General features: G+C 48.4%; 2 protein-coding genes across 2 annotated transcripts; both read right to left on the reverse strand.

Annotated features, from left to right (window-relative positions):
* Positions 1–6,398: 6,398 nt before the first annotated feature.
* LOC124664839 (alkane hydroxylase MAH1-like) lies at positions 6,399–8,433 on the reverse strand. The gene is made up of 2 exons (XM_047202269.1): positions 8,368–8,433; positions 6,399–7,763 (listed from the first exon to the last, which is right to left on the reverse strand). Exons 1-2 carry the CDS (start codon positions 8,431–8,433, stop codon positions 6,399–6,401), a joined length of 1,431 nt encoding a protein of 476 aa, XP_047058225.1.
* A 5,784-nt stretch (positions 8,434–14,217) lies between these two features.
* LOC124659202 (alkane hydroxylase MAH1-like) lies at positions 14,218–15,770 on the reverse strand. The gene has a single exon (XM_047197134.1). It carries the CDS (start codon positions 15,733–15,735, stop codon positions 14,218–14,220), a length of 1,518 nt encoding a protein of 505 aa, XP_047053090.1. The 5' UTR covers positions 15,736–15,770.
* Positions 15,771–72,089: the final 56,319 nt, after the last annotated feature.

Here is a 72,089-nt window from a genome sequence, read left to right on the forward strand (position 1 = left end):
TGAGACACCAGAGCAATTCTGCTGAAAACAGCGTTAGTCCGTGTTAGTTGTATCCAAAATACACAAATTAGAGGCAAAACAATAGCAAAAGTGTTCGGGAAAGTAGATACGTTTTGGACGTATCAGGGTGTCGTAACAGAGACCCCAAAATCTGCAAGCAACCACCGTAACCAAGTCACCTCAGCAATCAACAAAGCCATAGCCGGCAACTCAGCCTCAACACTCGAACGGGAAACTGCGACCTGTTTCTTCGTCTTCTAAGCAACAAGCGAACCACCAAGAAACACACAGTAAGCAGAAAGTGAACGACGATCTGTAGGATCACTCGCCCACGTAGCATCCGAATAGCACTAGAGCTGGAGAGAGCTGGAACGGGGAAAGAAAAGGCGACGAGTGATCGTGCCACGAAGGTAACGAAGAACACGGAGGAGATGACTATAGTTCCGGCTGCACATAACCGAACTGAAACCGAAAACCGAACCGAAAAAAACCTAACCGCAACCGAATTTCAGTTTTTATGGTTTTATGGTTAGGTTTCAGTTAGCAAAAGTGCTAACCATACACAACTCGGTTAATTCAGTTAAAAACCGAAAAACCGTGGTTAACCGAAGCAAAACCGAAGCATGGGGCAACGCCAAATATTTTGCTTTCCAGGCCCATCCCTAATTCACGTAAACATTTTTATTTGTTTAGAAGTGCATGATAGACAGGAAAGGAACTACAGAGTGGTGGTTTGGGTGTAGTAGTTTACATAAAAGGCTAGATAGGCCGTGAGTTCAGTTTGAGTTTTGAAGGAATTTTTAATTTGGTTGTATTTTCATTATTTGTCATTTTTGTCTCCCGTGAGATAATCAGTTTGGTCGTTAAAAATATGGAAACGAAATATATGTCCATAAAAAATAAGTGTTATTCAAAAATTCGCGTCAACTTTGGTTAATTTGGTTATTACCGAAACCGAACCGAATTAATATGGTTATTACCGAAACCGAACCGTATTTTTATACGAAACCGTATTTACCGAAGTATTGAAATCGTATTTACCGAAAAACCGTATTTACCGAACCGAATTAACCATATTAACCGAACGCGCAGCCGGAACTATAGTGAACAGTGGTAGGAGCTGAGACAAACTGACTCAGAATATGAATAGGATAAGAAATATCAGGACGAGTGACAGCAAGATAAACAAGACTCCCAACAAGATGGCTATAACGGGTGGGAACAGGAAGAGGATCACCATCAGTAGGACGAAGCTTAACATTAAGCTCCATAGGAGTATCAACTGTGCGCTCATCCCCAAGAGCAGCACGAGCAAGAAGATCCTGAATGTACTTTTCCTGAGAGATAGAAAAGCCATCAGAAGTGGAGGAAACCTCAATGCCAAGAAAATAGCGAAGAGGACCAAGATCACTCATAAGAAACTGATCACGAAGACGAGCCTTGACGAAGGCAATATACTCAGGATCATCACCAGTAATGATCATGTTATCAACATAGAGAAGAAGAAGAGTACGTTCATGAGGAGAAGTGTGAACAAAAAGTGCTGGATCATGAAGACTAGGAGAGAAACCAGCAGCAGTCACCACAGAGGCGAAGCGCTCAAACCAGGCACGAGGGGCATGTTTGAGACCATAGAGAGAACATCGAAGACGACAAACCATCCCATCGGGAACAGAATACCCAGGAGGAGGCTGCATGTAAACCTCCTCACTCAACTCGCCATTAAGAAAAGAATTCTGAACATCAAACTGGGAGACAGACCAGCGGCGAACAGAAGCAACAGCAAGAAGGGTACGCACGGTAGTCATATGAGCCACGGGGGCAAAAGTCTCATCATAGTCACGGCCGTGCTCCTGCCGAAAACCACGAGCCACAAGACGCGCTTTATAGCGCTCAAGAGATCCATCGGAGCGAGTCTTAATTTTATAGACCCACTTACACGTGATGGGACGAACACCAGAAGGGGGAGAAACAAGATCCCAAGTGCCAGTGCGCTCAAGCGCAGCGATCTCCTCAGCCATGGCAAGCTGACATTCAGGATGATGCTCGGCATCCCGATAAGAAGTCGGCTCGGAAACGACAGAGAGACCATACTAACTAGGAGAGTAACGAACTGGAGCACGACGCTGACGAACAGGTCGTGAAGGGGGAAGCTCATCTGCAGAAGACAAGTCATCAGAAGAAGAGGAAGAAGGGACAACATCGGAAAGAGCCGAAGCCGGAGAACGAGGAGTACTAGGTGGACTAGACGAACGAGAGGATGGCGCCGAAGGGGGCGCATCAGAAGTAGGAGGGAGGGAGGAGTGACGAGCAGGGGGTGCATCCGGAAAAGAAGAAAACGAGATATCATCCACCGGGTAAGTACCCGAGGTGGGGCGAGGATAGAAGGGACGCGTCTCATCAAACGTGACGTCACGAGAGATGCGCATCCGACGACCAACGGGGTCCCAACAGCGATAGCCCTTATGCTCATCACCGTATCCGAGAAAAACACACTCAACGGATCGAGCGGTCGGTTTGGTGCGTTCGCGAGGAGGCGAGAAGGACATAGCGAGACGCAACCAAATGAACGGAGAGTCGAGTAGTCCGGAGAAACACCGGAGAGACGCTCGAGAGGAATGCCACCCTGTAGAGCAGCGGAAGGCTGAATGTTAATGAGGTGGGCCGACGTAGCGACGAGCCTCAGCCCGAAATGTGGCGGAAGAGAAGAAGCAATCATCATAGCACGGGTGGTCTCAAGAAGATGACGATGCTTATGCTCGGCGACGCCATTTTGAGCATGCGCGCCGGGACAAGAAAACTGAGCGAGGGTGCCCTCCTCAGCAAGGACACCACGAAGGTGCTGGGAGATATACTCACCAGCAGAATCAACACGGAATACGCGAATGGGTGAGGAATACTGAGTGCGGACCATGGCCCCGAAACGCTGATAAATAGAGAGCACCTCACTGCGAGAGCGCATGAAAAACACCCAGATGTACCGTGAAAAATCATCAATGAATAAGATATAGTATCGATGGCCCCCTTTCGAAGCGAAGGGAGCCGGACCCCAAACATCTGAATGGACTAAATCGAACGGTCGCTGAGAGACAGACACACTAGTAGGATAGGGAAGCTGAATCTGTTTGCCTAACCTATAACCCTGACAGTGTAACGACCCATCTCCAGAAACAGACCCCAGAAGGCCACGATGAACCAAAGACGACAGGCGAGAGTCACAAAGGTAAGCAAGACGATGATGCCACTGCTGAAAAGAGCCGGTGACAGAGGCAACAACCGGAGGAGAACTGGCAGATGAAGTTGCAGCGGAATCGATCGGGAGCAGGGGATCTGACTGTGCGCGCGGATCGGGAGCAGGGGAGCAGGGGCGCGCGGGCCGGCACAGGGGAGCACCGGAGCAGCAGGGCGGCGCGGGAAGTGGAGGCCGGAGCGAAATCAGGAGAAGAGCAGGGCGATCCAAGACGAGAAGCAGACGGGCGACGGAGAGACGAACGACGGACAAGCAACGTCGGCCGGAAAAATTAGAGAACCAATTTCGGCTCTGATACCATGTTAGAGCAATATGCTTGTTGTATTACCAGGAGGCCAAAAGCCACAATATATAGTACATGTACAGGTGCACATATGCAGAAAACCCCCTAACATAGGGAGAAACTACAATATACTGATATATACATCTAACAGCGTCGCCCCACTAGAGCAGGACCCAGACGTATTTCTGGTCACGACGGACAAAAACGATCGCTCAGTCACCCTTTGCGCGCCGCTGGAGATGCCTTTACGCGCCGAGGACAAGCTAGCGATGCATTTGGTGTGGCTGCTGGGTGATGCGTGTGCTGCTGCTGATTTTTCCGAGGTGCTCGTGTGCGGCTGGCCAACATCATCTTTTCGCTTGTATTTGTTCGATCGCCACGTCTGTGAGCAGAAGGCTATTGGTGTCATGGTGCTGGGTGATATCGAGCTAATCTTGACTAATTAATTTGATAATTATGACTGGTTAATCTGGGAGCTATTTTTTGGGATAATTTGGTAATTGCATTAACTGTTGGGATTAATCTTGTTGCTGCTAGATTATCTGGTAATTCTGAGTAACTGATATTGTAGTTGTAGCTGAGATAACCTGGTGATTATGATTATTAATTAATTTGTTGTTAGAGCTGCTAGGATAACCTGATAGCTGTGACTAAACAATAAGGTAGCTGCTACTACCTCTATCCCAGTTTATAGAGCTTGCACGTATTCCTAGATTATCAGTTTGGTCAACATAATATCATTTGTATAGTATAAAAACAATATCATTAGAAAGTAGATCATCTAAGATTTCTAATGATATATATTTTGTAGTACATATGTTGCATTATCATTGTCAAATTTACGATCTAGGGACACACGTAAGGGCCACTTCTTTTAGGCTTATGCTTATGAAGAAGCCAGCTTCTGGATTTCGGTGGGGAGAAACTCCGGTGAGGAGAAGCTCTTAGAAACTGTTCTTGCTCTTCTTTTGGGCTTATGAAGTCTAGACTTATTTGTCGTGTAATGTCTCTAATACCCCTAAATTTCATATGTATCGTTGAATATTGGTCCCATATTGAGATTTTCATGTTAATTGAGGGCACATAGAATACACGCCATTAAAAATCATGTGTCATTAGTTCAAATTTTCGTCAAGTTGTGAGAATGCCAACATCAGTACAAAGAAGAATGCAAACGCTTAAAGTAATTCATCTGAAATCATAAAAGAGAATTCCTTCTTTCAAATACACAAGACAAGATCAAATCTGAACAATATCAACGAGCTGAAGCATGAGAACGTTCCCAAATCTAAGAATTTGACTTCTTCCACACACACGATACAGGAACAATCTCATAGCGGGAGTAAAGTGTTGTGCAGGGAGGTGGAGGAGGAACAGCAGAGGCAACGAGTAGAATACTTGCCGCAGATGCGGCCGGTGATGATCGAGCTGCACCTCACCACATGAAATTTGATCGGGGGTAACCGGATAAGGACAGATATGAGGGGTGGGTGTCAGGTGGAACAACCAAACGGGCCCGCTCGGGAAAAGAAACAGAGAAAAACGATTCAGGCCACTCAGTGGCATTTTGCGGGTAATAAACGTGAATAGCAGGTGCGATCCGAAACATCCATTCGATTTTAACTCCAGAAGCTCGGGAAGCTGGTCCTCATCAGTTTCTCGGGACCGTCCAGTTTACACTAGGAAGAAGTCCAGCGGTGGAGGGAAGCTGTGTAGAAATTTTGACTTCTTTTGGGCTTCAGCGTTTTGGGACCTAGAAGCTGTTCCAAAAGCCCAAAAGAAGTGGCCCTAAGCCCTGTGAACAGGGACGGAGGGAGTACTAAGACAACCTGGTGATTATTTATTGGAAAATCTCAGTTCTAGAATAATCTAGTTTCTATCGCTTAATAATATTAAAAATATGTTAGTTCTGACTCTTTAATATGGCAGTTGTTATTAGGTTAACCTGGTGACTTGTTGAGAAATCTTGTGCGGAAAATCAAGAGGATGGCACTTGGAATAGTCTGTTAACACACTAGGTTATTCTTGTAATCGTTTTATGTTAATTTGGTAGCTGGAAAAACAACCATAAGTAGGCAATATTGAACTCGGTAATGTCACCTAGATAATCATGCTGGAATAATCGACATCTAAGTAGTGCATAGTCGATAGGTTAATTTTTAATTTGATAGTTAAGTAGTCTATAATCTGCTAAGTATGTGACAATAGTATAGCAATTACTGATAAAAAATATTGTCGAAATATATTAATATGTGATTTAGTTTTAAAGATCTCGTTGCGAGAAATCTAACAATAAAAACGGATTATCACTTTAATTAACTGTTTGGAGGATTAAAGTTTTAAAAAATTGAATGCAAATAAATCATCACTTTTATACATGCTGGCAAGCTACGTGATTATAATTTGTCCACGCTAGTAGTAGCAGGCAGAGCATGGGACTTGCACTGCGTACGTCCATAGCCAGCCGCCGCACGGTTTGATTAAAGGGATTGATGGATTGACTACATAGCAGTATCGCATTTTAATCAAACCGTACCTGGTGACTTGTTAAAAGGCTTGACTACACAGCAACGTCGCATTTTAATCAAACCGTACCTGGTGACTTGTTTAAAGGGATTGACTACACAGAGGCGTCGCATTTTAATCAAACCGTACCTTGAAAAGATGGTGCAGTTTGTGTAAATTTTGATATATCAAGACAGTCGGTCTCGAAAAAAATATCATAGATATGTCGAAATTTTGATGTATTAGACACTCGCTCCATCCTGAAAAATATTATTTTACATATATATTCACACACACGGTCATGCAGTAGTATAGTGTATGCGTATGCGCATTAAAGTTGCAAGCATAGGATACGTTGCCCTAGCTATCGTCTTGTCTGTTGTGCACCCTTACCTTGAGCCCATCCTTCATGTGGAGTATGATGGACAGCTTGGGTATGGCCTCGGTGCCGGCGACCTCCATCCGGAACCTGGGGACGACGGCAGCAACAACAGCTTTCATCTGCGAGAACGCCAGGTCCCTGCCGATGCACGTTCGGGGGCCCACGTTGAACGCCACGAACTTGTACGACGGCTGGTGCTGGAGCCGCCCTGCCTCGTTCAGCCATCGCTCCGGCCGAAACTCCAGGCAGTCCTTGCCCCACACGGACTCCATGCGGCCCATCGAGTACAAAGACACGATCACCCGCCGCGTCGTCCCCACGGCCGCGCCGCTCGGCAGCGTGTCCGGGCGCACTGCCGCCTTGTGCTCGAATGGCACTGGTGGGTACAGACGGAGTGACTCTGACAGCGCCGCGTGGAGGTAGGCCAGTCGCTTCAGCTCGGCGGCGGTGCGGTGTTGGCCAGACGGCGGGTTTTTGTGGAGCTCGGAGAGGATCTTTGCCTCGACGTCCGGGTGTTTGGTGAGCAGCCAGAAGAACCATGTCAGTGCGGAACTCGTCGTGTCACGGCCGGCGATCATGAGGTTAAGCGTCGTGTCACGTAAGAACCGGTCGAACTCGGCGCCTTCCTTGCCGACCTCCGCTTGGCACGCCAGGTACAACGTGAGCAGGTCGGCGCCGTCGTCGGCACCGGCCGCGCGCTCTCGCCGGAGCGAGATGAACTCGGCGATAGACGCGTCGAGCACCTGCCGAGCCTGGTTCATCTTCTTGTGGTGGCCGATGTTTAGGTAGGTCTGGATCCTCAGCCACCCAACGGGCGTCATGTGCCGGTAGAACAGCACCTCCTCGGCGTCATCCATGGCCACGGCGAAGGGGACTCGCTGGAAGTTGGCGGCTAGGCATCCGGGGTCGACGCCGAACACGAACATCGCCGTGAGGTCGAACGTGAGGCGCATGAACACGTCCTGCATGTCCACGACGGCACCAGAGGAAACGAAGCCGTCGAGGAGCGGCACGAGCCCGTCATCGAGCTTGCGCGCGGTGCTCCCGGTGACGGCGTCGCGGAACCTCCCGTCGGACAGCAGCGCGTGTGCCTTCCGCCGCTGGAACGCCCAAGACTCGCCGTCGGCGTTGAAGATGCCGTCGCCAAGCACGTCGACGAGGGCGGCGAACTCCTCGCCCTTGGGGTAGTTGCCGAAGTTGGCGGTGAAGATGTGCGCCACGTCCGCCGGGTTGGCCGTGACGAGCACGTCCACCGGCGTGCCCAAAGGCCCCTTGATGACGTGCGACATCCCGGGCGCCGCGCGCAGGAACTTTGCAAGAGTGAAGCCCCTCGCGAGGCACCCCTCGCAAGGATGCCAGGACTTAGCGCTGCCACGAGGGCAAGATCCCCTCGCGAGGTACCCCTTCGCGAGTAGTGCACAACAGGCACCGGGAGACGCGACACAAGACCCCTTCGCATGGCAAACTACATAGGGACGAAGCTAGGGAGGATGATGCAAGCCATGACGCACCCTAGAAGACAAGAGAAGCTTTGACATTGCCTGCACAAAGAGGGATGTACGTTGCCTCCTTTCCGCAAAGACTGACCATGGACGCCGCAATACATCGTCCAGAACCACTCCCGTGGACCGGAGCCTTTGCAGGGCGTAGACTTGGTCTACATGTGTATAGTTAGGGACAACCGTCCGCCTTTTTCCACACGCCTGTGGTAGCCTCTCCCCCAAGTTTCTGTGGGGAGGAGATCTAGTTTCTCTATAAAAAGGAGAGACAACCCCCCGACGGCTGGATCAATTCTAGATCTCCTCGAGGACACATTTCTGATTCCCTCTTCTTCAACCTAGGGAGATCAGATCGAGATCTAGGGAGTACTCCAAGCCACCACCTTGTAAACACTATACTCGCTTGGCGAGGCATCAATACAACTCAATCAGGGCGTAGGGGTTTTACCATTCCACGAGAGCCCAGAACCTGGGTAACCCTTTGTCTCTCTCTGCTGTGCCTCGCCATCGCCATGGCTTTGGGTAACTTGGAGTGTTTCCTCTAGCCTCCGTGGTCGATAACCCAAGGGTCTTGCCGAGGTACCCGTGTTTCTCTCGAGACACGAAACCTCGACACATCCATCTCTAGAATGCGTTCGAGTGTTTGGAAGCTGACTGCAATGTTTACTTATCTACTCCGTCAGTACAAGCTACATGGTATACGTTCATAAGGCATGCATGTTACCTGAACTAGCTACAACTACATCTGAATATGTACTACGAGTGCCATGAGTCTGTTACACGTAAGCATGGAGATATTTTTTCGATAAAGTGTATATATTAATACCACGAAGATATCAATTGCAGTCAACCTCTGCAACAACGTATTGCCGTAGCGACACTACGAATGCAGACAACCAAAAAAGAAAGAAGAATTACAAACAAAGTCCCGCTACAGTGATTTATTCGTTGAAACAGCAGTACTAACACCACCAAGACAACATCTGAAGTCCAGCTTCTTCAAAAGCAACGCCTTCAAAAAGGAAACAGTGCACAAACACTATTATCGTCTGAGCATAGATCTTAGGTTTTTACTCTGAAGATAGTCCTCGCTCTCAAAATAATATCTTCAACAAGGCCATTGCCAGACACAACCAATTATAGCCAGACCCTGAGTTTTCACCCTGAAAGGTATGGCTTTGACCTTTTCATGTGCAGTCGCCCCCACTTGCATTCCGCTGCTCCAAGTCACGAATCACCAAGCCAATTCCTCAACACCACACAAACTCTAACCACCATTGTCAGTTCATAGATCTCGGTCACCATGACATTCTCCGTCAGCACCATGGAACGAGAACATGCCTGATATTAATAGCCAACCGAGATTCGAAGCACTCCATCTGAACCTAAACAGTCAGAAAAATATGGGTGTGCACGACTGAATACAACCTGATCCAACAAAATCTAGGCAAGAGAAGCACTGTTACGTTTGCTCGCGGAGCCTTTCGAAACACGACACTTCAACCAGATCAATGAAGACAAACATCAGACGGATCTTCATCTTGATGTGAGAGAAACCTTAGGACGGCCTCTGATGAGGTGGTTCCTCGGCAATGCCCACCATGAGGGGCTTGGGTTTTAGAGAAAGGCGACGACGGAGGTTCCGGGAGCGAGGCGGTACACGACGTACCCAGGTTCACGTCCCCGCGGTGGAGGATCGTTACGTTCTGCTAGCAATCCACTATATGAATATATGTGTACAGGGGGCCGCCATAGGCGGAGTTGTAATATCTAGTCTAGTTCTAGGCGTGTCGCCTCTATGTTTTATGTTTTTGAATATGCGTGTCCTAAGGGGTGCCCCTGTCTGGCTTTATATATCAGCCAAGCTAGAGTTTACAAGAGTCCTATTAGTATTCGTATTGGAGTCTTCTTTCCTTGTAGTCCAAGTTGAGGCGCGTGCAGGTCCAGCTTGTTGAGTCCTTGTGCTGGTCCAGCTTCATAGTTTGCACCAGGTATGGCAATGTCGAGTAACCGAAGGGTTATGCCCACGTCAGTAGCCCCCAAGTGTCTGGCCGAAGTGAAGCTTCGGGCAGGGACTAAAGTTGCCATCGTCTGAATGTCTTGATCTTCTACTGCGTCTTGAATCTTGTGCTTGATGCAGAGTCGAAGTTTCTTTTTGTCGGGTGCGCGAAGCGCTCCCGATGGAAGTAGCCCCCGAGTCTATGGGCGGGTGCTTGCAGTCACGCATAGACTCAAGTTGTACTACTCGAAGATCTTGATGTCGATGTCTTCGGGTTTATTCTTCATTGTCGACGAGGCTTCCATTTTTTTTATCAGGTGCGCGACTACCGCTCCTGATGGGAGTAGCCCCCGAGCCTGTAGATAAATATGAAATAGTTATGTATATGGTGTAAAAAATGCTAAGTCAAATACCGTAGATGTCTCGGAGGAGCCGATGATTGGGATGATATCTCAGAGGAGCCGATGATTTGGATGATATCCAAGAGGAGCCGATAATTTGGATGATGGCCCAGAGGAGCCGATGATTTGGATGATGGCCCAGAGGAGCCGATGATTTAGGGTGATATCCCGGAGGAGCCGATAATTTTATTGGGTGCGTGTCCAGCGCTCCTGATGGAATTAGCCCCCGAGTCTAGGCACTGATGCTTGCAACCGTGAGTAGACTCAAGTCGAGCAACTCGATGTTTATAGTTTTTTTCAGGTGTCGTTGACACATTGTTGTTTATTTCAAGGGGCAATTCCTTAAGCATCGTTGATACCATTGTTTGTAAGTTTATCGGCAGCAAATTATTTGAGTGATCAGCTCGTGTTGCAGGTTTTGCTAAACCTGTTGTATGTGCAACTTTGCTTTCAACTGATGCATGTCTTGACAGCAGCTCCCGAATAGATCGGTGGCACTAAATCTGCCGATGACTCCATCACTCTTTGATACTTCTGCAATGTAAAGTATCGAGCGTGGGTCGTTTTCGTATGTGTTTCATGATCCTTGCTATCTGCGGCACTCTTTGAGGCATCTATAGCAAAGAAAAAGAGTAAGGTTTCCGTTGTTTCATGTTCCTTGCTATCTGCGGCACTCTTTGAGGCATCTATAGCAAAGGAAAAGAGCAAGGTCCCCGTTGTTTCATGATCCTTGCTATCTGCGGCACTCTTTGAGGCATCTATAGCAAAGGAAAAGAGCAAGAAGTCTTCATATCTTCTTGAATTCCAGTGAACCAGCGCTCCCGATGGGAGTAACCGCAATAGTTCGAAGATATTCCAGGAGCCCCCGAGTAATTCCAGCGAACCGGCGCTCCCGATGGGAGTAACCATAATAGTTCGAAGATATTCCAGGAGCCCCCGAGTAATTCCAGCGTCGGGAGTATATCGGATCATTTATATAAGATGATATCCATTGAATATTCCAGACGATGAATCCACTGACCCGAGAGTGCATCGGGAGGAGATATATCCAGAGCCGAGGAAGTCAGGTCCATTAGCTCGGCTGCGGTGAGGCCAATATGGAAGCAGGTCGCAATGCGGACGCAGGCGAAGTAATCAATCAGAAATAGTTGAAGTAGCGGGCGTAGCCGAAATAGTTGCGCCACCAAAGATAGTCCATGCGACGGACGCAGCCGAAATAATTGCGCCATCCAAGATAGTCCATGCGGCGGGCGCAGCCGAAATAATTGTGCCATCCAAGATAGTCCATGCGGCGGGCGCAGCCAAGTAATTGCGCCATCCAAGATATTCCATGCGGCGGGCGCAGCCGAAGTAATTGCGCCATCCAAGATAAACCATGCGGCGGGCGCAGCCGAAGTAATTGCGCCATCCAAGACAATCCATGCAGCGCCTGGCTGACGTGGCCGATGAAGAGGACGTAGTTGATATGGCCGATCCGCGGCGGGTGAGCATCCGAATATATTGAGTCCATAATATCGGGTCCGTGACACGCAAGCCCCCGAGCAAGACAAGTCCGCGATATCGGGTCCAAGACAGACGAGCCTCGAATGCGCGATGGCGGGCGTGGCCGACCGCGCAGAGTAGTCGAAGCTTTATTTCAATCTGCAGTTATGTTGCGGCGCAAAAACCTGCGCACAAATAATAGCGCGAGCCGAAAAAATATTTGGCCAAATAAATTTGTAAAAAATAGTTAACTGGAAAAGTAGCACCTGATAATTTTTTGCGTCGAATGAAGATGGCGTGTTGTCGAAATCAAGCGTCGCTAGGTTGAAAGCAGTCGAGATGAACGGACCCGCCGGACCGAGTCACACGGCGGTCACACAGATTTGTGATATAGCCGAAAGTGAATACGCAAGGTTTGTTGATGTTGATCTCGGCTGCTCTGTAGCCGACGAAGATGACTTCTTTTTTTTCCTTGAACGCACAAAGTAGCCCTTAGCTTGCCAACTTGACTTTTTCTTTCTTTCCCTGGCTGGCTGCGCACCATATTCTTTCTTGCATGTAACTCTGATCCTCGCATGAAGCTTTTAGACAATATATACTCCCGCCAGCCAAAAAAAGAAAAATTCTGCACGCCTTCTCTTTCCAGACTAGAAGCTTTTTGAACACTACGTAAAGAACATGATCACCACGCGAGCGTTGCCAATACTTGTTTCGGCCGGTACGATCCTTATTTTTCCTTGTGATGGAATGCTGTACGTAGGCCGGCCATGATTGGTTACGGCCATGTCTTTGGATGAGTAAGCTGGCTTTGATGAAGTAGACGAGCGCCCAGATCTGATCTCGTGAGGTTGAAGTAGATTGTTTCACCATATGTGATCTGTTTGCTGTTGACGATGAACTCGACGGATCCCGCCTAGATGATAAAATCCGGTCGTCGTGTTTCCCACAGACGGCGCCAATTGACGAGGCGGTTTCTCGGCAATGCCCACCATGAGGGGCTTGGGTTTTAGAGAAAGGCGACGACAGAGGTTTCGGGAGCGAGGCGATACACGACGTACCCAGGTTCACGTCCCCGCGGTGGAGGGTCGCTACGTCCTGCTAGCAATCCACTATATGAATATATGTGTACAGGGGGCCGCCATAGGCGGAGTTGTAATATCTAGTCTAGTTCTAGGCGTGTCGCCTCTATGTTTTATGTTTGTGAATATGCGTGTCCTAAGGGGTGCCCCTGCCTGGCTTTATATATCAGCCAAACTAGGGTTTACAAGAGTCCTATTAGGATTCGTATTGGAGTCTTCTTTCCTTGTAGTCCAAGTTGAGTCGCGTGCAGGTCCAGCTTGTTGAGTCCTTGTACTGGTCCAGTTTCATAGTTTGCACCGGTTATGGCAATGTCGAGTACCCGAAGGGTTATGCCCACGCCAGCCTCCTTTATTCGAGCAACTCCACAACGACGCTAACAAGACGAAGTCGCGTGCAGAGCTTTCGCCCGGAGGCTTGGAGACATGGCTACAACAATATGGAAACTAATGTTTTGTCGCCTTTTTTCGTTTCCATACATGTTCTACGAGCCTAGAATATTACCTTCTACTCCAGGTCATACATCTTCAAATTGACGATGACATTTATCCGGAGAGGTCCGGAGGTTTAGAAGGACTTTTGGCCCTTTGCTACTCCTGGTATACATTTTTTTGGTTATTTAACCTCAAAATAAAGAGCAAAATATATATAATCGATGGCGTCATACATCTTATGAATCCAACACATTCACCTTCACCGGCTCCTCCCTCACGACTATGGCAGGGTGGTATGCTCTGCTCTCTCGCGACCTCTACCCTGATCAAAAGATTAAAGGCCTCTAAACAAGATGAAAAAGAGGATGACTAAAATGAGAAAGGAAGGAGCAAGACGATTTCGGTTCACATGTGAAAGTGCTTCGAAAGGGATCTTGATTCATGCAGAAGATTTGAGAAGGAGTGAATTGATTGATCATGCTCTTTCGCTAGTCCGAGTTCATCCGTGCACCAGATTGCATTATTTTGGTACAACTCTCCTATTCCCTTGGTAATACGGCAATTTTGTAAGTATCCCTCCGGCCCTCCCGAAAAAATTAGCAGATTTGTCTAAATCTAGACACACTAGCCCGTGATTTGAAAATATGGTGTAGTTTGTCTAAATTTTAATATATCGAGATAGTCCAGCTCTAGATATGTCGAAATTAGACACTCACTACATCCCGAAAAGTATTATTTTACATATACATTCACACACACGGTCACGCAGTAGGATCCTGCACGTATAGTACTCAACATGCGATAATATCGCATCCATATATATATACCACAAAATGTAAATGTATGATTTGCGTGTATATTGTATGCGTATGCGCATTAAAGTTGCAAGCATAGGATACGTTGCCCTAGCGTCTGTTGTGCACCCTTACCTTGAGCCCATCCTTCATGTGGAGTATGATGGACAGCTTGGGTATGGCCTCGGTGCCGGCGACCTCCATCCGGAACCTGGGGACGACGGCAGCAACAACAGCTTTCATCTGCGAGAACGCCAGGTCCCTGCCGATGCACGTTCGGGGGCCCACGTTGAACGCCACGAACTTGTACGACGGCTGGTGCTGGAGCCGCCCTGCCTCGTTCAGCCATCGCTCCGGCCGAAACTCCAGGCAGTCCTTGCCCCACACGGACTCCATGCGGCCCATCGAGTACAAAGACACGATCACCCGCCGCGTCGTCCCCACGGCCGCGCCGCTCGGCAGCGTGTCCGGGCGCACTGCCGCCTTGTGCTCGAATGGCACTGGTGGGTACAGACGGAGTGACTCTGACAGCGCCGCGTGGAGGTAGACCAGTCGCTTCAGCTCGGCGGCGGTGCGGTGTTGGCCAGACGGCGGGTTTTTGTGGAGCTCGGAGAGGATCTTTGCCTCGACGTCCGGGTGTTTGGTGAGCAGCCAGAAGAACCATGTCAGTGCGGAACTCGTCGTGTCACGGCCGGCGATCATGAGGTTAAGCGTCGTGTCACGTAAGAACCGGTCGAACTCGGCGCCTTCCTTGCCGACCTCCGCTTGGCACGCCAGGTACAATGTGAGCAGGTCGGCGCCGTCGTCGGCACCGGCCGCGCGCTCTCGCCGGAGCGAGATGAACTCGGCGATAGACGCGTCGAGCACCTTCCGAGCCTGGTTCATCTTCTTGTGGTGGCCGATGTTTAGGTAGGTCTGGATCCTCAGCCACCCAACGGGCGTCATGTGCCGGTAGAACAGCACCTCCTCGGCGTCATCCATGGCCGCGGCGAAGGGGACTCGCGGGAAGTTGGCGGCTAGGCATCCGGGGTCGACGCCGAACACGAACATCGCCGTGAGGTCGAACGTGAGGCGCATGAACACGTCCTGCATGTCCACGACGGCACCAGAGGAAACGAAGCCGTCGAGGAGCGGCACGAGCCCGTCGTCGAGCTTACGCGCGGTGCTCCCGGCGACGGCGTCGCGGAACCTCCCGTCGGACAGCAGCGCGTGCGCCTTCCGCCGCTGGAACGCCCAAGACTCGCCGTCGGCGTTGAAGATGCCGTCGCCGAGCACGTCGAAGAGGGCGGCGAACTCCTCGCCCTTGGGGTAGTTGCCGAAGTTGGCGGTAAAGATGTGCGCCACGTCCGCCGGGTTGGCCGTGACGAGCACGTCCACCGGCGTGCCCAAAGGCCCCTTGATGACGTGCGACATCCCGGGCGCCGCGCGCAGGAACTCCGTGAGCCAGTCGTGCACGCGCCCGGCGTTCACGCTGATGGCCGGGATCGCGCCCAACACCGGCCAGTTGGTCGGCAGCCCGTCCCGCCGGTAACACCTGAAGAGCAACAGGACGACGCAAGCAAGCGACGCCATGATCTCTACCGGGTACTTGCCGAGGAAGCCTAGAACCCACCATGACACGACCTCCATTTCTTTTGCGTTGTTTAAGCCCGTGGAGTGAAGTGTTCTCGCCTTCTCGGGTGAGTTGGCTAGCTTAGCCTCAGGGTCATTTATATAAGTGGCTAGCTTAGGGTTTAGGTGCACGTCAATGCAGGTTTCTTCTACCCTAAAGATCGTGATGAATGAGCTCACCATGAGCATATATGTAAATGGAAATTACAATTTAGTTAGTCCTCTTTAACAGAAATGACTACTTCTCAGTCGGCTGAGAAATTATTTAATTTTCGGTTATCAAATATCAGTTGTAACTCACATTGCAACTCATAACGAGCACGAATCACAAAGCAAATCTAAGTGTTTAGATTGTGTTTTCTTAGTTGCAATATCACTTCAAATGAATTGACTGCCCTCCTAATCCCCTTACCCCGCTCTCCCTGTCGTCATCACCAATGTAATTAACTAGCTACTTGACCATTAGTTTATGCAAGATAGAGAGGTTTGGACTGCCAACTCTTCTGGATGAGTAATCCAACTGTCGTGTATAACTATAGGTGGTTAGAGTAAATGATTGCTGACCGGTTATTCAAAGACTGATGATATGAAGAATTATTATTATGAAAAATATTTTATTTTAATAGGAAAGCAAAATTCAAGATTCAAGTTGTCATTATTCAGAGAGCCACTATAGTTAAAATAAGAGAAGAACCAACTACCCAAGTAGTCAAGTTTGAAATGGTAGTTCAGAGGATCACCCTTCCGACTGGAAATGAAAAATATATATAGGAATCCGTGCATGAATTCTCAAAAGTAATATGGCTATTTCTCTATTTTTTTGGAGGGAAAAAAAGCAAAATAGTTCAAGCGCCGGAAGCCAGCAGATTACCTATCAAGTGGTGGGTTGAGACTTGATAGTAGGGTCATACTCTATGCGGCCCAACATAATCTAGAGAGTAATACGATATTTTACAAAGTTTTACTTTGCACAAGTATGTTTTTGCCATATACCTGTTTGATTTAATGATGCCCATGGTCGCCCTACCACTCAAGCACGACTTGTACCCGTATTCCCTCTAGAATGCCGGAATCGTTGTAGTCTGCTTCTTTTTCTTCTAATGCAATGACACACAAAGCTTTTGCGTGTTCGCAATTTTTTTTTTGTAGACGTGGTCAAAGTTTGAAACAACTTAACTTTTCAAAAAAACTTGGAGGTACACTCTTTATGGACGGAAGGAGTAGAGTACTACTACGTCCATTTCAAGGAATAGGACGTTCTCGTTTTACATGCTTTTTATTTGATAAAAAATTACTTCAAATAGATAAAAAAATTGTTTGTATGAGATTAGTATCATTAAAAAAATTCTTTACAATTCGAATCCAACGATACTAATTACATATAATATAATTAAAATTTTGTTGCTCAAGTTTTATGGTCAAGATTCGTTCTGGAATACGCATGCGTCTTATTCCTTGAAACGGATGTAGTAGAATTAATGATTGGACCAAGCCGTGTGCCCTTTGCACCGACTGGCCAGTCATTTACACACGGTAAATAAATTTAAAAAAAAGATTTATACACATAGTAAAGTTCTTGAGAGACTACCTAGCATGGTAGCACACATTTGTATTATCTTACACAGATGGATGATATATCTCATAACATCAAGATCCTCACTATCTTCGGCATTTGAATGATGGGCATGCCAAGGTATAAATATCTGGCTCGATCTACATAGTTTCTCAACTACTTTGATATGGTGATGGGAAAAAAAATTTATCCACATCCTTCTCGATGGGTAGAGGATGGTGTTTAGAGACAAACCGTTTCATAACGATGAAAGTGAGATATTGTAATTTTGATAAGATCTCCTACATTTAAATTTTCATTTCAATGATGTAACCTACAAATTGCGTCATGTATTAATACATTCTTTGAGGCGGTTCATTTTAATAACTGCCTAAGATATATATGCTAGACGTTCTACTTTATTCTCCGTCTCCGTTGCCCCACTTCTTTCAAGCGGGCATAGTTTATCAGGGTCTCTAAGAGTTTTAGAGTCGTGTCATCCTGGACGACCGTCTGAGAGTTTGCACTACAGGAATCTCTACCTATGCCGACGGCCTCCGGCCCTCGGCGTACCACAGCCTAGCCCTCGGCGTACGGTACGCCGACGGGGACCCTCGGCGTAGCTCCTCGGGGAAGATTGGCCTCGGCAGAAGCCACGTGGCCCTCGGCGTATCAGCGACCGTCGGCGTAGAACGAGAGGGCCGAGGGCCAGGCCACCCGTCGGCCTACTAGCGCTCGGCGTAGCACGCTAACGGGCGCCGTCGAGCTGACGGCCGTTACGGCTACGCCGAGGGGGCAGCCGTCGGCGTACCGCGCCACGCGTCGCATCCTGGCGAGCTGTGCTGCACGCTACGCCGAGGGGCGCGGCCGTCGGCGTACCCCGCCACGCGTCGCATCCTGGCGAGCTGTGCTGCACGCTACGCCGAGGGGCGCGGCCGTCGGCGTACCCTGCCACGCGGCGCATCCTGGCGGGCCGTGGCGCATCCTACGCCGAGCGGGTGGCCGTCGGCGTACACTGCCACGCGTCACGCCCCTGTTTCATCTCGACGCTACCCCGAGGGGGAAGCCGTCGGCGTAGCATGTGCCATATGGTTCATGTCGACGCTACCCCGAGGGGGAACCCGTCGGCGTAGAGCTGACCATTTTTTTCTTTTTTCTGCTGGTTTGGTTGTTTCCCAGGATTAGCAGCACATTAAATCACAAATTAATTCACACGAAATAGAGTAAGTGCAAATAGACATAACACGAAGTTCAAGTCTCATAACATAGTTGCGGATACATAGTCGTAGTCTCATAACATAGGTACAAGTGTCATAGTGTCATAGTGCGGATACATAAGTAGCTACTATGGGACAACTAGAGGAGCTCGTCGCCGCTAAACACCGGCCCGGGCCGATTCCTTCCAGTAGAAGCTGCGGAAGAACCACCGGGAGAAGGACCGGGATAAGTACCGGGAGTAGCACCGGGAGAAGGACCACCATGATGAACCGGTGTGATCTCCCTCCCACCACCCTGGTTTCCGGAACATCCCGTTCCCTACACACATGTTCCCGAGATGTTAGCAATTTGCGAGGCAAAGGAAAGCCGTAGTATTCGGTTTGGCGAAGAACTTACCGTTGTTCTCCCATAGTACTCCGCAGCGAAATTTTCCTTCGATGGCATGTTTGGCGCCGGCCCCGGAAAGGGAGGCATCGGCCCTAAATCCACTGTCTGTCCAGTTTGATTGGCCACCATCGACGCCTGCAAGATAGTTTACATGTCAGTCTTTGCAGAAATGAAGCATCAAACTAGGGGAAAGTGGGACTTGTCATCATTTGCGAAAACAAAGGTTGGAACTTACATGTATATATGCCATGTACTCCATGAACTGCTGCTGCTGCTGGTTGAAGGCCACCTGATATTCTTGATGAGCGGCCACGTAGGCCGCCTCGAAGTCAGGCTACAATTTCAGAAATTCATGTCTCGTTAGCACTTAGCAATGTATGAACGAAAGTCGGAAAGAGGATGGAAATGAGAGAAACTTACGTCGTATGCGGGTTGCCGAGCCCGGCGACGAGGCGGGAGAGGGGGCTGTCCTTGGTGAGTCCCGCCTTGAGACGCGTGAAGGTCGTGGTGAGGGTATGCTTGACGGCCTTGTTCAGCATGGCGAGACGGCCATGCGGCAACCCTCCGGACGATAGGACCAACGACTCCTCGTCGACCTCCGCGCTCATGGGGTCATCCACCTCCGGGTGACGATGCCTCACCATCGCGCAGTAGTTCTCGACGTCCTCGGCGTAGGTGCCGAAGTACTCAGGGAGCGAGGGCCGAGGCTGCGAGAGATCGGGCTTCTTAAGCCGCATCTTGTTGTATATCTCGAGGTCAGACATCTCCTCCTCGGGTCCTAACGCGGCCCTCTGCATCGCGAAAGGAAATGTTGTGAGTACCAACTTTGAACATGACGGAAAATAAAATGTATACATAGCGTCTTCCCCTTGTAGCGCTCGTAGCTGAGGTTTCCCCCACAGTGTGTGCCACCGTCGCCTCGGTTCTCCGCGTTCCGCCTCGCCACGGCTGCAAAGTCCTCGTCCATCTTGAGCCACCTCGTCCTAACCATCTCCTCCCATGCCTCGGCATGCGGCTCGGCCCAATCGGGGATAACCTGAAAATGCAATACTCAACTCAATCTAATGCAATTGCAACTTAGTAGCAATGTAGAATCTCATTGACATTTTACTCACCGACATGTAGTCCTCCACCGTCATCTCGTACTCGGCCATAGCATTCTTACCGACAATGTCCGGCTTATGGACCCTCTCGCCTCTCTCTGCCCAGAAGTGACCCGCGGACGTGATCCTTTGGTTGTACCACACCTGCGGTGTCAACCTCTCACAAGTCGCCCGCAAAGTCCTGTTCGCGGCCGTCTCCTCAACCTCGGGCGCCACACGATAAAAACACTTCAATCATGCAAAAAACAATTGTGAGATTCATGAGTTAGAACATTGGGGTCATCAAATATGAACGAAGCCCGAGAAAATATGTCTTACCCAAAACTTTCTCATCACGGCCTCAGCAGCCGTCGGGAACCCTACGCCAGGGGCACTCTCGTAGTCCGTCCAAGTAGTGGCTAGCTTCTTCTCGCCAGCTGGGACAGTGCCGAGGGGATAGTACTTGCCCGGCCAGAACTTCCTAAGCAAAGCTCCAATCATGCTGCTAGGCAGGCGCCCCTTGACCCCCGGAGGAAATGTCCAATTGTTGCACATGAAAATCAAACATTAGCACATGAAAATCAAACATTAGTACATGAAAATCGAAATTGCCAAATTAGTACACTTACTCAGGGCCAGCAGGAATAATAAGGGTCTTCGCCTCATGGGTCTTAGGCTCCTTCCTCTCGTCGGGGACTCTCGCTTCCCCACGAATCTTCAGTGGCTTCGGCCGCCCATCCTCCTCCGGAGTCTCAAACCCGCGGCTAGAGTCCTCCTCGGCTCTAGACTCCCTCTCCGCCTCCTCTCTAGACGGCCCCTCCAAAAAGAACCCGGAAGCAACGTCGCCTGAAGCCGAGGGTGGTGGCTCAAAGTCCGGTCCTCCCCAGCCACCTCCACCTCCACCTCCACCTCCTCCCAAGCCACCTCCAGCTCCACCACCTCGTCCCCGTCCTCGTCCTCGTCCTCGTCCTCCTCCTCCCGCGCCGTCCTCGTAACGCGGATTGCGACGCGGTGCCCTCTCACTCCTTCTAACATTGTTCTTGCGTTGTTGCATCTTCTTAAGCAAGCTCGACGAGTCCTCCTTGCCGCCGCTCATATTGTTCAATCACCTGCATTGAGAAAGAGAAAACAATTAAGAAGCATGTTGAAAAATATATAAATAGTAAGCATAAAGACACTAAACAATTAAGAAGCATGTTCAAAAATATATAAATACTAAGCATAAAGATACTAAACAATAAAGAAGCATGTTGAAAAAAATATAAATACTAAGCATAAAGATACTAAACAAATAAGAAGCATGTTGAAATATAAACACATAAAAGACCCTCACCAGCCGTCATCAATCTCATCTTCAATCTCATTTTGTTTCTCCTTGCCACTATCACTATCACTATCTTTTGAGTAGTAAGTTGGATCTTGATAGACGGGTGGAGGCTCATCATCGCTATCATCTTCCACTTGTAACTTCTCGAGCATATCTATGTCCTTTAGATCCACCACTGACTCACCACGAGTTTCTGCATCGTTCCTGAGGTCCTCTTCAAGAACACATTCTAACTCAAAGTGCCCGAAGTCCTCTTCCTCTTGATAGAAAATTCCCTCGTATGTTACAGGATCAATGTTGTTGTAATCGTCCTCGGAGGGAATCGGTAGGTTACCATGTGGCGATACCGGAACACGACTTCCCAGCCGTTGAGGGCCGCTTTCGGCATGGGTACGGCAAATAATAAACTTGCTTGGCTTGGTGAGCAACAATATAGACATCGGCTCCGGTATAGGTGGTGGAAGGCTTAACTTCAACTAACCCAATGGACTTGGTAATTCTCTCGTCCACCTCTTGGGTCGAACCAATGACACTTGAACACAACGAGATTGAGTTGTTTGTTTGTACGATTGAAGGTCAGCTCGTATACATTCTCTAACCTCCCGTAGTAATCAAAGGTATCGGATCCTTTAGTGAAGACACCGGTATTTATCGTTTTTGGATTCGCCCGGCCCTTCGGGTGTGTCTCCGTATGGAATCGAAACCCATTCACGTCATACTTCTCATACTTCATGACGTCACGGTTACAACCTTGGGAAACACATCTCAACTCATCTATCATCTCAACGTTTGCATCAGCTCCCTACAAGCACGGTTCAAATTTGTTGTGTGCATTAGTTACGTGGAATAACAGGGACAAGTTTGGTAGGTAAGAGGGACAGCTTAGACATTACTTTTTTCATGAACCAAGACACAAAGTTTATTTTTACTTCGGGAGCACCCTCTTTCGAGAGAGTGTCCAACTCCGCGCCCGTGGGATCGCGCGGAAGCCACCACTGTTCATCCGTGAATTCGCTGAAAGGATACAATAAGCATTAGACCGAGTTGAGTGTAGGTGATCGAAACTAGATACAATAAGCATTACACCATGTTACCTAATGAAATCGTGACCGCCATCGTCGTCGTCCCCCCCACCACTTCCTTCATGTTCATAAGCACATAGAGCATTATGCAATCCTTCTCTTCCCTCTCCAATCTATATTTTTGTCCTTTACCAGCCTTCCCACCGGGACATTGGAATAGTTGAAGCTTGGGGTCATTCATGGGCACGTCGACATTGTAACGAGAGACCGGGTTATGCAGAGTGGGAACTTCATCGGGATAGTACGTTGTTGCGGCATCTGCCATCTCCCGAAGGCACGTTGCCTCAGCTATGCATGCTTCAATCTTGGCTTTGTTTCCGTTATCTTCCGAATATACTTGAACTCTCTCTCAATACAAAACTGCCACCGAAACCGCACCGGGCCACCCAAGAGTGCCTCGTTTGCGAGGTGCACAATGAGATGTGCCATCGGAGTAAAGAAGCCTGGCGGAAAGATCATCTCCAAATTGCATAGCAACTCCGGCACTTGAACTTGCAGCTTCTCAATAACCTTAGGACATATCCGCTAGCACGGAGCGTGCGGAAGAAATGGCTCAACTCCGCGAGCACTCGCCATATTTTCTCGGGAGATACCCTCGAAGCATCACCGGCATCAGCCGCTCAATCCATATATGATAGTCGTGACTCTTGAGCCCGGTGACTTTTCCCGTCGAAAGATTGACTCCCTTGCTCATATTCGAACAATAACCATCAGGGAACATCACAACGTATTTTAGCCACTTGAATGCCTCCTTCTTTTGGATGGAATCAAGGCAGAAGTCGGCGTGCGGCTTGAACCAATTCTTTCGACGGCCGTAGGACGTTGCATGTGTAATTTCTTCCTATCACGTAGCTTCTCAACATCGACTCTAGCCTTGACATTATCCTTTGACTTCCAGGGAATGTTTAGGCACGTGTGAAATAAGGACTCCGCGACATTCTTTACGGTGTGCATCACATCGATGTTATGGGGAAGTTCGAGGTCCTTGTAATACTCGAGCTTCGTTAAGGCTGCCCCGTGAGTCCAGTTGTGCGTTACACCATATCCCTCAAATTGATGGCCAGCTTCCGATGCCGCTGGCACGAGAGCACGTAGCTCGGCATCAACAGCTATACCATCGAACTTTGGCACCTCTGTTACTTCATGCACAACTTTGCCTTTCTTGAAGTTCTTTTTGTCTTCTCCGAACGGATGCCTCCGTTTGAGGTACTGCCGATTCGTGTCAAACGCAACATACTTGCGACCCTTATTTAGCCAAAGGAACTCAAGTCGATGCCCGTACACTGGGCATGGCCATTTACCAGCTGTACACCATCCGCATGTTAGGGCGTACCCGGGCATGTCATGCATGGTATACCGCAACCAAACTTTCATGCAGAAGTTTGTCTTCGATGCTCGGTCGTACGTCAACGTCCCGTGGTGCCAAGAGTGGTTCAAATCATCCACAATCGGCTGCATGTAGACACTCAAGTTCTTCCCCGGGTAATGGGGCCCTGGAATGATCAGCGACAGAAACATGGTCTTCCTCGTCATTAGGACTCCGGGAGGGAGATTGAGCGGAATTACAAACACGGGCCAACAACTGTAATTGGCATTCGACATACCATATGGATTGAAGCCATCTGTAGCTATCGCAATTCTGACATTCCGAGCATCCGCTGCCCTATGGGGGTATTTTCTATCAAAGTTCTTCCATGCATTGCCATCGATGGATGTCCCATCTTCGTCCGCCCCGATTGTCCTTTATTCGAGTCCCCATCTTGTGCCACGTCATCTGTTTGGCGGTCTCCTCGGTCAAGTAAAGCCGCTGGATTCTTTTTATGAATGGGAGATACCGAAGAATCGACTTTGCGATCTTTTGACCGCCTCACCTGACCATCCTTTCCCGTTACCTCTTCATACCTAGAGGCCTTACAAATGGGACGAGTACTTGTCCTCCGCAAACCGTTTCCAGAAGAGAACACAGCCTTTTTCACAACAGTCTATCCTTTGATAATCCATGTTGAGCGCCGACATGAGTTGCCTCGTCTCGTGCGGGCTTTTAGGCGTGACAATGCCCTTTGGGCAACATGTTACCAGCTTGTTTTCAGACTTGCTTCGAAGCCGTCACGGGTGGTGTTGTACCAGGTCTTGTCGGCTAGACATTGGGAGATGGCATCGAGCCGAGAAATCTCGGCGCCATCGTACGGAGGCGTCTTAGCAGCCGGCTATCATATCATAGAAGGCCTTCGCGGCTGGCTCGGTTCCTCCGGTTCGGAGGTTCCTCCGGTTCCGGCGGTTCCTCCCGTGAAGGTGGCGACTCCGGCATGTGGGCATCGACAAGATCATCTAGAAAGTCTCTAACCCCATCGTACTCATTGCCATTGAGCCGCTGCCGCATCACCTCACCTCTCGTCACGTTCGTGCTCATCAAAGTCGATCTGCGTGACGTAACGAGGCATATACCCATATTGCAGAAGGTGTTTAAACATGTCATCCTTTCCACGACGGTGATGCTTCAAGCAACGATTGCACGGGCAAAGTGGCTGAACCTTCGGTTTTGTACCACGCGCCAACTCCTTCACTAAATGCCAAGTCTTCCTTATCCACTCATCTGTTTTATTAGTCGCACTAACACGGCCGGTGTACATCCATCCATTATCAGCCATCCTCTCGCTCTATTGGAAGCCAAACGACAAGCATAGCATTTATATCAAATAGGAAAATGCATCATATTTTAATTTTTTTAACAGGCAAAACGAATGCATCAACCTACATCTCTACTAGGTGGGCTCCTAGCAGCCGCCGGATCCGTAGATTGAGTACGTTCTCCATGCTCTACCCCGGTCCGAGTCAAAATTTCGGCAGCACCTCCCCGCTGCTCTCCCGATACACGTCTCGCCAAAAAGACAAGAGGATGTGCATCCGGAGAACAACGGTGAGGCACTTCCGAAATCCTGACTCGGACCGGAGCAGAGCATGGAGAACGTACCCAACTACGGATCCGCCGACTGTCCCGTAAGTGCCGCAAGCGTTACGGTTGAAAATATGCCGACCACTAATGCATATTTATCCGCGTAACGCTTGAGAACGGGAAGTGACACCTAGGTTACGCAACTTGACTTGGAAAATGAATCTAGTGACATAAATAAAATGCGGAGAAGAAGTTCGAAATTTTGCTCACCCTCGGCTATAGAGGAAGTAGTGGAACAATCGAGTGTCGATGTCGGCGGCCGTCGAGAAGCGCGTCAAGATCCGGGGTGCTCACGACGAGGCGGTCACGGCATGGCCTATTACAAATCCATGTTATTAGAACAAATTCAAATTTGCATTTCTATTTCCATTATTAAACACTAGCAGAATTGCCCGTGCGTTGCATCGGGGTGAACAAATACTCTAACGCTCCATCAAACCATCCGTACGTGTTGATATTTCTTCTTTGTCTCCGTGTGAGTGTTGTCGGTGCCGTCGTCGCCAGCGAAAGGTGCGTTTCAGGCTATATGGGGGTTGGGCTGGCTATGCCACCATGGGGTAGCATTGGCCAACATTTGTTCATGCCAGCGGCCGCCACGTCGCAATTGCGATTCCTGGCGCCTTCCACTTGCTCATGCGAGCCGCGCCGCTGTGCTCTCTATAGCGCGCTCTTCTGTGAAGCTCCTTGCCCGTCCTTTCGTCATCAGATTCGTGTTTAGTTAGCTCACTCTTTGCCCATCCTTCCGCCGTTAGACTCATGTTTATGACCGAGGCTGCTTTCAACAATGCTACTTGTTATCCCGACACTGCTTGCTGATTCCAGGAGCCTTCCAAACGTATATGAACTGGTGCGATTTACTCTAAAGAAGCGATGTGGGACTTTATGCAGTTTATGAGATAATGTCCGATTCCCAACAGGCCAATAGCAGCACTGCGTTTCTAGCTAGCACGTAAAACCCAATCGTGCGGCCCAGCGGCCCACTCGATTTTGTCCCACATCGCGAGCGTGAACGTGTGAATCTGTAGCTTAATCAACTGGCCCCATTTACCTAATCTTTTACCACCTGAAGGCATAGTTGCAGTCTAAGTAGAAACATAATGCTTTGTACGACACAAAGCTTGTTAAGTCAAATGTAGGATATGGTGCATATCCATCAAAAGATTACCTGCTATAGTCTACTGCTAAACAAAAATTGTGTCAACCATGGGCCATCGCTCGATGCATCAATGGGACTACAGAAGACTTGTTCCCAAGCTGGTCTCATGGTTGGCACAATGATATCAAGTCGGTGCAGCTTCAAAAACAATAGCACAGGCATTTCAGCTGTGATCGTTGGCCAATTACAATTCTTTCAGAATGGCTTCAGCTTCAAAAGCGCTACTGTCGTACTGAATTACACTACGATTGCAGTATTACAACATTAACCATTTTGCAATCACAGAGCAGAGAGCACTACTACCTCCTTTTCAAGAACACGATAAAAACAGATCAAATTGAAGGTGCTTAATGCTCTGTCAGTAGAGAATCCCCAAGGTAGGCAAGCATTTGCAGCCGAAGGAGCAAAAGACTCCCCATTGCAAGCCAGACGTAGCAGTTTTCTTAGAGCCATTTCATCAAACACTTGACACGTATAAGTTAATGGAGTTAATCCCCTTCCTCCCAAATCCCAACAAAATTCAGCGAGGCCTCAGATCTCCTAGAAAGCAAAATTAGTTGAACACACCGACAATCGCTTGTTGGAAATTGGGAAGTACACAGGAATCATATTAACATGACGCTGTTGATGAGAACTCAGTGGCCTGGCCGCTCCAAAGCTTCCTGTGCATCGAAAGAGGATTCGAGGAGGCGCTTCCAGACCCGTACGTCTCCTCTCCTTCACCGACGAGGGTGGCCCGAAATACTCCCCATTAACACCGACGATGCGTAGCACCATCCTCAATGCACCGGCGGCTCTGCTCCTCTCTATCTCATCTACTCGGCTTGCTCGCGGACGTTGCCGCTCACATTTTTCCGCCTTGCCTGTAACCTCCGCGATGTGGCGACGAGGGCAGCGTTTCGGTGGTAGAGTGCAGGAGGAAGGTGGGCGACACGGTGGAGGAGGCGGGCTAGCGGCTGTGCGGGCCGCGGCGGAGAGCTTGGGGCGTGTGGGCAGACGGCGGCGTCCAAGGAAGCGACAGCAGGACCAAGACCATCCCCAATCAAATTACCTCGGGAGAAATCCCCGCCGGAGAAAGCCGCCGCTCGGCTCTACCTCGCCGCCACCGAAGGCCGCTATCCCATCACCCCTGCTCTACTGGAACATCTACGCACGGGGGAGGCCGCGGCCCCTTGCAGACCGTCGATTCTCGACGACGACCCTGCAGATGACGACCCTGCACATGCTCGACGACGTCGCCCGCGCCGGGATTTGGCCGCCGCGCCCCTGCAGATGCTCTGGCGCCGGGACGCCGGGATGTGGCCGCGGCCGCCCGCCGCCGCGCCCCCTGCAGACGCTCGACGACGTCGCCCCCTGCAGAAGCTCGACGACGTCACCCGCGCCGGGATTTGGCCGCGCCGGGATTTGGTCGCGCGACGGGATGTGGCCGCGGCGCCCGCCCTCGGCGAGTTCCGTGCACGCGGCGCCCGCCCTCGGCGAGTTCCGTGCACCCTTCGCCTTCCGCGCCCCCTGCAGACGCTCAGACGCTCGGCGACGTCCGCACGCGGTGACGGACGCGTCGAGATGAAACGGACGCGGTGGAGTGGTCGTGGAGAACGATGGAGGTGGAGAAGAAAAGAAGCAAACGAAACGGTACCACGGTGGCAATCTGCAGTATTATGCGGTTTGGTGGGAGGGTAAAACGGTCCAAAAAAAGCGTTGACGAAATTTTTGGCAGAAACCTTAGCTCCTTTATTATTAGGTATAGATATCATTTCAATTTCAACTACACATTTCTATTTCTTTCCAAATGTCCACTATTCTATTTCTATTACTATTTCAAATCAATCCTACTTCTATTTTTTTCTACTATTTACACACACACATACATACATACATACATACATACATACATACATACATATGGTTTCTACTTCTATTTCTATTTCCATTTCCATACATATGTGCACTATTCTATTTCTGAAGGAGCTGCCACACGCAGCTCCCCTTCTTCTTCAACCTCTAAACTCTCAATCTCTCTTGTCCCTCTCACAAGCACACACCCATGAAAGAAACTCAGAACGCCCACACACACTAGCCAAAGGAAGAAGAAACAAGCTTCGCTGAGACTCTTCTTTGGCAGCCACAAGTGCTACATTTTCCCTCTTTCTCATTGCAAACCACTAATCCTACTTTTGTGCCACTCACGCACTAACTAAGCTGGCCACTTCTTCCTCCTAGAATCCCTCTATGATCCACACGACCAGGCCAACACTAACAACACACATGCACACATGCAGCTAATTGATCACCTAGCCGTAACACCTTGCCGGCTACAAACTACTACGGAGAACACAACTACCTAGCTAAATGCACAACGAAATGAACAAAGCAGATGTATGAATCAAGATTAAAGCTAACAATTTCTATTTCTATTTCAAATTAATTCAATTTCTATTTACAAAAATTAAAGCAATACAAAAAAAAACTACACTACCATACCGTACTGGGAGCGGCGATGGGAGGAGGGCCGGGGCGAGGAGGGCCGGGCGAGGAGGAGGGCGCGGCGAGGAGGAGGGCGCCGACGGGAGGATGGGGACGGGCCGGAGGAGGAGGGGGAGGGGAGGAGCGGCGGCGCGACGGGAGGTGGGCGGCGCGAGCGGCAGGTGGCGGCGGCGGCAGAGGCGGCGGGCAGGAGGCGGCGGCAGCGGCGTCGGGCGGGAGGCGGTGGCGGCGTCGGGCGGGAGGCGGCGGCGTCGGGCGGGAGGCGGCGGCGGCGGCGTCGGGCGGAGGCGGCGGCGGCGGATTGGGGGAGGGCGCGGGACTTGGGGAAAATGGGCGGGCTTTGGCGAGGAGGAGGCCGACCGGGGGATTTTTCGGGCTCGGATCCCTAGCTACGCCGAGGGCCACCCATACGCCGAGGGCCACCCTCGGCTTAGCCGGTGCATTTTTTTAATTTTTTTGTTTTTTCTTTCATTTTTTCTTTCATTGTTTCTTTCATGGTCTAAAGAAGAACCACAGATTATATATACCAGACAAAGGGATATGGGATCACATACATGGTATATATTTTTATGAGTTGTGCATGTTATCTTATTAAATTTGTTATTACGCCATGCGAAAATAGGTAAAATCTATTATTTTATGTCGTTTTAGTTTGATAGAGCTTTATTCTTACAATGATGAACCCATGGTGTACCAATGTTGTTGAATACTATTTCATGTTCATCGTATGTCATAATAATATTTCGATGTCATGTACTCCCTCTCGCTACCACCGACGTGCCGCTTCTCTATCTTTTTTTCGCTTTCCGCAAACTTTACCATCTTAGACCTTTATCTCTCTTACATAACCTTCCACCCTGCTCTACTATCTCAATCGAAAGTCTCCCATTGTCGATGTGGTCTCCCATCACCTCAGACAATTCACCATCGACGACCTACAAATATACCCTCCTCTGGATTTCCGCGCGCATATGGCATGTGATAGGTGGTGCGTAGGAGGTATCCTACCGCTGCGCGGAGGTCCCGCGCGATACTGAAATGCGCACCATGTAGCTGCTTCACAAAAAAAGCCCTTCCGGCACCCCGAAAATGGAAAAACCGTCGCCCGTGGTTCGGATTGGAAATCCGCGACCGGGGCCTTGCTTCCCATCCTAAGGCCCATGCACGTGCCAAATATGGCCTCGTTCCGACAAACTATGTGGTGAAACGGGCCGTTTCCTACTCATTTCCCCTAAAAGCCATAGAACTCCGGACGAGATAGCCCTGTTCGTGAAGGGTTTTCCAAGATAATTGCCGTATCCTAGTTCCGTCTTTTGCAGTGGTTACTAGGACACATAAAATGACGCCACGCGGCTCTGCTCGATTTTTTGGCTCCGTTTGCTTTGCCAACTGCGCAAAACGGGGCCGCCGGGACATGCGGTATGGCCGTACGGGGCGCGCGCGTGCACCCGTCCGCCAACGCGCGAAACGGAAAACATTTAGCACATAAAATGACGCGTCCTAGACCTAAAAACATTTTTCCCTCCATTTATTGAGCGAAGGAAAGTGTCGCCCAAGTTCAAATCCGGTCAGTTTCCAGCGGATTCGGCGGGGCACCGCAGGAAGCGGGTGGGATTCCCATATGGCTTCCGCGCGCATATGGCATGTGATAGGTGGTGGGTAGGAGGTATCCTACCGCTGCGCGGAGGTCCCGCGCGATACTGAAATGCGCACCATGTAGCTGCTTCACAAAAAAAGCCCTTCCGGCACCCCGAAAATGGAAAAACCGTCGCCCGTGGTTCGGATTGGAAATCCGCGACCGGGGCCTTGCTTCCCATCCTAAGGCCCACGCACGTGCCAAATATGGCCTCGTTCCGACAAACTATGTGGTGAAACGGGCCGTTTCCTACTCATTTCCCCTAAAAGCCATAGAACTCCGGACGAGATAGCCCTGTTCGTGAAGGGTTTTCTAAGATAATTGCCGTATCCCAGTTCCGTCTTTTGCAGTGGTTACTAGGACACATAAAATGACGCCACGCGGCTTCGCTCGATTTTTTGGCTCCGTTTGCTTTGCCAACTGCGCAAAACGGGGCCGCCGGGACATGCGGTATGGCCGTACCGGGCGCGCGCGTGCACCCGTCCGCCAACGCGCGAAACGGAAAACATTTAGCACATAAAATGACGCGTCACACTTGTACATATATGTTAGGGGCAGATGCAAGTTTTCCAACAATTCTGACGCTCCGGTGATCTGTATCTTGGGAAACCCTAGGGCGGGGACCCCATAGATCTACCCCTATAGCTTTCTCCGTGCGAGAGTTTACCAATGTAATTTTTTACTTGTTTTGGTTTATTTAGGACATATGTACATGGAAACCATAGGTTGGGCATACTTTACCATAAAATAGGCTCCATTTGAGCCGTGGCGAGAGTTTCCACATACAGATCCTGCATTTCACCAAGTGCTAGCCCATGTATGCGGAAATCGTCAACGCCGGGTACATGCAAGGTTAGAAAAACCTTACATCACACTTGTACACATATGTTAGGGACAAATGCAAGTTTTCAAGCGATTCCGACGCTCCGGTGATCTGTATCTTGGGAAACCCTAGGCCGGGGACCCCGCAGATCTACCCCTATAGCTTTTTCCGTGCGAGGGTTTAGCAATGGATTTTTTTATTTTCTTTGCTTTGTTTAGGACATATGCACATGGAAACCATAGGTTTGGAATGAAATAGGCCCCGGATGAGCCGTAGCAGGAGTTTCCACATACATATCCTGGATTTTACCAAGTGCGGGCCCATGTATGCGGAAATCATCAACGCCGGGTACATGCAAGGTTAGACAAACCTTCACTAGTGGAAAACTGGGCAATAGGCCCGGTCCATTTGGGCCTTTAGACCCGGTTCCTGAACCGGGACCAACTAGGCGGGACTAAAGGGGGTACCCTTTAGTCCCGGTTCAAAGATAAACCGGGCCTAAAGGCCTCAACACGTGGTGCGACCGGGGAGCTCGCGCTGGAAGGGCTTTGGTCCCGGTTCGTGGTACGAACCGGGCCTATAGTTTCTCGCCGCGGCGAGAATTGCTATTTCTCTGCCGCGGCACGGATTTGGGCTGTACCAGCGTTTCTGCCGCGCGGCAGAAACGATCTGTTTCCCTTGCCGCGGCAGAGTTTCAGCAATGCATATATATATCATTCAAGAAACCACAAAAAATCGTCATGAATATATATAGACATCGTCAACGATACACGACATAGTCAACACAGTACACGTAATGCATGCATATTTACAATACAACTTTTCCTGAACGAATATCCTCCGCCGTCACGATCTTCCGATAGTGCTCTCCACCTGGGTAAGGACCTCGGTAATAAAGAATCCCGCGATTTCCTCTTGAATTGCTTTTATTTGATCCGCTGTTATGAGAGTGTCCCGCAGGCGTGTCATCTATATTTAAAAAAGGAGATCAATATATGAATGGAACTCAATACAATAGATGGTACTAATTAAGATTAATTGTGAAAATTTGTTATCGTACACGAGTGTGGTGTATTTGGGCATCCCCACCCTTGGGACAGGACATGTCACGCATGAAGGTGCGTACGTAGTATCCACATAAGTTATTCCCTTTTTCCTGCCTCATACACTTTACGAAAAAATAGTTCGATCAAACTAATAATCAAGCATCGTATTGAAAGTAAATATCATATATAAAGTTTCACGGACATAGCTATATATATAGTACTACTTACAGGGTAATCTCTAAATGTAAGCTCCGGTTTCCATTCACCCGGAACAGTATTGATGAACCGTTTCCAAGCCCTGCCCGGCAAAAAATAATGAGTAAATGAGTAATTGATTAGTTGATGATATCTTCGAATTAGAGCAGATGAAGATGCCAATACGAAATTGATTGAAACTACCTCTCGGAGGATGGCAGCCATGTCCGCCCATTCCGCATATTCTGTACGTTTCGAGTCCATGACGTTTACGACTCCAAGGTGAAGATCAATGATTAGGAGAATAAAATGGAAACTGCACAAGCATAGCTCAATGATTACGAGAATAAAGTGGAAGGTGCACAAGCATAATGTATGTTATATATAACACTCACTTGAAGTTGTAGGGAAAGAATATATCCTCTTTGTCTCGCTTGCTTCTCTAAAAACATTACGATGTTGTCCTCTCGTGTCCTTGGCGAAGTCTCGAACCGTAACTTCATGAACCGTGTTTGGGTCTATGAACCCCAGCGGTAGGAGCTTGCCTCTTTTGTATTCCAGCTTCTTCATTCTGCATAATTAAATGTATAGCGTACACAAAGAATATAATGAGGATAATTGTTAGTGCAAATGAATGAGCTACAAACTTAATTACACAAATAAATCACTTACGAGCAGTAGCAACCGATGACAGCTTTGTCGAGGGCGTCTTGATTGAATAACTGAAACAGTTCTTCTAACTCAATGTTTATCTCGTCTTCCCCCCGGAAGTAATGCTCATCTCTAAGATACACCGTGATGTAGGTTTCACATCTTCGACAGGCTTTCAGGTACCAGTCCGGTCCTATACATGTTGTCTAACGCGTACATGTAACGGCGAACGTGCTGGTCCTCCGCTTCAATGCGCTGAGCTACCTCCTCCGGCGGGGCCGGCTCCCTCTGAAACGACCGTGGCCCATAAGACCTCCACCAAAGAATATCCGGGTCGACAACGGGACCTCGGATTCCGCACCAAGGTGCGCGACCCGGAAGCTAAGACCTCCCAGTGCCACCCCGGCGGAGCCCAGTCCCGGACCTCCCCCATCTGCTCCATCTCCTCGGTGAGAGTCAGACCACGGCCCGCCGGCTGTCGCTGTCGCGGCATCGTAGCTACGAAAACAAATCATATATATATGTACCAACGTTAACATAAATTAAAAAATAACTTTACTACTTTTATGTTAGTGGGCGTCGGCACTATTTAGTCGGCGCCGGCACTACTCTATTTAGTCGGCGCCGGTACTACCGTTTGAGGGGCGCCGGCACTACCGTTTGAGGGGCGCCGGCACTACCGTTTGAGGGGCGCCGGCACTACCGTTTGAGGGCGTCGGCACTACCGTTTGAGGGGTGCCGGCACTACCGTTTGAGGGGCGCCGGCACTACCGTTTGAGAGCGCCGGCACTACCGTTTGAGGGGCGCCGGCACTACCGTTTGAGGAGCGCCGGCACTACCGTTTGAGAGCGCCGGCACTACCATTTGAGAGCGCCGGCACTACCCGTTTGAGGGGCGCCGACTATACTAATTAACTATACTCTATATACTAACAATATATACTAACAACTATACTAATTAACAACTATACTAACAAATCATATATAAATTTCACTATTTTCTATATAACATTTTTTTCGAATTAACTATACTAACAATATACTAACAACTATATACTAACAACTATACTAATTAATTAACAACTATACTAACAAATTTGATACATCTAATATATATCTAATATGTCAAATTTGATAAGAAACAAAAATATAAAAAAAAAGGGGGTGTGGCCGGGGGGGCTCACCTTTGCCGGCCGGCGGAGAGGAGGCGGGCGGCTGTCGAGGAGGAGGCGGCCGAGGAGGAGGCGCGGTGGCGGGGGCGTAGGCGTGGAGGAGGGCGACGCGGGCGGCGCGGCGTGGAGGCGACGGCGGCGGCGCACGGCCGAACGGCTCGGGCGCGCGCGGCGGTAGGGCGCCGGTGGCGCGCGCGGCCGAACGGAGGGCGGCGGCGCGCGCGGGTGGTCGAGCGGCGGCGGCGCACGCGCGTGGAGGGCGGCGGTGCACGGCGGCGGCGAACGGCGGCGGCGCGGCAGGCGGGCGAGACCGAAGCAGCCTGGCGGCGTCGTTGCCTTCGTCTCCGCGGGATTGATCTCCGCGGAGACGAAGGGGCGACAGTTATAGTGCCCCCCCTTTGGACCCGGTGCGTTTTACAAACCGGGTCCAAAGACCCCCCTTTGGACCCGGTATGTTTTACAAACCGGGACTAAAGGTCTTTTTTGCTGCGTTTTCGCTGCGCGCGCAAAAAAGGCCTTTAGTCCCGGTTTGTAATACAAACCGGGTCCAAAGGCCAATTTTTTTTAAAAATTTCATTCCCGCCTTATTTCAAATGAAAAAAAGCCACCGCACCGCCACCGCCTGGCCACCACCGTCACCGCCGTGTAGTGGCCACTGCCGCCACCGCCACCGCCTGCCCACCACCGCCACCGCCGTGTGCCGGCCACCGTCGGCACCGCCGTGTACTGCCCACCACCGCCACCGCCACCGCCCGGCCACCACCGTCACCGCCATGTACGGGCCACCGCCGTGTACTGCCCACCACCGCCACCGCCACACGTGTCCCTTCCCCGTGCCACGTGTCGCCGCCGCTTCCACGTGCCTCGCCCGCCGCCACCGCCATGTACGGGCCACCGCCGTGTACTGCCCACCACCGCCACCGCCGTGTACTGGCCACCGTCGGCACCGCCGTGTACTGCCCACCACCACCACCGCCACCGCCTGGCCACCACCGTCACCGCCGTGTAGTGGCCACTGTCGCCACCGCCACCGCCGTGTACTGGCCACCGTCGGCACCGCCGTGTACTGCCCACCACCGCCACCGCCACCGCCCGGCCACCACCGTCACCGCCATGTACGGGCCACCGCCGTGTACTGCCCACCACCGCCACCGCCACACGTGTCCCTTCCCCGTGCCACGTGTCGCCGCCGCTTCCACGTGCCTCGCCCCGCCGCCCCCGCCATGTACGGGCCACCGCCGTGTACTCCCCACCACCGCCCCCGCCGTGTACGCGGCCACCGTCGGCACCGCCGTGTACTGCCCACCACCGCCACCGCCACCGCCTGGCCAGCACCATCACCGCCATGTACGGGCCACCGCCGTGTACGCCCACCACCGCCACCGCCACACGTGTCCCTTCCCCGTGCCACGTGTCGCCGCCGCTTCCACGTGCCTCGCCCGCTGCCACCGCCGTGCGGCGCGTAGATCCCGCTTCCACGTGCCACGCCCGCCGCTTCCCCGCGCCACCGTCGCCGCCGCTTCCACGTGCCACGCCCGCCGCTTCCCGCGCCACCTGTCGCCAAACTTGCCGCGTCGCTGTGCTATAAAGCGCCGCGTGCGCGCGGAACCACACGTCGCCGTCGCCTCCGTTCATTCGTCGCCGGGATGCCGCCGCGCCGTCGCGGCTCGTCCGGCTTCCGTGGCGTCCGAGCGCGGCCGAACGGTAGGTTCTACGCCGAGATGCGTGCCGGTGGCTTCCGGCTCACCCTCGGCACGTACAACACCCCGGAGCTGGCGGCGCGCGCTACGACGCGGCCGCATGGCGATTTCGGCGGCCACGGTGCGACATGAACTTCCCGGACGTCGAATCGCTAGAGGAGGCGGAGTTCCTCTCGCCGACGCCGTGCCTCGTCGACGACGAGGACCGTCGCCGCCACCGCCGGTGCAGCGCCGGATCGCAATCGCCGAGCACGACGAGGAGTTGATGCGCCGATGGAGGGCGCAGTTCCCCAACGACGTCGACAACACCGCCGCGTTCTTCGCCGACCTCCGGGCACAACGCAGGTCCAACGAGCGCCATCGTCGGGCCGTCGCCGTGTTCGAGCTCGATAACCCGAATACAACTTGGGCCGACAACGACCCTCGGTGGGACGACATTTGGACCGAGACAACCTCCGACGACGAGTAGATCGACTAGACTAGTTGTTTATCTATTTTATTGTATTTTCAATAAAGTCGTTGTGGCGTACGCCGATGATGAGAAAAGTTTCCCGCCGTATTACATGTGGAATTAAAGTACGGAACTCAACTGAAAATTAATTAAGATACATGGCCGGATAGTACTCGTGCCTAGCCCTATAGTACTCGTGCCTAGCTCAACTGAAAATTAATTAAGATACATGGCCAGATTCGACCGTTCGAGTCATTCGGTCATACTCGTGCCTAGCCCTATATTACTCGCCACGGTAGTCGTCGTAGTCGCCGTCATCATCGTCGCTGGCATCGGGGTCGCGGTAGTCAAACCTCGGCGGGAGAGCACGCGTGGGCTGGGACTGAGGGTAGCGCAGGCGGGGGCCACGGTGGGCCATGACGCCCTGGAGAGTTCGGTCGTGCCACCACAGCCGACGGCCGGCCTCGTTGAAGTTCGAAGGAGGCGGGCCGCCCTCCTCGTGCCTGGCGAGCGCCCTCTCACGCCGATTGATGAAGAAGCTCTCCCAAGTCGGGCTGTAGTCGGGATGCCACCGGGGATTCCTCCGCTGCTCCGGCGTGAGCTCGAAGTAGTAGTGGTTCGTGATGGCCATCTCGCGCGCCACACCTAGAGGGACGGGAGGGACCGGTACCCCTCCGACGCTCGGCAACCAGCCGGTAGGGACGCGGTAGCCCGGCGGGCGGGGGTAGTTCGACGCGCAAAGCGCCTCCGCCTCCCGGAGGGTTAGAGATACGATGGAAGCCATGTGACCTGGTGATGAGGTTTGCGGATATGAGTCTAGATGTGATATGTAAATGGAGGCCAAGCCAACATATATATAGTGAAAAAATGGCGGGAGGACGGAGGCGGGAAGCGAGTGGAAAGCGCGGGAAGAAAAATAGGCGGGAACGCAGTGGCGCCAAAAACTGTCGGTGGGATAAGGACGTGTTGGTAACCTTTAGTCCCGGCTGGTGGGTACAACCGGGACTAAAGATCCTTTTTTGTGTCATCTAACAAAACTGTCGGTGGGATAAGGACGTGTGGGTAACCTTTAGTCCCGGCTGGTGGGTACAACCGGGACTAAAGATCCTTTTTTGTGTCATCTAACAAAACTGTCGGTGGGATAAGGACGTGTGGGTAACCTTTAGTCCCGGCTGGTGGGTACAACCGGGACTAAAGATGTCGGCAGGATAAGAACGCATGGGTGGACGCACTGCTCAATGAGATAAAGCTTGTAGCGCATGACGCCCTGTCGAAGGAACAAGACAAAGTAGAAGAGGTGCCGTGCCTATAAAAGGAGCATCGATACGCCTTGCCAAGCCCCTGAACGACTACATCTCATCTAACAGTGTTGGAGAAAGGGTTGGGAAATCTCCCGTGGTGCATCTCCACTTTTAATATCTTACATACAGTTACATGATTACACAAAAATAAATGGGAAATTGATTGCCATGTTTAGATACTCATTTGTGCCATGAACATTCTTCAATTAACTTGATGATGGAGCATCTTCATCATTTAATTAATCTTCTTCGGCCGTAACCATGGAGCATCTTCATCATTTAACTTGATGCTTGGATCAATGTTCACTCGAAGGGTGGAATTTCATCAAACTGATTATAATCTTCCGACATGTCTGTCTTGTCCTCCACTCCCACGATGTTTCTTTTTCCAGAAAGAACTATGTGGCGCTTTGGCTCATCGTTTGATGTATTTGTTTCCTTATGTTTCCTTTTTCTTGGTTTGGTAGACATATCCTTCACATAGAAAACCTGGGTCACATCCTTGGCTAGGACGAATGGTTCGTCTCTATACCCAAGATTGTTGAGATCCACTTGTTGTCATTCCATACAACTTGTCTACCCGAACCCCGCCTCCTGTTTTGTTGACCCATTTGCACCTAAACAAAGGGACCTTAAAAGAAGGTCCATACTCAAGTTCCCATATATCCTCTATGTAACCATAATATGTGTCATTTGGGCCTTCATTCATTATTGCATCAAAGCGGACACCACTGTTTTGGTTGGTGCTCTTTTTATCTTGGGCGATCGTGTAAAATGTATTCCCATTTATCTCGTACCCTTGGAAAGTCACTACGATCGAAGATGGTGTCCGGGCCAGCAAGTACAACTGATCTTCAATATGTTTGTTATTCAGGGAGATGTTTTTGCAACCAACCGCCGAAAGTCGACATGTGTTCACGTCTAATCCAATCGTTCGACCGCCCGGGTTCGGGAGCGTAGAAAGTTCTTGTGGTCACCGATATACGGAGCCACCAAGGTGGAACTTTGTAGGACCGTGTAGTGTGCTTGAGTCAAAGAAATCCCGTCCCTACATATCATTGATTTCCTTCCTAGCGTGCCTTTTCCACTTAGTCTCCCTTCATGCCGCGATTCAGGAACACCAATCGGCTTAAGGTCGGGAATAAAGTCAACACGGAATTCAATGACCTCCTCTGTTCCATAGCCCTTGGAGATGCTTCCTTCGGCCTAGCACGGTTATGAACATATTTCTTCAAGACTCCCATGAACCTCTCGAAGGGGAACATATTGTGTAGAAACACGGGACCGAGAATGGAAATCTCATCGACCGGGTGAACGAGGAGATGTGTCATAATATTGAAGAAGGATGGTGGGAACACCAGCTCAAAACTAACGAGACATTGGACCACATCATTCCGCAACCTCGGTAGAATTTCTGGATTTATTACCTTCCGAGAAATTGCATTGAGGAATGCACATAGCTTCACAATGGGCGATCGAACATTTTCCGGTAGAAGCCCCCTCAATGCAATCGGAAGCAAGCTGTGTCATTGTCACGTGACGGTCATGAGACTTCAAGTTCTGGAATGTTTTCTTCTCCATATTTATTATTCCCTTTATATTGGAGGAGAAGCCGGACGGGACCTTGATACTGCTAAGACATTCAAAAAATATTTCCTTCTCTCGCTTTTGTAAGAGCGTAGCTGGATAAATGACGTCCTTTAACTCTCTCATGCAGCTTTTTGGGGTCTTTCCAACGTTGCTGGTCCTCCCGTGCTTCTGGTGTATCTTTTGTCTTCCCGTACACACCCAGAAAGCCTAGCAGGTTCACGCAAAGATTCTTCGTCACGTGCATCACATCGATTGAAGAGCGGACCTCTAAGACTTCCCAATAGGGTAGATCCCAAAATATAGATTTCTTCTTCCACATGGGCGCGTGTCCGGCATCGTCATTCGGAACGGACCGTCCGCCGGGACCCTTTCCAAATATTACATCTAGATCCTTGACCATACCAAATATATCAACACCATCACGATGGGGAGGCTTCCTCCGGTGATCAGCCTCACCGTTGTAATGCTTGCCTTTCTTTCTGACGGGATGGGTAAGCCTAAGAAATCGACGATGCCCCAGGTACACGACCTTCTGACCTTTTTCCAAATAATCACCTTCGAGCTCATGTAAACGAGTGTGTGCATGCATTGTATCCCTTGTTTGACTGTCCCGAAATGTTACCAAGAGCAGGCCGGTCATTGATGGTTACGAAAAGCATCGCTCTTAGGTCAAATTCCTCCCTGCTTGTGCTCGTCCCACACACGTACACCTGCTAGGGACCACAGCTGTAGAAGTTCTTCGACTAATGGCTTCAGGTACACATCAATGTCGTTCCCGGGTTGCTTCGGGCCTTGTATGAGCACCGGCATCATAATGAACTTCCGCTTCATGCACAACCAAGGAGGAAGGTTATATATACAAAGAGTCACGAAGCCAGGTGCTATGGCTGCAGCTCCGCTCTCCAAAAGGATTCATGCCATCCGTACCGAGACCAAACCGTAAGTTCCTTGTATCCTGTGCAAAGTTTGGGAACTCTCTATCGATTTTTCTCCATTGGGAGCCATCAGCGAGGTGCCTCAACATCACGTCTTTCTTACGGTCTTCTTTGTGCCATCGCAACAACCTAGCATGCTCTTTATTTCTGAACAAGCGTTTCAGCCGTGGTATTATAGGAGCATACCACATAACCTTGGCGGGAACCCTCTTCCCGGGCGCTCGCCCTCAACATCACCGGGGTCATCTCGTCTCGATCTTATACCGCAATGCAAGTGCACACCGGACATGCATCCAAATTCTCGTACTCATCGCGGTAGAGGATGCGGTCATTAATGCATGCATGTATCTTTTGCACATCTAATCCTAGAGGGCGAGACAATCTTCTTCGCTTCGTACGTACTGGCGGGCAATTCGTTACCCCTTGGAAGCTTCCTCTTAATTATTGTCAGCAACTTTCCAAATCCTGAGTCAGTGACACCGTTCTCTGCCTTCCATTGCAACAATTCCAGTGTGCTGCCTAGCTTTTTATGGCCATCTTCGCAAGTTGGGTATAACAATTTGTTGTGATCTTCTATCATCTTGTCGAAGGCCAACCTTTCCTTTTCAGTTTCACATTCTCTCCTTGCATCAGCAATGGCCCGGCCAAGATCATCATCGGCGAGGCTCATCCGGTGCCTCTTGATCTTCTACTTCATTGTCTTCATTGCCTTCGCGGTATCATCGTATTCGGGGAAATTGGGATAACCGTCATCATCCTCTTCCTCTTCGTCATTGTCTTCCATCATAACCCCTCTTTCTCCGTGCTTGGTCCAACAATAGTAGCCGGGCATGAAACCGGATCGCAGAAGGTGGCTGTGAATGAGACTCGAGCGAGCGTAATTTACGGTATTCTTGCAGTCCACACATGGACAATACATGAAGCCACCATGTTTGTTTGCCTCCGCCACGGCCATAAAATTATCCAGGCCCGCAGTGAACTCGTCAAACCGTCGGTCAATGTACATCCATTGCCGATTCATCCGCATGATATAATTAAGCTGATCAAAACCATTACGGAACATCACGATGTATATATACACATGCATTTTATCAATTGCGAGATGAAAAGGATAAAGTTGTTAACCTCGATGAAGAAGAAAAAAGCAAGTTAAGTGTGGCTTGATTTGTGTAAACTCAAGTGGCAAATCCTCTTAAGCATTTCATCAAACACCTCTTGTGCATGTGAAGAAGAGAGGAGAGCAATACACCCTCTTGTGAAGATAGTGAAAAAATGGCTAAGTGTGGCTCACACTTGGGCAGGGGCAAGGTTATATAGCCAGAGGGGGCCTTTGGACCCGGTTTGTCATACAAACCGGGACTAAAGGGTTCCCCAGTGCTGACACGGCCTGCCGCGCCCTGCGGGTGGACCCTTTGGTCCCGGTTTGTATGACAAACCGGGTCCAAAGGCCGCTACAGGACAGGCGCCAGCGGGTGGGGTCGTCCTGGGCAGAAACGAACCGGGTCCAATGGGGGCATTGGACCCGGTTTGGTTCAGCAGTGGGTCATTTGCTTGGGTCCAAAGGCCTCTTCTCCACTAGTTACATCACACTTGTACACATATGTTAGGGACAAATGCAAGTTTTCAAGCGATTCCGACGCAGGTTTGGAATGAAATAGACCCCGGATGAGCCGTAGCAGGAGTTTCCACATACAGATCCTGGATATTACCAAGTGCTAGCCCATGTATGCGGAAATCATCAATGCCGGGTACATGCAAGGTTAGAAAAACCTTACATCACACTTGTACACATATGTTAGGGACAAATGCAAGTTTTCCAGCGATTCCGACGCTCCGGTGATCTGTATCTTGGGAAACCCTAGGGCGGGGACCCTGCAGATCTACCCCTATAGCTTTTTCCGTGCGAGGGTTTACCAATGGATTTTTTTATTTGCTTTGCTTTGTTTAGGACATATGCACATGGAAACCATAGGTTTGGAATGAAATAGGCCCCGGATGAGCCGTAGCAGGAGTTTCCACATACAGATCCTAGATTTTACCAAGTGCTAGCCCATGTATGCGGAAATCGTCAACGCCGGGTACATGCAAGGTTAGACAAACCTTACATCACACTTGTTCACATATGTTAGGGACAAATGCAAGTTTTCCAGCGATTCCGACGCAGGTTTGGAATGAAATAGACCCCGGATGAGCCGTAGCAGGAGTTTCCACATACAGATCCTGGATATTACCAAGTGCTAGCCCATGTATGCGGAAATCATCAATGCCGGGTACATGCAAGGTTAGACAAACCTTACATCACACTTGTACACATATGTTAGGGACAAATGCAATTTTTCCAGCGATTCCGACGCTCCGGTGATCTGTATCTTGGGAAACTCTAGGGCGGGGACCCTGCAGATCTACGCCTATAGCTTTTTCCGTGCGAGGGTTTACCAATGAATTTTTTTATTTGCTTTGCTTTGTTTAGGACATATGCACATGGAAACCATAGGTTTGGAATGAAATAGGCCCCGGATGAGCCATAGCAGGAGTTTCCACATACAGATCCTAGATTTTACCAAGTGCTAGCCCATGTATGCGGAAATCATCAACGCGGGTACATGCAAGGTTAGACAAACCTTACATCACAGTTTTGTACATATGTTAGGGACAACTGCAAGTTTTCCAGCGATTCCAACGCTCCGGTGATCTGTATCTTGGGAAACCCTAGGGCGGGGACCCTGCAGATCTACCCCTATAGCTTTTTCCGTGCGAAACAATGGATTTTTTTATTTGCTTTGCTTTGTTTAGGACATATGCACATGGAAACTATAGGTTTGGAATGAAATAGGCCCCGGATGAGCCGTAGCAGGAGTTTCCACCGATTCGGACGCTCCGGTGGTTTGTATCTAGGGAAACCCTAGGGCGGGGACCCCGCAAATCTACCCCTAGGGTTAGGGTTAGGGTTTGAGTTAGGGTTAGCAATGGACTTTTTCCTTTGTTTTAGGACATATGTACATCCATAGCAGATGTTGGGCCTACTGGCTCCCGTCGACCCGTCTACGAAGAGCGTCACTCGTGGGATCTACATAAGCCATCTACCATTTTTTCCTTTTAAAAAAGTAACTATTTTTACATAATTCATACTAATACATAAATAAAACAAACATAATATAAAGCAAATGAGAGCGAAGAAAAAAACAAAAAAAAAATGTATGCCGAGGGTGGCCGTCGGCATAGGTGGGTGATGCCCTATGCCGAGGGTGGCCCTCGGCGCCTCGCTGACGCCGTGACCGAGCCGTCACGGCCGGAGCGGGACCGGAGCACATGACTGTGCTACGCCGACGGTCTAGAGTACGCCGAGGGTGGCCGTCGGCGTAGCTCTCTCTACGCCGAGGGTATTCATACGCCGAGGGGCTCGGTGGGCTGCTGCCATGGACCGGACGTACGCCGACGGCACCGACATTTGGCCGTCGGCGTACGCCACGGCCGTCGGCGCAGCGAGCCATTCCTGTAGTGTTGCAACGGTGTTGGCTTTGAATAACTTAAGATCAAACCGACTCACCTGGCCGTCTCTACGTAGCGAATTTGTACTAATGCATCCTCGAAATATGCTTTCGCCCCTCTTTATAAATAAAGCAACATTTTAGCCAAACCAATACAAAGTATCACAAAAGGTACAACCGACAAAAGGTGAAACCCCGCCTCCTTGTCGGACAACATCGTCTCACACCCACCAAGTTGTTGCTCTCAACCATCTACAATAAAGATAAATTAGGCAAGTTTTGTAGAAGAAACGATGGACGGTCTTTGTGGAGAAACTATCTTCGATGCAAACTATTCTAGTGACTGTTAAAAATTATCGAGACACACTTAAACAGATGAAACAGATAACAAAAATCTAGCTAGTTGATGCCTAACCTAGATTTCCACCATTCCTGTCCTTTTCAAAATGAGGGGGAAGGGAAACTAGACTATATCTTCCATTGTGGTTGCACATGCAATACTTTAGTATAGGATAAATTGCACGAAAACACTTTCCGGGACAGAATAATAAAAAACAATTCTAGAGGCTTTGTAAAAAAAACTGACGATATATAACACAAACTCGAATATAAGGAGAGTAAAGCTCTAAAATGTTACAAGGAGGGCCCACCTATCATCCCTAGGGTTTGTCAAGGTTAGGCCGAAATCATCGTATGTGGTATATCGCACACAGCTGCTATACTTCGTGCGCGGGTTGAGCACCTCGAGCTGCTTAGAGCATCTCTAACAGAGCCCGTAAATCACGCCGGAACCATATTTTTCCGGCCGATTTACGGGTTCGGGTGGCACAGAACGGAGACTGAACTCGCTACCCGGTCCGAAATTTCTTTTCAGGGGCCCGGAAAATTTCACACTCTACCTCTATTAATACAGACCGAAGGGCGGTTTACATACCCAAAACTGAACAGATTTCTCACCACTCATCCAGCTCCGCCATCCGTACAACCGCCTCCAGCCGTCGATATCTGGCTGCTTTGCTACAATTGTGCAACCACGACTAAACTCATGGCTGCAGGCGGGACGCGCGGCGGGCGGGCACAACAGGACATGACCATGGCGTGGCGGCATGCAGGCGCAGCGGCGCGGCCAAGCAGCAGCAGCTAGCAGCTGCGTGCACGTGGCCAAGCATTAGCAATGCGCGGCAGCAATGCTCCAGAGCTAGCATCAATATAGAGATGTGGAGCTGGCAGCAGCAATCACGGCCGCGCCGCCCACGCCCCATCGGCTCCTCCGGCGTTTCGGTTCTTCAATTCCCTGTGCGCAATCATCCTCGCTTGACCCCTAAGCTCGTGGCTGCAGCCAGGGGCGCGGCCGCTGGTCCGCGCGGGGAGATCTAGGCAGCGGCGCGGACAGTGGTTGTGAAGAAGATGATGATTTTTCGACTATTCCGTTTTTTCAGTTTTAGTTTACAGGATCTATTCTGCGTCAGCCGTTTTGCGACCTGAAAACGCGTTTTCGGAAGACTCAACTCGATTTTTTTCATTTCCACTTTTACCCTCTGCTAGAGATGCTCTTACTATTTGGGCCATAAGTGATCCTTTACGGTGCACACGGATAAGCCCTTCCGTGTACGATCGGATGCCTTAAAAGAGCCTAAATGTACTTCCTCCGGATCGGTTTAACAGGCGCGCACGTAATTTAAGGTAAAGTTTGACCGTTGATATATATCTACAAAATTTATACCATTAGATTCATATTTAAATAAGGTTTTCAATGATATAATTTTTGTAACATGTATTCTATATTTTATTGACCAAAATAATGGTCAAAGTAATTTTTTGAACTACGCGCGCCTGTTAAACCGGTCCGGAGGGAGTACTGCTTATTGACGCACTTGGCTTAGACGCTATTCGGTGGGGGTTTGCAGCTTTGAGCGTGGTTGACAAGTTTGTAGGCTTGATATGGTGCGGTTCGTCATTCTTGGTGCGTGGGACAAGGTCCGGGATCACTTTCCCTTGAGTTCTCGCTTTTCTCTTCTCGAGGCAGGTGTAATGCTTTGAGTTTGGAGGTCCACTTTGTGAGGCGATGCATCAGTCCTTGTTTAGCTAGTTACATTGGCCGTGGAGTATGTGGTTTCACTCGGCTATCGCCTAATAAACCAACTATTGTGTGGCTGGCGCTCTGTTAGCTGGACCGCAGATTAGCAAGTTGCCTTGTTAGCCTTAGTCGGTGGAGGGGCCCTGACTCGTCCCTCGCGTCGCCTTCCTCTGGCGACTCGGAGGAAATCCTAGCCACCGGCCACTAGGTCCTCCTCCCCTTCCCCCCCTGCATCACCGCTGCGTCGGCAAAGCCATGGCGCGCCCCAAGGAAGCTGGCGGCGGGCGTTTTTTTCCTTCCTCGCGGGCGAGAAGGCGGGAGGTGACCTGGGCGGAGATGCTCCGGCTCCGGGCGGCTGCCTAGAGGCATGGGCGGTGGGCGCAGCTGGGGATCGATGGAGGAGGCGGCTGGCGGCGCCCGAGGAGCGACATCGCTGCAGCGAGGGCTCGATCTGGGACCCATCGGGGCCTGGCGGGCCGAGGCTGTCGCGTGGGTTCGCGCCTAGCAGGGGCTCTACGGGGCGGCGCGCTGATGGTTCCCTAGGGCGGCGCATCTAGCCAGGGCATGTCTCTCTGTGATCTTGGCTGTGGAGGGTCGGATGCTGGTCTGCAGGGCGCTGCTCAGGCGAGGGTTTGTGTTCACCTAGGGTCTCCGGCATTGCATCGGCCGACCCAGGATGGTCGGTGTGTTGTTGGAGTCGATCCGAATAAAGGCGACGGTCTTCGGATTTTTCTCGCACCAAGTAGAAGATCTACCGGATTTTTGTTCCCATCAGTCTGGATGGATTGTCGTGTTTCGGAAGGCCCTGCCGGCGAAATTCATTGTGCGAATAATGCCTGAAGATTGCTGGATTGGGTGGTTTCGGTCGTGCGCACCCATGTTTTTTATCTGACCATTTGGTTTCAGAGGGAACGCTTCGAAGCTCTTCTGGCTGTTAATATACACTACTAGGAAAACCCTCACCCGTGGCGCACGTTTTTTTATATTTTGTGCGCCACAGAAGTCACGCCACTAAATTTTTTCCGTGGCGCATATCTACACGCGCCACAAAATTTCCAAACTTCTATGGCGCACCCAGCGGTGGCGCGCCACATATTTGTTTTTTGAATTTTTTTTAAAAATAGCGACCAGATCTAGATCTAGGGCCGCAATGAATTTCGCCGGATTTTTTTTAAAAATTGCTGCAGGCTGCCCGGGTGGGTGGGTGGGGTGGGTGGATGAGGAGGGGGGAGAGGCGGAGGAGGATGAGGCCAGCCGGAGGGGGTCACTAGAGTGGAGGAGGAGGATGAGGAGGCCAACCGGAGGGGGTCGTCGGAGGTGGAGGAGGAAGGGGTCGTCGTCGGAGGAGGAGGAAGAGGTGGTGGTCGCCGGAGGAAGAGGAGGAGGAGGTGGTCGCCGGAGGAGGAGGAGGAGGAGGTGGTGGAGGAGGAGGTCGCCGGAGGTGGAGAAGAAGGTGGTCGGCAGAGGAGGAGGAGGAGGTCGGGTGGTGGAGGTGGTCGACGGGTGAAGGGAGAAGAAGGGGAAGTGGAAGTGGAAGTGGAGGAGAAGTGGAGGAGAGGACGAGGGAGGAGGAGAAAAGATAAAGGGAGAAGGGCGCCGCTGGATTTCAAATTTCGGCCTAACAATTATGTGGCGCATGTGTATATGGTGCGTCACATAAAAAAATCGAATTTTTTATTTTTTCCAGGAAAAAATCTTGACTTTATCGTAACCTTTTAGTCTTTCCGAATTTGCCGATTCTGTAAATTTGAGAACCACCATTGGCTGTGCAATTCGGGTGTAGAATTTTCTCCCGGTCATTTTGATATATTATGCGTATTTTTCCGACCTCATATGCAACCATAAAAGCCATTTGAAGATTTCTTGATCTTTTTTTTTTTGCAAAATACATCGAAATTTTTCATGTTTTCCAATTTTCCCGACAAGTATACCACTTAATATAAGTACAATTCAAATGAATTTCTTTTTGAAGTTTTTATAAATTTCTATGATTTTTTGAACATTAAAAAGGTGATCCATGGTTGAAAAAACTTCTCTGACGCATGTAGCTCCATGCGCCACAAAAATGCTTCTTTCTGTGGCGCTTTTGGCCACATGCACCACAGAAAGCTGACATTTCAGTGGCGCATCCAGCTCCATATGCCACAGAAATATTCAGAATTAGTCAACACACTAATTAGGAGTGGCCCATCAGATTTCTGTGGCGCATAGAGAGGTGATGCGCCACAGAAATGCCAAATTATGTGACGCATAGAAAGTTGGTGCACCACAGAAATTTCAAATTTAGTGGCGAACGTGCGTAGGTGCGCTACAAAAAAAAAATAGCGCATGGTTAATTGGTTTGCCACACAATACATTCCTACTTATAAGAGTTTTCCTTGTAGTGTCTCATGGAGCTCGTTTTCTTTTCATGGTGCTAGCGAGAAGGTCATGAAAGCCGAGATCGGTAGAATAGCAATGATGGTCGGATCTTGCTGGTGACGTGGAATTGGCTAGGTGCTTCGTGACTTGAAACAACGACTTGTATGTGGGGGTGACTGGATATGAGAAGTTCGAGTCTTATCTTTCAGGGTAAAAATCCAAGGTCTGAACTTTAATTGGTATACCTGGCAATGTTTTTATTGAAGGCATTGTTTTGAGAGTGCAGACTTTCTTCAGGGTGGAAACCTAAAATCTATGATCGGACGACGACAACAGTTGTGCACTGTTTCCTTCTTGAAGGCGTCTCTTATGGATAAGTTGATCTTCTGGTGTAGTCTGGGTGCTATCAGTGTTGCTGTTTCAAGAAATGTATCACGAACTTTAAGAAAAAACTGTTGAATAATTAGACATAATTTTCACGATTAATTGTGTGGCTTTAAGGTGCGATTTTGTCATAAATTGTATCATTTTTTTTGTGGCCGTAGCTCCTCACGCTCTCACAAGCGCGTGACGCATGCACCTTTGTGCAATCCGTTAGGGCATGTACAATAATAGAGAAGACACACCTTCTCTTAGCCCTCCATCGTAGAGAAGATAATAACTATAACATGTACAATGCATTGTCTCTTAGTGTTATCTCTTGCAATTAATGAGAATCAATTAAATTTGGTAGAAAATTAGATTGCTACGAGAAAACATATGGTACAATGGAGCAAATGGTATTCTCTTATTTTCAAGGGATCACTCATGAGCTAAGAGAAGACAACTTTCTCTTTCTCAGCAAATATCCTACATAGCAATTCTAAATAAAGACTGACGTTACATGCTTTTACAAACTGAATGGCACAAGAAACCCAATGCCAAACATGTGCTTGCTTAGTTGCTTAGCTAACCGTATATGTCAAACCATGCTACTGATGCGAGCATGCCATCTGTGGTATATTAATCGTGAAGGCGATGTCCATGCATAACCCGTCCATGTTTTATCGTATAGCAGGAAAGCGTATAAAATACGCGTGCGCGCGCACTGTCCGAAAGCGATCGTTCAGCAAGGCTTCGGAGGTTGACCGCGCGCCACCTAGAGTATTCCATCTATGGTATTAATGGAGAAGGCGATATCCATCCATTGACCCGTCGTGTTCTTACCTAAATCACATAATACTTGCGCATTAATAAGCTTGATCATAGAGTATCTAAGAGCATTTCTAGCCGCGTCCTCCAAATGTCTTTAAAACAACGTCGGATTAAGTGTTCGGGAGATATGTTTTCTTCGTGCCGCGTCTGGGGGACCTCGTTCCCAAACCACGTCTCCAAACGCGCCCCCAAAAATTTAAAATAACGTTATATTTTTATTTTATTAGATAGAAGAAATTTATAGGTACGGTGAAAAAATAATGCTGTGCTAATTTTCAAAGCGGTGCAACATAAACAAATTACATATAAAAACTTCAAAAAAACATAAACTAATTATATATAAAAACTTCGAAAAAATGAACTAAAATTTTAAACTACTTCTTCTTTGATAGCCCCGCCTCATCGTCCTCACGGTGGCGCTTCCTGCTCGTCACCTCTTCCGAAGAGCCGGTGTCGTTCGACACGTCGGAGGAACTTGTGTCACCCTCGTCATCGTCGGTGCTCGCCGGTTGTGCCTTCGCTTTCGCTTTCGCCTCCGCCTTTGCCCGGGCCCTTGCCTCCTTCTTTGCCGCCGCCGCCTCCTCAGCCTCTTCCTCCTCCTCCTCGTTGGCCTCCCAATCCTCCTCGATGTCCGTCGGCGGGGAACCAGAGCTGCTAGGCGTTGCAACTCTGTCCCACCAATGGCGCCATTCCGGTGGCTTCCCCTCGCTGTTGGTGTCCGATGGCAAAGAGAGGTTGCTCATTGTCAGAGAGGAGAGGAGAGATGAATGGCGCCGACCGGTTGTAGTTTGGAAAGCGCATACGTAGGGGTCTTATTGAGTGCGGATGAATGGCGGCGCAGATATCGAAGAGAGCGGCGGTTGCTCTTCCGAGGAATTCGCGCTCCATTCCGGTGGTTCGCACGTCGATCAACACGGTTGCCACTGCGACAGTTCCCCTTTCCGGCAACTGCACCGTCGCTAGGTAGGCGGCGGTTGAGCGTCCGTTCGTGAGACGCTAACGCGTCGGTCCCGTCACTCCTAGCCTTGCTTCTCGCTGTATCCGGCGTGTCCAGAGCGTCCCCTGTGGATCTTGACGGGCTCGGACGCCGGACACCGTATTGGACCGCGCCGGATGGAAAGAGCCTTTGAGCGCGCGGCTGGGAATGAAATTTTATCCCGCCTCACGCTCCAAATCTTTTTAGAAGCCGTTTTGAGAGACATGGCTAGAGATGCTCTAACGGCTAGAGATGGTGTAAGTATATTCATCAGATTGTATGCCGCGATCGTGACTTTGTTTCCCTATTTCTGTGGTTTGTAGGCGCGGTGCGTCCCCCGCAAAATCGCAGTGATGGGCTTGCCTGTTGCCGTGTATACATGTAGACTACAGTGGGAGAATAATAATTTAAAGAGGTTCCGGCAAGCTTCTGGTGTCTAGCTTTGAGGGGATCAAATCATTTATACTATAGAATGTAACATCGATCCACTAGCTAGTGATCGATGCATTTGGGTTTTAAGTTGCCCACCACAGTGCCCTACTTAATTAATTGACCATTAGTAGGAGTACACAGATAGAGAGGATAAATGGGAGAACGACTTTTCTGGTTGATAAAATGACCGTGCGTCCGTGCGTGGTTAGAGCGAATAGTTTAGATGCCGAGATCACAGTAGCACAGTAAGACAGATCGCTACAGGAAAAGCTGGATTTGCCGTGTTGGCAAAATACACAGGAAAACTTTACCTTTTTCTATTAATTAAGAACAAATGCCTATTAATTTGCGAAAAATCGGGTGAAAACCATACAACAAGGCACCATCGACTCATGTCCACTCTCAACACAAGGGTAAGCCCACTCAAACACACATCGATTAAACGGCGGACGGCACGCCAAGACAGGCCGACCTTCCACCCAAGCTAGAGAGAAAACGCCGTGCCCACTATGGAAGGAGCAGACACGGGACAGTCCAACGACTGAAGAAGACGGACCTCTGGGAGAACTGCGCCTAATCGACCTTGTCGCCCATGCGACACAAGGTTGATGTCCTCAACGCTTCCAAGCTTTCAGGGCCGCCGCCCCGACATCCAACAACTCCACCACGCCCAGCGTAGACCACCAACACCACCTTCCGGGACCACCATCCCGACATACCACCACTCGCACTCGAGCCACGACGCTGCACAAAACAGGCACCCGCAGCTCAAGCAGCACAGGGCAAACCGCTCGCATACCACGACCTCCGCACCAACATCTGCGCCCACCACCCCGACGTAAAAGTCAAACCACCTCCTCTGAGACGCGTCGACCGAGCCGACAACCTCGACGCACTAGACACAAGATTACCACCCAAGCCATGTAAGAAACAACCACCATCCCGAGTGTGAGTTTATGAAAGGCAAAAAGGTTTATGGAAAGAAAATTTGCTGGAGGCAAGTGGAGGAAAGAAAATGTTTTCGAAAACCCCAAAGTGGGCACGAGGCACAGCGTAAGTTTGTCTCGCCATAGTTTCGGTCCTGCAAGTGTAAGGGGTAGTCCGAGCATGGACACCTACCGACCGTGGCCTTCCTGACGAACTAGGGACGCCTTTTCGTTGCGTATCGATGGCAGGGGTACAACCTATGAGCTCCCATCACTACTAGGAATTAGCTTATAGCCGTACTTCTTACCGCCGATGAGTACGATTTAAAGATGCCAGCGGTAAGGCCTTCCAGGGTCGCCTCACCTTACTGCCGGCGAGCTTCCACCGAAGGCGCCGGGGATACCTACATTATCGCTGGCGAATCGAGCACGTAGACGCTGGCAATGTGTTGGGCCGCGAGGCCACCGTTGGGCCTCGCTTTATCGCTGGCGAATGCGGGCCGTGGGCGCCGGTGGTAAACGTCCTTACCGCTGGCGAATTCAGCACGTAGGCGCCAGGGGTAATGGGAGGCAGCCACCGGTGCCCACTGATAGCTTTTGCCGGTGAGCTGAATTTTTCCTCCCATGCGTCACCCCCCCCCCCCCCCCGCGCGGGGAGAAAATACGTCTAAAAATAAACAAAAATGAAGAAAACTTCAAATTTCAAAATCCTTTGACATGCACGTACCTGAGGCAACCAACTTATAGGGAAAATTTGAAAATTTGATATTTGATATTTTTTGCAAAAAAAGGTTGTTGCAAATTAAAAAGTCTTTAACTTGGAAAAAGTTACATCCGAGTTTTTAGATTTTTAAAATTCCGAATAGAAATATGAAAGCAGGAAGATTTTAGATTTCAAAAAAAATAAGAAATTGTTTTTTATTTTATAATTTCTTTTGTTGTTAGTTTTTAATTATTTTTAATGTTTCACATAATTTTGGAAAATTTTGAATTTTTTAAGTTTATTGAATTTTTTAAGTTTATTGAATTTTTAAATTTTATTGAATTTGTTATAATTTTTAATTAATAATTGAATGCATAAAGATTATTTGAAATTCATTTTTTCTTAATATTACTTAATCATTGTTTCTTACTTTTAAAATTATTTGAAATTAAAAAAATAAAATCATGTGTCATCAAAGTCTAAGGGCTAATACAGTTCATAGCATACTATTATCAAGGAGTTGAGTCTCGGAAGCGTGTTGGGAAGTAATGAAGAAGTTAAGCGTCCTAAGGGGTGCTAAGGCGTGCTAAGCGTACTTTGACACGAGAATAGGGGTGTGAATAGATATTGGAGTGGAAACTATCAAACAATTCAAATATCCGAGAATAGAGAAATTCAAAAATAATAAAATAATAAAATTCAAAAAAATTATTTTCAAAATACCTCGCGTTACCCCTGGCGAATAGGCTTGGCGCCAGCGCTAACAAAAAAAGCGCTGATAGTAACAAATACCGCTGGCGAAATGGAGAAGGCGCCAGCGATAAGTGCCAGTTACCGCCGGCGAATTAGAAGGCGCTGGGGATAAGGCCTTACCACCGGCGAGGTGGTCGCCGGCAAATACGAAGGCGCCGACGGTAGGGGTTTCTGGTGCGCCGGAGGTAAGCCTTTTCCTAGTAGTGCATTGAAATATGCCCCGCAATTGGTCGCGACATTCCGGAGGGTCGAGTTAGCTGGGACCTTGCTACTCTTGAACAACCCTCAGACTCTGGTGTTGGGAGGTACAACTCTAGGCGGCATGTATTAGGCTATGGCGAGCAAGCGAAAAACTGCGATCGGTTATCAAAGCCTCGCGTTGTGACGCATGGCGAACCAGGGGTGATCCCGGTGGATTTACCGGATCTTGTGGGGAAAGTGTACTATCTCTGTAGAGTGAAAACTATTCAAATAGTTGTGTCCGCGGTTATGGACGGTTGGGAAGGCTGCTGCTTAGCACTAAAGAGTTTTGGGTTTATAAAAGTGTTTTCTCAAAAATGCTTTGGGAAAATGATGCCAGTAGGACGGGTGAAAATGTACCTGGGAGGGACGGAGGAAAGTGGAAGTTGTTTAGGCCATATGAGATGGCCGGAAAGGAAAGTGGGTCATCCTTACCAATTACTCTGCAAATGAACTTGTTTTCATAAATGTTTTCAACAAAGATAAACAAAGATATAGAGATGTCATACTCTTGAGAGGAACTATCTCTCACTTCTTGTAGCCCTAGTTTAGTGCCTGTTCCTTGCTACTGCCATACTGCATATCTTTTATTTCTCTCTAAGGTGGTTTGCGAGTACATTCAAAAGTACTCATTGACATTGTTGTCCTGGCTATTGATACGTCCAAAACGTATCTACTTTCCCGAACACTTTTGCTATTTTTTTTTCTCTAATTTGTGTATTTTGGATACAACTAACACGGACTAACGCTGTTTTCACCAGAATTGCCCTGGTGTCTTGTTTTTGTGCAGAAACTCAACTTTCAGGAAAATCCCCGAAAATAATTGCAATGGGCCTATTTTCACAGAAGACATACGGAGCCAGAAGAGGAGACGGAGGGGGGCCACGAGGCTCCCACACCACCAGGCGGCGCGGTGGGCCCCTGGGCCGCACCGCCCTATGGTGGCGTCGCCTCGGCCAGCCCCCGACGCTCCCCTCTGGACTACTTAAGGCTTTCGACCTAAAAACGCACGGGGATTCGACCAATTTGCCAAAAGATATCCAGAACTCCGCCGCCATCGCGAAACTCCGTCTCGGGACCAGAAACTCCGTTCTGGCACCCTGCCGGGACGGGGAATTGGAGGAGATCATCGCCATCATCACCACCGACGCCTCTCCATCGATCATCCATGCTTCCCCCATCCATGTGTGAGTAATTCCCCCGCTGTAGGCTGAAGGGGATGGTAGGGATTGGATGAGATTGATCATGTAATAGTCATAAGATTGTTAGGGCATAGTGCCTAGTATCCGTTGTTGGTACTTTTATGATATTGTTGCAACTTGTTATGCTTAATGCTTGTCACTAGGGCCCGAGTGCCATGATTTCAGATCTGAACATGTTATTGATTCATGAAGATATTCATTGTTTTATGATCTTACCTGCAAGTTATATACACATATTTCTGTCCGAAACCCGAGGCCCCAAAGTGACAGAAATTGGGACAACCGGAGGGGAAGGCTGTGATATGAGGATCACATGTGTTCACGGAGTGTTAATGCTTTGCTCCGGTGCTCTATTAAAAGGAGTACCTTAATTACCAGTAGTTTCCCTCGAGCCCCGGCTGCCACCGGCTGGTAGGACAAAAGATGTTGTGCAAGTTTCTCATTGCGAGCACGTACGACTATATACGGAACACATGCCTATGGTTATTTAGTACTTGGATACCGTTTTATTATTATCTGCAAATGCCCTGCCTTGATTGTTACATGAGTTCTCTTATCCATGCAGCGCCCGTTCATCCATCCCTATGCCTACAGTATTTTAATCCTGTTGTTTACTATAATCACTACTGTTGTCTTTATTACACTGCTGCCTATATTTCACTACTATTACTGCTATAAAACTGTTGCTACTGATAAACTCTTGCGAGCAAGTCTATTTCCAGGTGCAGCTGAATTGACAACTCCGCTGTTAAGGCTTACAAATATTCTTTGGCTCCCCTTGTGTCGAATCAATAAATTGGGTTTTACTTCCCTCGAAGACTGTTGCGATCCCCTATACTTGTGGGTCATCAGCTATTTACTTGGCCAGATTTTGAAGAGCAGTACTACGAAGAGGAGTACAACGCCAAAGACACGAACTAGGACACTCTCCCAGTCAGTCGCCTGTAGGGTAAAGGACTGACTTGGGTTCCACCACTTTTGGAGTCAAGTTGTTTCCGCTGCTGTTTGTTGAACTACGGCCTTGATGGCCTATGATGTAAGACTCCAGTAATACTTTAAATTCGGTATTGTAATGGATGATGTAATCTGGTATCAGTTCGGTTATATGTTCACGATGGAATGATCTTGCGATCGCGAAATTGGATACATAACAGGAGTCTTGGACTGGTAAGTCCGGGGGCCTATAATAACAGCCCGCCAGAATCAACTGAGGATGGTCGGATCGGCCCCAAGTTATCGGTTTTTTACCAGCGTACGTACCGGGGAACCGTGTGGGAACAGTGGCATTAAGGGCATGCAACGCAGATCTCTTTGCCTTAGATGTTGAGGTACCGAGGAAGGTGTGGAAGGCATCGGCACTCTTCTTATTTTCAAAGGGGTTCTTGGGCTTTCCTCTAGCGTCATGCTTGGGATTATACTCTTCCATGTTGCTTGCGTCCTTAGCTTCCTTGGCTTCTTCCTTTTGTTTTCCGCCCTTGTCGCATGGTCTATTTTTTCTAGCGCATGTGTATCCGGATTTTGGATATACTAGCCTGCAGTAGCGGTTGGTATGTGTGGACTTGCCGTTGGCCTCGAGGTGAGCCAGATAGGGCATGTCCCTATAAACTTCATATGTTGTTGGAGGGTGGGGTGTTGTCGGCGTGACTGTGTCACTACACTGCTGCACCAGCCGCCTCCGGCTCCACGTCCACGACTGCGCTATCCACCTTGACCTCTTCCTTCAATGGTCATGGCGACCACATTGGATTCTTGCTTCTCGTCAGGCGGAGACTTGCGCTTGTTCTGCTTGGTGGGGACATGTGTCATCTTCTGCTGCCACGTAACTGTTGGCGGTCTAATCACCTGTTCAGGGTGAGAGTTCCCGCATCATGCTCGCGGATCATCGTATGGAGGAGAAGTGTCCATCTGTCGAGCCCTCCGAGGAAATAGAGAATCGTTTTCTCGTCCTTGATTTTTTCACTGCGTTTTTCATTTCCAACCACCTGGGCAGGAAGTTCCTGGACGACTCGTCCTTTTGTTGTTTGCACCGTTAAAGGTCTCTGGCTGTATGTGGCCTTTTATAGGTTCCTTCAAAGTTTGCGGTGAATGTGCGTGGATCTCAATCCAGTTGTGGATGGATTTTTTTCGTCAAGTCCCGAAGCCATTGCCGTGCTGGGCCAACGAGGTATAGAGGGAGGCATCTGACGTCGCAGTTTGGGGTTCTTCTGGAAAATCGATGGCATTGAAGAAATCTTGTAACCATGTTGTATTGTTGATGCCTTCTCAATTCCATCGTACTACTTGAGGCTTCCGGGAAACTTAAGACCCTTTGGCACATTCTTAGCTCGAATGGCTGGACCAAAGCAGGGTGGCCTGATGTAGTATGGTTGATGTGTAACTTGTACGGTGTCGATGGGTTGGCAAGCATCATATAGCTCGACTTTGTCCCATCGCAGTGGTGGAGGAGGGCTATGGTGCGGTTGATGTGGTCTAGGCGAACCATGACCTCCGCAACCTACATTGTTGGACCGTGGGGATGATGGCCTAGCCGGAGGCAGGTATTTTTCTTTCTATCTCCGTCCTTGGAGCGACCACGGTACTGGTATTTTCTGCCGATGGCATGATATGTGTCATCCGGTTGGTTCCATCATCCTTGATGATCATGGTGATCCTCTTTGGTTGTTCCGATCCTCGCTTCTATCACGGTGTGGACCCTCGTTGTCTCGGATGTTAATTCCTCCTGGGTGACCATTAAGAGCTTTGTATCGGGGCGGCGGCATCATGTTGTGAGGCAGATATTCATCTCGTAGGTTAATGCGGTGCCATCGGGGAGGGTTTTGGGGTTCTATACCTTTGTATTTTTCCAAGCCTGAAGAGAGAGGGCTGACATTCTCCCAGTCGTGCGCTTCCCTTCTTTAGTGCTCAGTAAAGCCGGTGTGAGATTCATTGTCTTGGTAGTCAGGGGCTTATTTCTTCCTAGCGTTGGATTCACGGGCTTTGGGATCTGTGGCAAGCTCTTGGGAAGATCTGGCCCGGTCCTGTTGCTCCAAAGCTTTTTTTATGAGAGCTTGAGGTTTACCGATGCCTTTAGGGGTGCGATCAGTGGCTAGGATCCTAGTTTCCACTTCTATTTTTTTAGGATGGCGTAGCCATGAATCTGTGGCCAGAACTATTTGTGTATGGCCGATTGCGTAATTAGACCGCTGGCGGGGTCGCAGGACAAGCCGCTGGCGGAGCTACGTGACGGGGTGTTGGTGGAGCCGCGGTGGGAGCTGCTGCTTCTGACGTCGGGTTGAAGTTGATGTTCCGTGTCACTCTGGGGTCATTGGCTAGCTCCTTCCTTTTCTTGGATATGAACTCTATATACTCAGCTTGGAGTCTCTTGACATCTTTCAGGATAGCTTCGGCCTTCTCTGTCTTCTGGGTCAAAGCTTCATCAACATATGTGATCAAGTCAGCTCCCGCCATGATGTTTTGCCGGATGTCGTTGAGATCAGCGATATCCCGTACATTCTTGAAGTTGATTGGGGTTCCGAGGAGTTCACCATACCTTTACGCGCCAGGCCTACCGTAGGGGGAAGGGTTGGCGGATGTGCCGACGCCTACCTCTACCATGTGTCGGCGCAAGAATCTAAACGGTAGAGTATGTGCCCTAGAAGGCAAAATTTCGCCTTCCTCAGGTTCTTCAATGGCTAAGTCCGGGGTATTTCTGGCGGTAGTTGCCACATCCAATGCATCTAGGCATGCGTTGCCTGTTGCGGGATCTTTGGAATCTTCTGAGATTTCTTGTCCATCCACGACTTCCTTGATGGTCGTAAAGACCTGCTGGGTAGTGGGTGGTTGGGGCGGTGTTTTTGCTAGTGCTTTTCCTTGAAGCCTCTCTACCGCTGTAGTAAAGTCGTCGTCACTCATTGCTCCAGTATCTGAGTCATCAGACGCATGGTCTAATGCCTCGAAGATAGATTCATTCGCTTTTCCGGCTTCAAGGCCGGAATTAGAACTAGATGTAATTTGGCCGACGAAGTGATCTTCGCATCTCAAACGTTTGAGTAAACAAAGCGGATCTGCGTTACTCTTCCACCATTATGTCCCGCTCTAGGGTGGTTTGGGTGGGCCTTGAATTTTCCAGATCTAGAGCGGAATTTTCCAGAGGAAACTCCTACTCAAATTGATCTTCCGCAGATGTATCCTACTCAAAGGCGGTCCGTGCGGTTGGAGATGTAAGATCGGTTTCGTCGTCATCAACGTTGCTGATGAAGATTTGGATGCCGCCGATCGGAACAATCGCGCAACGGGTGGGGCTTCTCCTAGATGGAACCCATCGATGGGGATACCGACGGCATAGATTACGCGCCCGATGGCGACGGTGTCGGTGATGCCTGTGAAGGCGGATCCTGTGTGGATCCGCGCTCCAACCACCTTCTCCCCATGGTGGGCGCCAACTATCGTTGTGTGAATGGGGAGTACGCCATGGAGGATTCGTCAAGGCGTGTGGAGAGAGAGAGAGAGAGGTGGGCATAAGGCGGGAGTATCTGGGAAGGTGAGACACGGCTTACCCTGCTTCAAATCTCGCAAAGGTGGCGAAACCCTATGTGCTGCTATAATTCACTATAATAGCAACAAGTGCACGGTTACGATGAGAGTTGGTCCTCCCTCAGGGGCTCCCGTGACTCGGCTTATAGAGGCGTCAGAATCTAGGGTTACAAGGAGTATTCTAGGTCGGAATCTTCTAGCACTAACCTAATTAACACAACTTGTCGAACACGTAAAGGTTCTGATTAGCCTATGTCGGTATGGATCCAGCTTTTCGTAGCGATGACGGGTCCGGCTAGAGCTTCTGATCCTAGACTCCCCATCTTCATCAATCAGCAGCTAGGCCGCCCAGATGGGCCCATCATCTGTGAGCCACCCGGGCTTGCCAGAATTGGACTAGGTCGTTGGCATACCTATGAAGTATATCCACACAGTCGATACACTAGTGGAAACCTAGGCCCGGTTCGTACCACAAACCGGGACCAATTAGGCGGGACTAAAGGGGGTACCCTTTAGTCCCGGTTCAAAGTTTAACCGGGCCTAAAGGCCTCGACACGTGGTGCGACCAGGGAGCTCGCGGTGGAAGGCCTTTGGTCCCGGTTCGTGGTACGAACCGGGCCTAGGTTTCTCGCCGCGGCGAGAATTGCTATTTCTCCGCCGCGGCACGGGTTTAGGCTGTACCAGCGTTTCTCTGCCGCGGCAGAGAAACAGGGCGTTTCTCTGCCGTGGCAGAGTTTCAGCAATGCATATATATCATTCAAGAAACCACAAAAAATCGTCATGAATATATATAGACATCGTCAAGAGTACACGTAATGCACGCATATATTTACAATACAACAGCTCCTTCACGAATATCATCCATCGTCACGATCTGCCGATAGTGCTCTCCACCTGGGGTAAGGGCCTCGGTAATAAAGAATCCCGCGATTTCCTCTTGAATTGCTTTTATTTGATCCTCCGTTATGAGAGTGTCCCACAGGCGTGTCATCTATATTTAAAAAAGGAGATCAATATATGAATGGAACTCAATACAATAGATGGTACTAATTAAGATTAATTGTGAAAATTTGTTATCGTACACGAGTGTGGTGTATTTGGGCATCCCCACCCTTGGGACAGGCCATGTCCGCATGAAGGTGCAGACGTAGTATCCACATAAGTTATTCCCTTTTTCCTGCCTCATACACTTTACGAAAAAATAGTTCGATCAAACTAATAATCAAGCATCGTATTGAAAGTAAATATCATATATAAAGTTTCACGGACATAGCTATATATATAGTACTACTTACAGGGTAATCTTCAAATGTAAGCTCCGGTTTCCATTTACCCGGAACAGTATTGATGAACCGTTTCCAAGCCCTGTCCGGCAAAAAAATAATGAGTAAATGAGTAATTGATTAGTTGATGATATCTTCGAATTAGAGCAGATGAAGATGCCAATACGAAATTGATTGAAACTACCTCGGAGGATGGCAGCCATGTCCGCCCATTCCGCATATTCTTTACGTTTCGAGTCCATGACTTTTACGACTCCAAGGTGAAGATCAATGATTAGGAGAATAAAGTGGAATCTGCACAAGCATAGCTCAATGATTACGAGAATAAAGTGGAAGGTGCACAAGCATAATGTATGTTATATATAACACTCACTTGAAGTTGTAGGGAAAGAATATATCCTCTTTGTCTCGCTTGCTTCTCTAAAAACATTACGATGTTGTCCTCTCGTGTCCTTGGCGAAGTCTCGAACCGTAACTTCATGAACTGTGTTTGGGTCTATGAACCCCAGCGGTAGGAGCTTGCCTCTTTTGTATTCCAACTTCTTCATTCTGCATAATTAAATCTATAGCGTACACAAAGAATATAATGAGGATAATTGTTAGTGCAAATGAATGAGCTACAAACTTAATTACACAAATAAATCACTTACAGAGCAGTAGCAACCGATGACAGCTTTGTCGAGGGCGTCTTGATTGAATAAGCTGAAACGAGTTCTTCTAACTCAAGGTTTATCTCGTCTTTCCCCGGAAGTAATGCTCATCTCTAAGATACACCGTGAGGTAGGCATCACCTCTTCGACAGGCTTTCAGGTACCATTCATGCAACCTTCGCATCCGAGTCCCTAGACGCGCGAGCTCGCCGGGTTTGACGAGATCGGATCCGTATCTATACTTGTTTACCACTTGAGCCGTTGGATAGTAATCTTCGTACTCAACCGATGCTCCCCGAGCTCTAGCCGCCCGTTCGATCATCGATGCCGTCTCTGGATCATGATAGGGCTCCACGATGAAGTGGGGTACGGCCTGAATGTCCTGCTGTCCAAGCTGGGCGACTTTTTTTGCTGCTTTGCTCGCTCTAGAGGATTGTCCAAGAGAGCGGTCATAATCAGCTCTCAGCTCAGGTCTCTTCATTCTCGTCTCGGCAAAGTGCTTCACTGTCTGCGGTGGAATAAACATCTTCTTCGGCGCAAGAAACGCCTTTTGCTCTTCGATCTGCTCATGTGGTAACAACTCGGAGTCCGTGCCCTCATCGGAGTTGATGATCTCTTCGGATCTGTAGGAGGTGCCGCGGACCGCTTCCTCTTTTGCTTAGGTGGAGGCGGCGGAGTCTCCTGACGAGGAGGAGGAGGCGGCGGAGTATTTTCACGCGGAGGAGACTGGTCATGCATAGGGAAATCATCATCGCGCAGAGGAGAATCATCACGCGGAGGAGACTGCACAGGTGGCGGAGGAGGCGGACGAGGTAGCCTGCTTGTTGGCTTCTGATACGTCCAAAACGTATCTACTTTCCCGAACACTTTTGCTATTGTTTTGCCTCTAATTTGTGCACTTTGGATGCAACTAACACGGACTAACGCTGTTTTCAGCAGAACTGCTCTAGTGTCTCGTTTTTGTGCAGAAATCCAACTTTCGGGAAAATCCTCGGAATTTATGCAGAAGGCCCTATTTTCCCAGAATAATGACGGAGCCTGAAGGACAATTAAGGTGGAGGCCCGAGGGCCCCACACCATAGGGCGGCGCGGCCCGGGGGGCCCGCGCGGCCCCGTGGTGTGGCCCCTCGGCCGGCCTCCGACGCCCTCCTTCGGACTATTTATCGGCCTCGACCTAAAAACGCACGGAGAGAAGTCGAAGTCGCCGAAACCCTCCGAACGCCGCCACATCGCGAAACTCCGTCGCGGGAGCCGAAGTCTCCGTTCGGCACTCCGCGGGACGGGGAATTGGAGGAGATCATCGCCGCCATCACCGCCAACGCCTCTACATCAACCAGCCATGTTTCCCCCATCCATGTGTGAGTAATTCCCCCGCTGTAGGCCGAAGGGGATGGTAGGGATTGGATGAGATTGGTCATGTAATAGCATAAGATTGTTAGGGCATAGTGCCTAGTGTCCGTAATTGGTACTTTGATGATATTGTTGCAACTTGTTATGCTTAATGCTTGTCACTAGGGCCCGAGTGCCATGATCTCAGATCTGAACATGTTATTGCTTCATCAAGAAATTCATTGTTTATGGTCTTACCTATAAGTTGTATACACATGTCGCTTGTCCGGAACCGATGGCCCCGAAGTGACGAAATCGGGACAACCGGAGGGAATGGTAGTGATGTGAGGATCACATGTGTTCACGGAGTGTTAATGCTTTGCTCCGGTACTCTATTAAAAGGAGTACCTTAATATCCAGATAGTTTCCCTTGAGGCCCGGCTGCCACCGGCTGGTAGGACAAAAGATGTTGTGCAAGTTTCTCATTGCGAGCACGCACGACTATATATGGAACACATGCCTATTGATTGCTTTGTACTTGGACACCGTTTTATTATTATCTCGCAAATGCCCTGCTATGATTGTTACATGAGTTTCTCTCATCCATGCAACGCCCATCATCCGTCCCCGTGCCTACAGTATTTTAATCCTCGCTGTTTACTAAAATCACTACTGCTGTCATCGTTACTCTGCCGCTCGTTATTTCACTACCGCTATCGCTATAAAACAAGTCACTACTGATAAACTCTTGCGAGCAAGTCTGTTTCCAGGTGCAGCTGAATTGACAACTCCGCTGTTAAGGCTTCCAAGTGTTCTTTGTCTCCCCTTGTGTCGAATCAATAAATTGGGTTTTACTTCCCTCGAAGACCGTTGCGATCCCCTATACTTGTGGGTCATCAAGACTATTTTCCGGCGCCGTTGCCGGGGAGCATAGCTTTATTTGGAAGTTCACTTGGATTGATATTGTTCGCTGCAAATTCTCCATCATGGGTAAACCTCGCGATACTAAGATCGCCATATTACCATCCACTACAAGAAAAGATACAATTCTGAATACCTCTGCTGCTCTTGATTCACCATCTGTGATTGATAAACTTGTTTCACCGCCACATGCTTCACATGCGGATACTTCTGCTGAATCTGAAAACTCTCATAATATTGATAATATTTCTGCTGTGCTTGATGATAGTGGTTCATTGGGATCCTTTCTAGATGCTACAATTGCTAAGTCTAGACAAATTGAAAATACTGAAACTCCTAATGCTACTACACCTGTTAATTCACCTGAACTTGATTATTTTAGTGATGATCCTGATGAAGATTATGTGGAGCTTAATGATGATTTTATTGAAAAATGCAATGCTACTACTGATGCAAGAAAAATTAAAAAGTTGCTTGCGGAACATGCTGTTAGATATAAACTGTCTCCCGATCCTAAGTTTGCCACATCTCCTATAAACATTAAGGATAAAGATTATGATTTTTCTCTTGATCTATCTCATATAGCTATTGTTGAGAAAACACCCTTTTGTGGTACTGAAAAAGAAAGTGCTGTTGAACACATGACTGAGTTATCTACTCTGAGTAGCTTGTTTTCTGATGATGTCAAGATGCGAACTTACTTTGTTGCTAAAATCTTTCCATTCTCATTAAAGGATGACGCTAAAACTTGGTATAATAGTTTGTCACCTAATTCTATTAAAAGTCCAAAAGAATTGCTTGATGTTTTCTTCCGCAAATACTTTCCTGCTAGTGCTCAACATATTGCTTTGCAAAGAATTTATAATTTTGACCAGGGAGATGAAGAGAAATTGCCTGAGGCTTGGGCAAGATTTTGTTCTCTTATTAGAGCTCGGCCTGATCATGATTTCGAAAAGCATGATTTACTTGATATATTTTATAGTGGACTAACCATTGAGTCTAGGGCATACCTGGATAGTTGTGCTGGTTGTGTTTTCAGGAAAAGAACTCCAGACGACGCTGAGGAATTATTGGCTAAAATAAGCCAGAATCGTGATGATTGGACTACGCCTGAACCAACTCCAACGCCAATATTAAAGAAGAGGGGTATGATTAAATTAAATGATGAAGATATGAGGGAAGCCAAGAAGTCTCTCAAGGAGAAAGGTATTAAATCTGAAGATGTGAAGAATCTTCCTCCCATAGAAGATATATGTGAGATAATTCCCCTTCATCCATGATTGAGGTAAACTCCCTTCAACGCTTTACTAGGGAAGATACTCCGTATTCGAAACCTCCTGCACAATGCTTAGATGAGTTTGATAATTATATTGTTAAGCAAGAAAATTTTAATATGAGAGTAGAGAATCATTTAATGGAAAATTCTCGAGCTATTAGTGAACTGCATGATATTGTGGAGAGAACCTCCAATGATGTTAAGATGCTTGTTAAACATTTTCATATGATTCAAACTCAAATTGATCAACTCACTAAAGTGCAAAATGACTTGTTAGGGAATAATTCTAAAGAGAAACATGCTTATGAAGTAACAACAAGAGGTGGTGTCTCTACCCAGGATCCTCTATATCCTGAAGGGCACCCCAAAAGAATTGAACAAGATTCTCAACACATTGAACCTAGTGCTCATTCTAAGAAGAAAAAGAAGAAGAAACATAAAAATGTTGTAGAATCCTCTGAACCTGTTAATGATCCTAATAGTATTTCTATTTCTGATGCTGAAACTGAAAGTGGTAATGAACATGATAAAGATAATGATAAGAATGATACTCCTGATAAAGAAGAGGTAGAAGAAGAACCTGAAAAGCATGCTAAAAATAAAAAGTATACTAAAGAAGATTTTATTGCTGAGAAACATGGTAATGAAAGAGAACCTTGGGTTCAAAAGCAAATGCCCTTTCCTGCTGAGAAACTAAAATCAAAGGAAGAAGAACAATATAATAAATTTTGTGATTGGATGAAACCTTTATTCTTGCAAATCCCTTTGACTGATGCTATTAAATTGCCACCTTATTCAAAGTATATGAAAGATATTGTTACTAACAAAAGGAAAATCCCCAATGAGGAAATTTCCACTATGCTTGCTAATTACTCTTTCAATGGCAAAGTTCCAAAGAAGTTGGGCGACCCAGTATACCTACTATTCCTTGTTCTATTAAGAATAATTATGTTAAAACTGCTCTATGTGATTTGGGAGCCGGTGTTAGTGTTATGCCTTTTTCTCTTTATAAGAGACTTTATCTAGGTAAGTTGATACCTACTCGATATATCTTTGCAAATGGCTGATAAATCTACTGCTATTCCTGTTGGTATATGTGAGGATGTTCCTGTTCAAGTTACTACTAACTGCTTGATATTAACTGATTTTGTTGTGTTGGAAATGCCTGAAGATGATAATATGTCTATTATTCTTGGGGGACCTTTTCTTAACACCGCAGGGGCTGTTATTGATTGCAATAAAGGAAAGGTTATTTTTAATGTTGATGATAAGGAGCATACCGTCTATTTCCCCAAGAAGATTGATAAAGTATGTGGAGTCAATACTATTTTTAATGTGAGAACTATCAAAGTGGGAACTATTGATTGCCCCATATATGAGCCTAAGGAAGAATATCAAACTCTCGTGATTGGATCCATATCAATACAATTCAAGGTAACATGATTGATTTGAGGTTTATTTCTTCTTATGTTATGTAAAATTTATTTGGTGGCAAGACCTGATCAACCTTGTTAACAAATACTTTTTATATGCATAGAGGAGGTAAACAACATCTCTTTCTTCCTCCATTTGCTCTAGTTGCTGTAGCACTTTTAATTTGCAAAGTTTCTTAGTTAATTGAAGATTTCAAATTTTTTCCTGGCCAGTAATAATAAACTAAATACCCAGAAATGTGCATTTTTCAAAGTTTTCAAAAATTCACAAAAATTATACCGTTGGTCCTATTTTTCGACGAGGCACTGGGAGCACCGGAGGATGACCTGTGGGGCACCGCAGGGTGCCACACCACGAGCCGGCGCGGCCAAGGAGGTGGGCGCGCCACCATGTGGTGTGGGCCCCTCCTTGCCCCACTTTGCCATCTCTTTCTCCCAGCACCTTCTCTCTCCCGAAAAAACTCGTACCAGGTTCCTCTCACTCGCGTTTTTGCTCAAGAACTCCAGATTTCTCGATCTCTTTGCTCAGCCCGCATTTCGTCCGAAATTTGGCACATTTGCTCCTTGGTATGTGACTCCTCCACCCATCCAAGTAGAATTTTGTTTTGTTGAGTATATCTTGAATATTTTGCTGCTGTAGGTAACATGTTTAGTGAGCTTGCATGCTTGTTCTAAGTGGTAGAAACTAGTTTTGATGCATGATTAGTACTCTAGCAAGTTCCTATGGTAGTTCCCCTTGATTATATGTCACCAAATCAAATTTTTATATTGTTTGCTGAAATTTCAGAAAATGGAGTGGAATAGTTATCAATTGAACCAACAAGAATTGGAAGTCCAACAAGTTATGAGGGTGAACCGTGAAGAGGGAGTATACCCCTCTTACTACCTGTGCGCGGATTTCATGAGAAGCGCGGGGATATTTGAAGATGTTCAAAGTCTAATTTCTCGTGCAGGGCTGAGTGACTTTGTTGAAGGAGAGCCAAGACAATATGCAAAATTAACTATGTCTTTTGTGCAGGACTTTAAGTTCAATTGGTCGCGATCTAACCCCACGGTCCAGTATAAAATTTACAATAAAACTGTCAACTTGCCATTTAGTGCTTTTTGTGCAGCAATTAGAGTACCGCAATGGGGGTCATCCGAGAAGATAAGGGGATCGCCGCAAGAACTCTCGGACCTCTTCAAGATGATTTGCGATGGAAGGAGTTTCTCAGGGGATAGTGGTAAAATCACTAGTATTCAGCTCCCGGCTATCCGCTACTTTGCCTATTTTATTACCAAATGCGTTCTTGCTAAAAAGATTGGTGGTAAACTTTCTATCCCGGATTTGGCTTTTCTAGCTGCAGCACTGCAAAGTAGTAGGACTTATAATTTGGGGGCATTGATAGCTTATAGACTTGCTACTAACCGTGAGAAAGGTGGAATTTGTGGAGGTCTCATTGCCTCTCGTTTACTAGCTTTTCATAATGTAGAACCTCATCATTTTGATATTCCATTCCCCATAGAAAAACTTGACATAGCCTCTATGATTAAACATGTATTTGTTTCTGATTCCTCCAACTTGGGTAACCTGTTTTACAAGATGACATTTTATAAGAAAGTCTCGGAGAATAACTAAGAAAACCGAGAAATTAGTAAGATTGCTCGCGCCTGTTCTGTCTAACCTTGATTCCGGGGAGATTGGTCGGTCACAGAAGGTGCACTGGATGCACACATAGAGAGAGGAGGCCAACATGCAAGAGACGACACGGAGGTCGAGGAGCACCTCGACTCATCATCCGATGCAGCAAGTTCCTCGCATCAACATGGTGGACATATGGAGCCTCCACGCTTTTCTTCTGCACAGGAACTTTACTATGACTACACCATGGATTATCCACCGGCGAGGAACAGCGACCCTCATTGGGGTTGAACTCCACTTAGGCCAAAAGCCTAAGCTTGGGGGGAGGTATACCGGCATCACTCATTCTTTGCATATTATGATTGCTGGATACTTGTACATACTTGTTTAGTCTCTTTGGGTGGTTTTCTAATGAGAGGAAGATAATATTTGGGGAAGTGCTGCCTGAAAACAGATTCTGGACTGTTACTAGAAAATTTCGTGCGCACAGCCAGAGCGTTATTTTGAGCTGCCAATTTTTGTACAGGTTCCCCAGGTTGTTATCTAACTTTCATTAGTTGAACACTTTTCGAGCTGAGCAACGTAAGATTTTTGTAAAAATCGATTTCTGTACTGCTGTCAGGTTTTGGCAGATTTCTGCCATCTCGCTTTTCTGTGTTTCTTCTAGTTTGCTATTTCTTGTTTTTGCTTTGTTTCCTTCCCAAAACACAAAAAGACCAAAAATATTTCTGTTGTTTCTCTTCACCATTTGTTTGCTTTGGTTTCTTGCATTTGTATCGCTTTATTTGCTATTGCCAGTTTGCTATAAGAAAACCCAAAAAGATTTTGCTTTGTTTGTTTGTTTCCTTTTGTTCTTGTTTCTAATTCGAAAACACCAAAAATATTTGCTGTTCTTCTTTGGTTTGTAAAGTTCTTTATGAGTTCAATGGTTTTCGGTGGCTGGAGCGTGGTTTTCATTTCATATTATCCAAGCTACACAAGTGAAAGGCAATAATGACGATCTACGACAATCTGATTGTGGTGAGAGGCTGGTATGAACTCTATTTGTTTTCATTTTTGTACATATACTCATCCATGTGAGCATGCTTAGTTGGTTCATGTGAGGTATATGTTATTTGAGAAAGTCTAGTAGTTCATGATCTCTCATGTTTAGCTCCAATCTATTAATATGAGTAGCATGTCATGGATGTTTGCTTGCATTGTTTTATTCATAAGTAAGTATGGCATTGTGGTATCCTCCTCTGAATAATTCATTTATATCGACTTGGCACATGCTCACGCATGCATATGACTGAACAAAAAAGGTCAATTAAGCCTCGATGATCTATATTGCTTCAGAGTTCTTGTATCACTTTTATGCCTCCGTTAATTTATTTTGCCGCAAGCATGATTATGACGGTTACTGCTCTCTTGATTTGTCGCTCCCTAGTCTATTGCTAGCCTTCACTTGTACTGAGCGGGAACGCTGCTCGTGCTTCCAAACACATGAAAACCAAGTTATTCCGCAGTGTCCACCATAAATACCTATGCATGGCATTTCAAACCATTCCAAGTAAATTCTCATGCGCTACCTTTAAAACTTTCAAAATGCTTCTCAATTTGTGTTTATGTTTCATAGCTCATGAGGAAGTATGTGGTGTTTAGCTTTCAACCTTGTCATTTACTTTTGACGGACTCTCATATGGACTAGTGGCACATCCGCTTATCCAATAACTTTGCAAAAAGAGCCGGCAATGGGATTCCCAGTCCCAAATTAATTAACTTAAATAGACACTCCTCCATGGTTTGTGATTGTTGGACGGCACCCGAAGGATTCGGTTAGCCATGGCTTGTGTAAGCAAAGGTTGGGGGGAGTGTCATCATCATAATAAAAAGAAAATAAAAAGGCACTCTTTCATGGTATGAGATTGTTGGCAGGCACCCGAGGATTCGGTTAGCCAGGGTTTGTGTAAGAAAGGTTGGAAGGAGTGCCACATAAATATGCAATAATTCATGGGAGCCGCTCTTGAAAGTCCGGTTGGCGAGGTAGTTAGTGTACCCATTACCATTCGTTGACAACAACAAACACCTCTCAAAATAATTTTACTCCTGTCTTTATAAAAATGAAAATCTCTAGCGCATGTTAATCCCTGCTTCCCTCTGCGAAGGGTCAATCTTTTACTTTTATGTTGTGTCTCCATTATTTCTTTGAGCACTATCTTGAGAGCACAACTGTCATTCTTAGTATAATATGCTTGTCTCAAAATATGATTGATTGTGGTATAACTTTGATGCATTTATCTTTTGACAATCACTACTTCTAGTCTTTTTATGAACTCCAGAGGTGCCCGGGCATTTATGTTTTGCCAATCAAACACAGGCAAGCGAGATACCACTTTATCATACTCTCTTATGAACATTGCAATCCTACTTATATACATGATTCATGATGCTTATTATTAATTGTTGGTACCTCTCCATGATTGACATAGCTGTTAGATGATCTTATTTGCATGTATCTCATTATGAATTGCTTAAGTATTAGCCATAGCATGAGAATATATACATCATATGAGCAAATGTGTTCGTGAAAGTTCTTTTATCGCTCAGTTGTTAAATGAATTGCTTGAGGACAAGCAATAAGCTAAGCTTGGGGGGAGTTGATACGTCCAAAACGTATCTACTTTCCCGAACACTTTTGCTATTGTTTTGCCTCTAATTTGTGCACTTTGGATGCAACTAACACGGACTAACGCTGTTTTCAGCAGAACTGCTCTGGTGTCTCGTTTTTGTGCAGAAATCCAACTTTCGGGAAAATCCTCGGAATTTATGCAGAAGGCCCTATTTTCCCAGAATAATGACGGAGCCGGAAGGACAATTAAGGTGGAGGCCCGAGGGCCCCACACCATAGGGCGGCGCGGCCCAGGGGGGGCCCGCGCGGCCCTGTGGTGTGGCCCCCTCGGCCGGCCTCCGACGCCCTCCTTCGGACTATTTATCGGCCTCGACCTAAAAACGCACGGAGAGAAGTCGAAGTCGCCATAAACCCTCCGAACGCCGCCACATCGCGAAACTCCGTCGCGGGAGCCGAAGTCTCCGTTCGGCACTCCGCCGGGACGGGGAATTGGAGGAGATCATCGCCGCCATCACCGCCAACGCCTCTACATCAACCAGCCATGTTTCCCCCATCCATGTGTGAGTAATTCCCCCGCTGTAGGCCGAAGGGGATGGTAGGGATTGGATGAGATTGGTCATGTAATAGCATAAGATTGTTAGGGCATAGTGCCTAGTGTCCGTAATTGGTACTTTGATGATATTGTTGCAACTTGTTATGCTTAATGCTTGTCACTAGGGCCCGAGTGCCATGATCTCAGATCTGAACATGTTATTGCTTCATCAAGAAATTCATTGTTTATGGTCTTACCTATAAGTTGTATACACATGTCGCTGTCCGGAACCGATGGCCCCGAAGTGACAGAAATCGGGACAACCGGAGAGAATGGTAGTGATGTGAGGATCACATGTGTTCACGGAGTGTTAATGCTTTGCTCCGGTACTCTATTAAAAGGAGTACCTTAATATCCAATAGTTTCCCTTGAGGCCCGGCTGCCACCGGCTGGTAGGACAAAAGATGTTGTGCAAGTTTCTCATTGCGAGCACGCACGACTATATATGGAACACATGCCTATTGATTGCTTTGTACTTGGACACCGTTTTATTATTATCTCGCAAATGCCCTGCTATGATTGTTACATGAGTTTCTCTCATCCATGCAACGCCCGTCATCCGTCCCCGTGCCTACAGTATTTTAATCCTGCTGTTTACTAAAATCACTACTCGCTGTCTCCGTTACTCTCGTCGTTGTTATTTCACTCATCGCTACTGCTATAAAACAGATTACTGCGATAAACTCTTGCGAGCAAGTCTGTTTCCAGGTGCAGCTGAATTGACAACTCCGCTGTTAAGGCTTCCAAGTGTTCTTTGTCTCCCCTTGTGTCGAATCAATAAATTGGGTTTTACTTCCCTCGAAGACTGTTGCGATCCCCTATACTTGTGGGTCATCAGCTTCTCACCTGGAAACACAATGTTCTCCTTCCGCCATTGCACGGTGGTTCTGCGGGCTTCTCCCAGTTCTTTGATTTCCCCATCTTCACCTGCAGGGCGCTCAAGCACCAACCCCTCATAATCTCTCAACACTTCATCCACCATCACAACAAGAAAGTCGTCTTGGACCGGACGGCAATGGTAAGACCTTGTAGGTAAGAGGATGCCGACCGCC

This window comes from Lolium rigidum, chromosome 6 (genome assembly GCF_022539505.1).
Source record: "Lolium rigidum isolate FL_2022 chromosome 6, APGP_CSIRO_Lrig_0.1, whole genome shotgun sequence".
NCBI classification, from domain to species: Eukaryota; Viridiplantae; Streptophyta; class Magnoliopsida; order Poales; family Poaceae; genus Lolium; species Lolium rigidum.

What these genes read in the sequence shown, in the direction of transcription:
- LOC124664839 (XM_047202269.1), bottom strand. Translation starts at nt 8,433, where the DNA reads ATGGCGATGGCGAGGCACAGCAGAGAGAGACAAAGGGTTACCCAGGTT. An exon ending in TTCTGGGCTCTCGTGGAATG is followed by an intron (nt 7,764 to 8,367) that starts GTAAAACCCCTA and finishes CATCCTTGCGAG; the next exon opens with GGGTGCCTCGCGAGGGGCTT.
- LOC124659202 (XM_047197134.1), bottom strand. Translation starts at nt 15,735, where the DNA reads ATGGAGGTCGTGTCATGGTGGGTTCTAGGCTTCCTCGGCAAGTACCCG.